At 39.0% G+C, this 72,089-nt stretch overlaps 2 long non-coding RNA genes across 4 annotated transcripts in view; both read left to right on the top strand.

Moving 5' to 3' along the window:
* Positions 1–758, top strand: part of LOC138884365 (uncharacterized) — a 10,242-nt gene extending 9,484 nt beyond the window's left edge. For all 3 annotated transcript variants that reach the window (XR_011404545.1, XR_011404544.1, XR_011404546.1), the window contains one exon: positions 474–758. This is a non-coding gene — a long non-coding RNA (uncharacterized lncRNA). The remainder of the gene's footprint in view (positions 1–473) is intronic.
* A 35,455-nt stretch (positions 759–36,213) lies between these two features.
* On the top strand, positions 36,214–57,075 carry LOC138884373 (uncharacterized). The gene is made up of 2 exons (XR_011404563.1): positions 36,214–36,764; positions 56,820–57,075. It is a non-coding gene; the product is annotated as an uncharacterized lncRNA (long non-coding RNA).
* The last annotated feature ends 15,014 nt before the right edge of the window (positions 57,076–72,089 follow it).

The raw sequence follows: 72,089 nt of genomic DNA on the forward strand, positions 1-72,089 counted from the left end.
TACGCCACGAGGTGGCTTGTTGATATGAGGCCGAAAGTCTATTGATTATGCCACGAGATGGCTTGATATTGCACTTGGGCAGTAAGGAGCCCCTCCGGAGTCTGTAGACACCCAGTGAGCGCGGGTACCCATTGTGATATGAGATATAGCCCGAGGTGCTGGTGTTGTTCCATGATATTGCCCGAGGGGCGAATTTTGTAGACATTGTGCCCGAGGGGCGGATTTTATGTGTTTATGTGTTCTAGCTGCTTTTTATTTAATTGTTTAACTATTAAAAATGTGTTTTAAAGAAGCTTCTTCTGAACTAATGTGTCTTTATTTGTTTCACTGTTTCATTGCTTTTACTGGTTTTATACTGCTTCTTTATAGCATGTTGATGTGCTTTTACGTGATTTCTTTACGCTCAGTCATCATTAATTATTATTACTCACTGAGTTGGAGTACTCTCTTTACTCCCTGCACTCTGTGTGCAGATTCATGCACTTCGGGTCCTGCTTACGAGGGTTGAGAGCTTCCAGCAGATTTCGGAGATTCACTAGGTAGTTGCTCCGCGTTCGCAACCCAGTGCTTCTCCCTTTATCTTATTTACTCTATTTTAGTTCTGTAATAGACTATGTAGACTTTTCATGTCTTTAATCGGGTAGTAGATGCTCATGACTGGTGACACCCCGATGTCAGGCTATATCTATTCCGCAACTTTTAGTATTCACCTTTACTTTGGGGTTATTATTATTATGTTAAGGACTTACTTTGTATTATTTTAACTGCTTAAAATGAATTGGGTGTGTGTTTACTGGCCTTATCTTCACGAGAGACGCCATCACGATCGGGTTTGGGTTTAGTGTTGTGACATGAATCTTGTTATGAAGGCATTGCCATAGAAAGAACTTAATCTTATATGGGCATGTTAGACCCTAAATCCATTTAAAATCAATTTGCATGTCCATATTTGATTCCATGATAGTGTAGAAAGTTTTGCTTGTACAGAAGCCTTTTGTAGTTAGAGACCATATTAGGATGTCACAATTTGGTCTTTTGAGACGGATTTTAACCTTGGAGATGTTATCCTTGATTTCATTGGGAAAATTGAAGGATATATTGCAAAACTTCCAATTTTACCATCAAAGATGTCATTTAATTTTTGTGAGTAATCCGTTTTAATAAGGGGCCTTCTATTGTTTTCCTAAGGCTTCCCAAATTCGGAATCCAATAGGTTTCCCAAATGTTCATGTTTGATTGGTGGTGGGGTAACCAAATAATACCTTTGGAACATAAATCCCACCCCTTTTGAATGTTTTCCAGATGAAAGAACTTTTGCTTGTGGCATAATTATTAGCATAATTACTAATGATTAGGTTTGCCCATGGAGTAGTACTGTTAGTAAGGATTCTCCAGACTATGCTAGCAAGATTGCATAGATTCTTATCTTTTGCATTGTGGAGTCCAAGGCCTCCCTTGCTTTTAGGTTGACAAATGGTAGACCATTTGATGAGGTGAATTCTTTTCCTCTTGTTGGTAGTTCCCCATATGAAGTCCTTTTTGTACTTTGTCAATTTTGTTAAGAATTTTTGTAGGAATTAAGGTGTATTGCATATTATGGTTTGGGATTGAGTTTAGACAAGAGAGGGAAAGGGTTGTCCGGCCAGTTATATTGATACAATTTATTTTCCAAGCCGTTAGTTTGGCTCTCATTTTGTCAATTATGAATTGATAATCCTTTGGCCTAGGGTATTTGTTTAATATAGGAAAACCTAGATATGTGCCAAAGGAGTCACTTTTTTAATACCCAAACTATTGGTAACCTCTTTCATCAGAGTTTGGAGACAATTGCTAGAAAAGACAATTTTGGATTTAGAAGTGTTGATACATTGCCCTGATAGATTACAAAAAAGATCTAATCCTTTCTGGATTGCATGGCATGATTTTATATTGACTTTAGCCATAAGGGTGAGATCGTCCACAAAGAAAAAATGAGAAAATTTGGGACTTTTTTCCCTATGGGTATTGGATCCCAATTTCTAATATCAACTTGATGGTTTAGGTATCTTGACAGCATTTCTAGACAAAGTATGAAGATATAAGGGGATATAGGATCCCCTTGCCTGGTTTCCCGACTTGGTTCAAAAAAACGTACTAATGGAACTATTAACTAGAACAACTATGGAACTAGTTGAGATGCAATTTAAAAGGAGCTTTTTAAATTTTTGAGGAAAATTAAAATATGTTAATGTGTGATGGACATATGACCATTTTAACTGGTCAAAAGCTTTTTCTAAGTCAATTTTAAGGAGCATGTGGCTTTGCTTTCCTTTTAATTTATGTAATTTGGAAACTAGTTCCTGAATGATAATAGCATTATCAGAGGCCCTTCTATTTTTCATAAAACTAGCTTGAAAAGGGCTAATAAGCTGTTCAAGGAAAGGTTTGAGTCGATTTGCTAGGATTTTAGTGATTAATTTGTAAATGGTATTGCAAAGGCCAATAGGTGTAAAAATTTTCATGTTATTGGCATTGTGGATTTTTGGAATTAGGCAAAGATAGGTTCTGTTAAGGTCTTTGGGGATCTCCTGATTTCTAAAAATGTTATGACACAAGTTTGTAACTGAGGGTCCTATAATTTTTCAGTATTTTTGAAAACAAAAAGGGTGGAGGCCATCCGGACCCGACACTTTGAAAGGCTTAAAGGAGAAAACAGCCCTTTTAATTTCAATATCAATCAAAGGATTATTAAGAGAACTAAGGTTTAAAGAATTATCAGAGTTGTTTTTTAGAAGACTAACCCAACTTGCCTTGGGTTGAGAGGTGGTGAAAGTATTAGTAAATAGTTAAGGACATGAGAAATAACTAGATGAGGATCATTGATCCAATTTTCTTCCTCATCTTTAAAGAAGTTAATTTTATTTCTTCTTTTTCTATTGGAGGCGGGGATGTGGAAGAACTTTGTGTTGACATCTCCTTCATTAAGCCACATAACCCTAGATCTAAGCTTCCAATAATCTTTTTCGATTTTGAGTAAGTCATTGTATTCTCCTTTTAGATTAGTTTCTAGGGTTTGGAGGAAGATACTATATGGATAATTCTTTGAATTTTGAATTCCTTGAAGGCGGGCTAGAAGCTTTCCTTTTTTTCCCCCGATTATATCACCAAAGGTTTTTTGGTTCCAAACCTTAACTTTTTCTATGAAATTATGGCTAACCCTAATGTAATCTGTAGTAGCCCAATTGTTTTGAGCTAAGGGTTTGAATTCTGGATGTTTGCACCAGAAAGTTTCAAGTCTAAATGGTTGCTTGTGGAAGAAATTATTTTTAGGGATCAATTCTACTGGGATAGGGTTATGATCTGAATGGGTCTTAGGAAGATGGATAATCGAACTTTTTGGAAAGAGATTAATCAACTCCTCATTTTCTAACACTTTATCAAACCTTTCCATAATGAGACATTTATTTTTATGTCTATAGTTGGACCAAGTATATTTACAACCTTTAAAATATAGGTCAATTAAGTTGCAATTGTTAGATTTTTGACCAAAGATAATTATCCCTATTGTCATTTATAGACTTGCCACCAAAATTTTCATTTGTGCCTAAAACATCATTAAAATCTTCCCCCAGCAACCACAGTCCATTATAATTTTTACTAATACTTTTAAGATTATCCCACATTATATTTCTACTAAGCATATTAGTACTTGCATAAATAGCACTAAAAATCTAATATTTACATATATGAGTTACCTCAATCGTTGTATAAATTCTTGGTCCCTTCGAACAAAGTTTTGAAAAGTCACAATTTCATGGTTATACAGCACCACTATACCTCCTGTTTGGCCTTCTGCGGAACCTCTATCAGCTCTGTGAACCCAAAATCATTGAGCAACTCCATGTGGTTTCCCATTCTAGTCTCCAACAGTGCCACCATACAAGGCCTATGGGTATCTACCATTTCCCTGAAGTTTCTCCTGAAATTATCATTGTTCCATCCCCTTATGTTCCAAATAATGATGTTTGTAGGTTGATTCATTGAGATATTAAGATTCGAGTTTGTCGGATCCCCATTCTCCCTCACTACCCCTAGGACTGGGTTCCTTCTCAAGGATGGAACTAGAATCATGGCTCTGTTGCCCACTGTTGGATCTTGAGGTGGTCTTATGTTCATCGAGCATTTGTATAATGCTAGTGGGCAACTGAGCACGTGCCTCTTCTCTTGCCTCCGCGTGAAGAGAAACACTTTTACTCCGTCGAGACATGAGATTTCTAGGACTCTTTCTAAGAGTAGATTGAGGGGTTCCTCCTCCTCCCCCATTTCTGCTTCTACTGGTTCTGGTTCCTGCACTTGGTAGTGGGGTAGAGATGGAGGTTGTTGGTGAGGTGGTGGAATTGGTGGCTCCTAGGATGGCTGAGGTTGTTCCCATGGCAGGAATATGGGATTGATATGGGTTAATATCTCTGGCATGAAGAAAGGCTTGTCCACGAGAGCATTCTGTAGGTAGATTAGGTTAAAGTGTGGTGGTAAGTTCCATTGGTTTCTCATTGCATGCACCATCTGGGGGTTCACTGAGGGTGCTAGGGGTTGAAGGATATTGTTGAGCCAAGCCTGGTTGAGGTAGTTGTTCATGGCCAACCTCATACCTTCCATTACCAGTTGGGCTAGGTACTGAGTATCGTGAAGAATGATGATTGAGTCCTGACTATTTATTTGGACACTGAACGAGCATGCATGGCCCATCAGGCACATCTCCATCCATGACATAGGTTGGTAGTCCTGTGCTTGTGGTGGTTGAACATAAATTATTTATGGGTTCTCTGGTTGAGGGGGTATAGGTGGAAGGTTTTCCATGGAATGGATTTTGTGTTGGCGTAGAATTTGAAGGAGTCTGTGTCTCCTCCTTAAAGATGATGGTTTTCTGGGCATAATGGATAGAGGTTTGTGTACTTAAAGAGTCTAAGTTAGGCGTGGGAGAGGGGCTATTGGAGGTATGGGAGGGATAGGTTGATAGAGTAATGATTGGGGCTGCCTTTTGCATGGCGTTTGAGTCCCCAATGTTAGGTTTTATAGGCTGATGTTTCATGGATGTAGTATCCATTGCGTGCTCAAGGTTTGGGGATATTTGTCCATTATTATCTTTTTCATTTTCCAGTTGGATAGCATGCTTAGGGGTGGAGAGATTACCAAATCTTAAGGAAAGATTTTGGTTGAGATTTTGGGTAATTGAAGGTTTATTACCATTTTGCCAGTTAGTAAGGCTATTTTTGTCCTTTTCATTACGTTTATTAGGAGGGGTAGTTTTGTCAGTTAGATGATTATTTTGCATGGAAATATTTTTAATTTGATTAGTAGTATTATTAGGGGAAGACACGTTTATTTCCAACATGTCAATATCCTTGTAAGATGAGAACATTTGTTCAATTGCATGGCAACTATTGGCATTTTCATTTAGAATTTTTTTCTCCCTTGGTGGTTTCTTCCAAAACCATTGGCTCTTCACTCAGAAGGGAATTATTTTTTGTTGTCAAGTTGGCTTGTTCTTCAACCATGATGGCCGTAGTTTTTGAATTGTTCTTATCTAATGAAGAAGTAGCATTCTTATGATCCTTATATTTATATTGCAATATTTGTGTATCTAAGTACTTACCAGTGTTGGCATTGAACAATTTGATTGAGATACCTGTGCCATTGGAGTTTTGATCGGATTTGTATTGTTGTGTTTTTTATTACCTCTTGCACCTTGTTGCCTTCCTTTAGTAAAAGACACTGTTTTCCATTCTTCTTGATTTTCCTCTGCTTTTGTTGTTGTTGATTGCTCCATGTTTGGTTCCACATTGTCTTTGGTATTATGTGAAATATAAGTACATTGTTTTGCTTTGTGTCCCAGTCATCCACAATTTTTACAAAGAAAATTTTCTCCTTCATAATGGATTACTTGTTTGTGATGGCCAACATAGAGAAAGGGTTGGACGGGGATTTCCAACGGAAGCTCCACACATAGTCTTGCATAGCAACCCCTCAAGCTGGTTGATGTACAAACGTCTATTTTCAGTAGATGGCCAATTGCATTTCTAATTTTTTCTAGAATTTTTCCATCGTAAAATTTTGTAGGCAATTGAGGGAGTCTAACCCATACTGCCGAATTAGTCGCTTTCTCTTTGGTAGCTACAAAATTTGGTTTCCATCTTGTAATGGAGAGAAAGTGTCCATTGATGAACCAAGACCCTTATTGTATAGCTTTATCCGTATTCTTCTTTCTCCTGAATTTAATTGTGTTGTAGTCTTCTCCGAGATCAATCAATTGAAAATCTTCTGTTGGCCTCCATATTTCTTTAATTTGTTTCTTTACGTAGTGGTGTAAAATGCGTTTCCCCACTAGTTTCACAATGATAGATTTTTCCATGGCTTATAAATTCGTTGTTTCTCTTCTTCTGTGAGTGAGATGAATTTAATATCTCGTGTGTGTTTTAATGTTGAGTGATCAACCATATATTCTTCTGAGTCAAATTTTGGAAATTTCATGTCGGGTTGGTTGTCACAAAGTGTGAAGAGCATTGGAATAGAGATGGTTAACATTTCTTTGAAGGTTGCTTTGATCATAGGGTTGTTATGTTTGGGAATATCTTGATCAATGTTAGGTGAAACATGTATATAAATATATAACTACATTTATGTGTGTATAAATATATATAAGTATATGGATGTTTGATGAATCAATGGTATATATTAACAGGGATTGAGCTAGTGCATTAGGTACGGGTTCTGTTGAATCCCTTTGCTTAAAACTTATATATTTGTATTAGGAAATTATTAAAAATGTATAGTAGTAAATTGAAAACTCAGTAACTAAAACTAATGAGCTAGCTATGAGTTTAGTGGCAAATACAAAAACCATAAACTTTAATTCTCGGCTCCTATAATTGATAAGTGAGCAAACTATTGAAATTCAAACTGATTAGTTCGATGTTATCTAAAAACTTAAGCTGTTAAAGATAATGTACTTTTATTTACTTAATTGTAACTTCAACATGTACCTACATATGGGCTTGAATATTTTTCACGAGTAAAGTAGGAGAATTTTTTTTTGATAATGTATGATAGTGACTTTTGGACTCAAGAGCTTAGACATTATATTTAAATATTGATAATCTTATCTAAAAGATTAAACTATTAAAGAAAGTGCGCATACTTTTATTTACGGCACACTTTTTGATGGACAATGGCGCATTAGGAACATCACTGTAACGAATGCTCCCAGTTGAAGACTTGAAGTATAATAATGATGAAATTTTGAAGCAATATAACTTAAAATTCCCCTGATCATAATTCATAAATGCTGAAGTACCTTTTAGAACAGTCAAATTCGTGTTTTAATAATTTCTTACACTATCAGTAAATTTTAATACGTGATAGCAAGATTAATTATTATTTTTTCATATTACTAATTAATGCGTATTAAGAGATTTACTTATAATTACTTAATAAATAATTTGATATGGTAAATATTTTTTTTACAGTATCAATACATAAAATTTTACTAATTTCAATACCATGCTATATTTATATCTTTTACTGTTTTATATATGTTGTCCGATTATGTACTAATTTTGTACTACGTAGTACTTATAGATGCTCCACGTGTACTCTGTTTTGAGATGTATTGTCACGGCCCAAAATTTAACTAGTCATGATGACATTTAACCCAATTCGCTAGGTAAAGTAATTAAGTAAAAAAAATATCTAAATCTGATACATTCTCCAAGAACTGGTAGTACAAATCATGAGCTTCTAAGAATAGAGTTTACAAGGCTAGTATGAAGTAAATACATCATCTGTTTGAAAAGTACATAAACAGAGTTTTATGAATCTAAGGCAACCATGAACAAGAGGCAGCTACAACCAAAACGTAGGTACATCTTCAAATCCAGCTCACACCGAACACAACAACGTCAGCATCTAACATCTGCACGCAAGGTACAGAAGCATAGTATGAGTACAACCGACCCCATGTACTTAATAAGTAACAAACCTAACCTTAGGTTGAAAGTAGTGACGAGCTGGAGCAAAGGTCGGGTCCAACACCAATAGCCAACAATAATCCATAACAACATAAAGTAGGTGATAGAAAAAGTAACTCAGAGCTAAAATGCTCGGCTTAATCATAGTTTCTAAAAAAATAGTTATGCCTTTCAAGTATATCAGGGAAAACCCAAGGCATTTGCCGAAGTTGCCATAAATATGAGTAAGTTTGAAAACAGAAATTTTCCAAAAATCCTCTCAACAATAGATAAGATATTTCATTTTCTTTCCAGATAGCTAGTGTAAAATGCATCACTATGCCCATATGCCAATACGTGTGAGAAGTCAATACATGATGAGGAAAACACATTTCTATGCCTGCATGTCATGTGTGCATGTCAATGCAATGTATCTCAGAGATGAACTCATCTAATCACACTCTCAGAGTACTCAATCTCATTGTCTCACGCTTTTTACTCATCATATCCTATCACTCAGTACTGTATATGGCCAATCCGGCCCAGAGAAGATCCATCCCAGAATATATACATCAATTGACCAACAGTCACCCAGTACTAAGTAGGGCCAAATCCAGCCCGTGGGGAAGATCCATCCCTAGGTATATAAATGCTTCGGAAAAGATCCATGTCCAGGGAAGATCCATCCCTTAATATAATCAACCGCACTCACTGAGGTGTGTGCAGACTCCGGAGGGGCTCTTTCAGCCCAAGTGCTATATCAAGCCAAACATCGCATAAATCAATATAACCTATTGCGGCGTGCAGCCCGATCCCATAATATAATCAATATAATATATTGCGGCGTGCATCCAGATCCCATAATATCACTCACAATCAGGCTCTCGGCCTCAGTCGGTCATCAATCTCACTAGTCTCTCTCTCACAGGCTCACAATGTCATGGAACTATCCCGAAAATAATTATATGATGTATCAATAAATAACAACAGAGAATGAGATATGATATTCATATGAATGCATATGCCTGAGTATGTAATGCAATGAAAGCAGATAACTCAACAGTAGAAATGACCTCAGTGGGTTCCAACAGGATAAGCATTTAGCCTAGACATGGTTTCTAACACGGATCACAGCTCAATAGCTCAAGTACGTAGAAATTGCATGGTTACAGGTAAGATCAAGTAACTCCACAGTAGCACAGAAATAACGAGGTTACAATTTACACGATGCACGCTCACACGCCCATCACCTAGAATGTGTGTTACCTCAATACCAATCACATAATACGTAATTCGGTATTTCATACTCTCAACACCTAGTTTAGAAGTGTTGCTTGCCTCGAACAAGCCAATTCCAATACCGAGCAAGCCAAGCAATACTCCAAAATGCCATATCACGCGTATCGACCTCCGAATAACTCAAAACTAGCCAAAAACATCTCAAAGACACCAAATAAAGCCCAAGGAAACAATCCCAAATAATAAAGATCGAATCTTTAATCAAAACCCAAAAGCGGTCAAAAGTCACACTCGCGCCCGCACCTCCAAACGCGAACAAAAACTCACAAAATTGGATAACTCACTCAATTACGAGTCCAACCATACTAGTTTCATTCAAATCCGACTCCGAGTCGGTGTTCGCAACTCAAAAATTCATTTTATGAAACTTTAGGCAAAACCCCCCAATTTCTCTTTAAAATTCATCAACCAAATTCCAAAAATGAAGATAGATTCATGGAATAAGATCAAAACCAAGTGTAGAATACTTACCCCAATCTTTGTGATGAAATTTCTTCAAAAATGGCATCAATCCGAGTCCCACATCTCAAGATATGAAGAAAGAACCAAAACCCTCTATTTTTATATAGCTTCTGCACAGCGATTTTTGTTTTTGCGAACAAAGAACCACTTCTGCGGCGTCACTTTTGCGTCAAAATTCCCGCTCCTGTGGAAAACACTGGAGGTCTGCCCTTCGGCACCTGCTGTCACACCTCCTTTTTCCGTACCCGCGAGGGTACAAGGGAGTTTTTTCCAATTAAAGGACAATCGAAACGGGATTTATTTATTTATTTCAGAGTCGCCACTTGGGAGATTTAGGGTGTCCCAAGTCACCAATTTTAATCCCGAATCGAGGAAAAGAATGACTCCATATTACAGTTTGCGTACCAGAAATCCGGATAAGGAATTCTGTTAACCCGGGAGAAGGTGTTAGGCATTCCCGAGTTCCGTGGTTCTAGCACGGTCGCTCAACTGTTATATTCGGCTTGATTATCTGATTTTATACAAATATGAACTTATGTGCAAATTTTATCTTTTAACCGCTTTATTATTATTGTTTTTAAAAGAAATGTGAACATCGCTTAAAACACGTCTTTGGACTGCGTCACATGAAATGCACCCACAATCCGGAACACGTTTTATTTGATGTTTTGGGATTTGGATACGGGTCGCATGAAATGCACACCCAGGCTTAAGAAAGTAAAATATTAAACACGCGCCTAAAGAGACTATCGCGTTATTATTTTGGGAAGACCGTGAAATTCGCTAAACGGTCCTTCCGAATTCTAATTAAACCATACATTTTGTGAGGGCCCCGCAATCTATACGTTTTATTTGGCGAGGCTCGTCTCATTTTTATTTTAAAGGATAAACCTACAATGACTATATTTTCTATTAAGTTCGTCTCTAAAATAAAAGAAAATCTCTTAATTATTTACATGTTGAAAAACGTAACTTATTAGTTATTAGTTTACGGCTAATGCGAATGGAAAATTGTGATCGAGTTTGTGCAAAGAAAAACTGCTTTCATTTTATATTCTGTTATTCAATAATACTAGAACATGAGATTGACCATAATATCAAAACAGATTAATTATTCTCCGATTAATTTAAACTAATATTATTAGATGAAGAAAGTATACATATGCAACCTCATTATTCATTCAATCATTCAACTACATCTTTATACGAAGAAAGAAAAATTATATTCAACCACAAATCTAAACAGGAGGAATTCAACAGGAACAAAGCCTGATTAATATTTCATTTTTGCTTCAAGCCGAGATTGTACAAATGTGTACCTGGAAACAGCAGTACAAGAACAAAAGAAGGAGAAGTCAGCAGCAGTAATAACAACAGCAACAGCAGGTTCAGCAACACCGCAAACCAGTAACAACCAGTAGAATAACCCAATAACAGATTGAAAACTCAGCAATACCAAAGTGCAATTGTAGTCAAAGCAGAAGAGAGACGGATACAAGATGCAGTAGTTTACTGATTTTCAATAACACTCGAGAAAAGACAAACGGAATTTATTCAAGTAGAAGTTCAAGTTGTCTTTCTCTTTTACTCTCTAACACCCTTGAAATTTTCCAGAATGTATTACTCTCAAAAATATTCTCCCAATAATCTCTAAGTCTTCCTCTTCAATCCCCCCAATCATGTCAAGAATGACTCTATATATAGCAAGACAAGTCTTCAATTCCCAACCCCAAATTATTCCCCCAATGGCATGCTTTGTCCCACTTATTAATGTTTTCTTTATTTTAAACCTTGTCCCCCATGCCTACATTAAATAAATACCACATTTCCAACCCATTATAATTTGTCTCCCATGCCTACATTAAATAAGTACAATATTCCCAACCCATTATAATTTGTATTGTCCCCCATTATGTTAAACAATTATATCAAAAACCCCACCCCATTATATTTTGTCCCCCATGCTTAACATAAAGAATTAAAATAATGTTCAATTACCAAACTACCCCTCTGACCTTATTGCAATTACCATTTTACCCCTGAATGTACTGCAATTTACCAAACTACACTCATCAGCTCTAAACAATTAATTAATCATAACTTAACCAAAAATATAGCCAAGATGACCAATTTCTCAACAATCTTCAACAACAAATCACATGAACACGATGAACAACGCAACTCAAAATTAATGGAAGTAAATTAACCATATCGGGAACCAATCCTGGTTAACTTAGACAAAAAATGAATGAACAAAGATACCACAATACAAACAACAAAACACATGATTCAAACTAAATCAAACACATCAAAAACAAACATAAACTCACATTAAATCACTGGATTAAACATGAACTTCAAACAAAGATGAACATGAACTAAATCTATTTTTTAAACAACAAACATGACGGATTAAATGATTCAAACAACATTAATAATTTCTGAAAAATACATAACAACATGAAACAAATTGAAGAAATAATTAATTAAATTTTAATTTGAATCTAACAAACATTAAACTAACAAATATTTATCTAAACAATAATACAAACATGAAAAACAACTAATTAATCTTTCATTTGAAATCTGAAAAATTAATTTAACAAAGACATGAACAAACTAAAAAAATTAATTCAAACGATAGACATGAACAAAACAAACATTTGCCGATTTTAGATTCGAAAATATCAAAACAAAAATACGGACAAAATAAAAACTCAAAATCTACTAACCGGATCGAAACGACGAACAAACGACTAAACCAACAACGAACTTGACGAGCCTCGACCAAAGCTCGAACCAACGATGACGAACACGATTAAGAAGTAACTGAAGCCACGCCGAAGCACTATCGGCAGTTGACGCGGCAGAAGTGAAGGAACAAAGGCAGCTGGGGGTTCGTTTGGTTACGTGAAGGAGCTGAAAGCAGCCACCATGGACGACGATGGCAGAAGCAGTAGGGGAGGTCGACATGTTGCTAAGGTCGTCGATGAAGAAAACTGAAACAGTAGCAGCGACCATTGCAGCCAAATCAGTGGCATTCTTCATGGACGACGCACGACGCAGATGAAGAAGCGGACGACGCAGCTGGAGCGAGGACACAGAAGCAGCTGGAATGGAGTAGCAACGACGGACTGGTTGTTGACGACGAAGACGCAGCAGCGGCGCCCATGGATGTCGAGCTCGAGCTTGCAAGTGGTTGTGTCGTTTGGTGGTTTGAATGAAGAACGAAGGAGGAGGAGCAGAAATTGGTCGGAAGGGAGGCTGGTGAAGGTCAGCCATGGACGTTGGGGTGTAGCCATGGACGTTGGGGTGTTTGGAAAGTTTTGAGAAGAAGGAGCCAAGGGGAGGGGGCGGATTCTTAGTTTTTAGGGTTTTTTGTTTTTTTTTTATTTTTTGTTTTTGTTTTGTGTTTTGAAAAATGAAGAAGGGTGTTGGGTATTTGGGTTAATGGGGCGGACCGGGTCGATCCGGTCTGAAGTGGACTGGGTCATGGGGAAGATTGGGCAATTATTTGGGCCTGAGGTTGAAATTTGAAGAAGTGGCCCAATCCGATTTTTCTTTGTATTTTTGTTATTTTTTCTTCTTTTATTTTCTAAAACTAAATTATAAAAATACTTAAATTATTATTAAGAACTAAATTAAGTTATAAAAGCGCAAATTAACTCCCAATAACAATTAACGCGCAATTAAGTAATAATTAAGCATAAAATTGTATATTTGGACATTAAATGCTAAAAATGCAAAAGATGCCTATTTTTGTAATTTTTAATTTTTGTAAAACAAACTTAATTACTAACAATTGTAAAATTAAATCCTACATGCAAAATGCGACATATTTTTGTATTGTTTTTATTAATTTAACAAATAAACATGCACAGACAAATACAAATAATTATCCAAAAAAAAATGTCACAAAAATACTCAAAATTGCACACCAAGGAAAATCATTTTATTTTGAATTTTTTGGAAGTAATTCTCATATGGGGTAAAAATCACGTGCTTACAGCTGCCCCTCTTTGCCCGAAGACACGAAGGGTTTTCGCGCAAAGAAAAAGCGAGCGATTTTTGCCCATCCGAGTACTCCGTGTGAAGCATTTTTTGAAAAAAAGATTTAACCGAACCTTTGCTTCAAAGGTTTCCTACATATCCCTGGCTAAAGGGGAATCAGGTTAATGTAGTTCGGGAAGTTTTGGTAGCTGGGACTACCGTGGGATTGCAATGTTACTGCTGTTGCATGCTGTTATCACTACTTACCGATCTCCTTGTTACACCGTGCTTAAAATAAAACAAGAAGCTAGGCTAGACTAAAATTTGTTCTTGGTGCCTTGCTTTCTTGTCGGCTTGTGTTTCCTCCGGTGCTTTTCTTCCGTGAATTTGGGAATGATACTGGCCCTTTGCTTTTCTGAATACCAGTTTTCATCATTTTGCTCGGTCCGCTAGGGACATGGCTTTCTTCATCAAGCTTTTCGGCAGTTCCTCTGGTGGGTACGGCTCTCTTCATCAGACTTGTTATGCTAGGCATGATTTAATGTTTACCAGCTGCTTCTTTCAAGACGCGCCCTTTCTTCCTTTTGACTCAGGCGCTTGAATTTGTGCTGGGACCTCTTGTTGCCACCTTCTGTTTCCCGGTGCTAGGGATTTCTATTGTTTCCTACTGGGGATTCCTGTTGTAACCCTTTGTTTTATTGTCTTCTGACTTGATCTTGAAATGTATGCCTCTGTTATATGGGCGGGCTCCAAACTTTAATACTTGAAATATAAAGACTGAAATGTATGCCTCTGTTCTATGGGCGGGCTCCCAACTTCAACACTTGAAAGTAAAGACTGAAATGTATGCCTCTGTTATTATGGGCGGGCTCCCAACTTCAACACTTGAAATGTATAGACTAAAATGTATTCCTCTCGTTATACAGGTGGGCGCCTGGTTTCAACAACAACTTTGAAAATAAAATGCCATTCCTTTCTTTAGGTTGGCGAGACTTAAGCAACTTTTTAAAAATAAAGTCCTATTCGAGGGCGGATGAACCTAAAATATCCTATTCGAGGGCGGATGAACCTAAAATATCCTATTCGAGGGCGGATGAACCCAAAATATCCTATTCGAGGGCGGATGAACCCAAAATATCCTATTCGAGGGCGGATGAACCCAAAATATCCTATTCGAGGGCGGATGAACCCAAAATATCCTATTCGAGGGCGGATGAACCCAAAATATCCTATTCGAGGGCGGATGAACCCAAAAATATCCTATTCGAGGGCGGATGAACCCAAAATATCCTATTCGAGGGCGGATGAACCCAAAATATCCTATTCGAGGGCGGATGAACCCAAAATATCCTATTCGAGGGCGGATGAACCCAAAATATCCTATTCGAGGGCGGATGAACCCAAAATATCCTATTCGAGGGCGGATGGACCCAAAAATATCCTATTCGAGGGCGGATGGAACCAAAATATCCTATTGGAGGGCGGATGGACCCAAAATATCCTATTCGAGGGCGGATGGACCCAAAATATCCTATTCGAGGGCGGATGGACCCAAAATATCCTATTCGAGGGCGGATGAACCCAAAATATCCTATTCGAGGGCGGATGAACCCAAAATATCCTATTCGAGGGCGGATGAACCCAAAATATCCTATTCGAGGGCGGATGAACCCAAAATATCCTATTCGAGGGCGGATGAACCCAAAAATATCCTATTCGAGGGCGGATGAACCCAAAATATCCTATTCGAGGGCGGATGAACCCAAAATATCCTATTCGAGGGCGGATGAACCCAAAAATATCCTATTCGAGGGCGGATGAACCCAAAATATCCTATTCGAGGGCGGATGAACCCAAAATATCCTATTCGAGGGCGGATGAACCCAAAAATATCCTATTCGAGGGCGGATGAACCCAAAATATCCTATTCGAGGGCGGATGAACCCAAAATATCCTATTCGAGGGCGGATGAACCCAAAATATCCTATTCGAGGGCGGATGAACCCAAAATATCCTATTCGAGGGCGGATGAACCCAAAAATATCCTATTCGAGGGCGGATGAACCCAAAATATCCTATTCGAGGGCGGATGAACCCAAAATATCCTATTCGAGGGCGGATGAACCCAAAATATCCTATTCGAGGGCGGATGGACCCAAAATATCCTATTCGAGGGCGGATGAACCCAAAATATCCTATTCGAGGGCGGATGAACCCAAAATATCCTATTCGAGGGCGGATGAACCCAAAATATCCTATTCGAGGGCGGATGAACCCAAAATATCCTATTCGAGGGCGGATGAACCCAAAAATATCCTATTCGAGGGCGGATGAACCCAAAATATCCTATTCGAGGGCGGATGAACCCAAAATATCCTATTCGAGGGCGGATGAACCCAAAAATATCCTATTCGAGGGCGGATGAACCCAAAATATCCTATTCGAGGGCGGATGAACCCAAAATATCCTATTCGAGGGCGGATGAACCCAAAAATATCCTATTCGAGGGCGGATGAACCCAAAATATCCTATTCGAGGGCGGATGAACCCAAAATATCCTATTCGAGGGCGGATGAACCCAAAATATCCTATTCGAGGGCGGATGAACCCAAAATATCCTATTCAAGGGCGGATGAACCCAAAATATCCTATTCGAGGGCGGATGAACCCAAAATATCCTATTCGAGGGCGGATGAACCCAAAATATCCTATTCGAGGGCGGATAAACCCAAAATATCCTATTCGAGGGCTGATGAACCCAAAATATCCTATTCGAGGGCGGATGGACCCAAAATATCCTATTCGAGGGCGGATGGACCCAAAATATCCTATTCGAGGGCGGATGGACCCAAAATATCCTATTCGAGGGGGATGAACCCAAAATATCCTATTCGAGGGCAGATGAACCCAAGATATCCTATTCGAGGGCGGATGAACCCAAAATATCCTATTCGAGGGCGGATGAACCCAAAATATCCTATTCGAGGGCGGATGGACCCAAAATATCCTATTCGAGGGCGGATGAACCCAAAATATCCTATTCGAGGGCGGATGAACCCAAAATATCCTATTCGAGGGCGGATGAACCCAAAATATCCTATTCGAGGGCGGATGAACCCAAAATATCCTATTCGAGGGCGGATGAACCCAAAATATCCTATTCGAGGGCGGATGAACCCAAAATATCCTATTCGAGGGCGGATGGACCCAAAATATCCTATTCGAGGGCGGATGGACCCAAAATATCCTATTCGAGGGCGGATGGACCCAAAATATCCTATTCGAGGGCGGATGGACCCAAAATATCCTATTCGAGGGCGGATGAACCCAAAATATCCTATTCGAGGGCGGATGAACCCATATTCAAAAACTTGGAATTGTCTTACCTCCGACTGTTTTTCTTAGAATCGTGTTGTCTTGCTATCTCTTAAAACTTGAATTGATTTCCTCGTTCCTTCGAGAAAATTTTCGACAAATGGCAGAAAATTTTCTGCCCCAGTGTTGGTGCTTTTCCTTGTGGCATGTTTTTTCGCCATTAACAAGATTTCCTTTTCCTGCTTCAAATCAAAGAAAATTTGTTAGTTTTAACACATGGTGAGTGGTCGTGCCACTCCTGCTGGGGATGGTTTTTCCCTTTCCCTCTTCCCCGCTCTGTGCTTCATTACGCTATCAAAACTTGCTGGGGATGAATTTTCCTTTTCTTCCTTCCCCACTCTGTGTTTGCGACCAACTTCTTTTCACTTTATCGCCTTATCTTTGGCCTATTGTATTCGCCTTTTGCTTTGCATCATTTTGGCAACTGGTAGTAAACTCTTTCAACATTTGGTCTTGCGACCAACTTCTTTTCGCTTTATCGCCTTATCTTTGGCCTGTCCTATTCGCATTTTGTTTTGCATCATTTTGGCAGCTGGTAGTAAGCTCTGAAAATCCTTTTCAAAAACAAACTGTTGGGGAGGGAAAGTCTTTAAACCAAAAAATGAAAAAGTGATGATTTCAAAAAATAGAAAAACAAAAGAAATCTTCCTGAACAAATGCTGGGGAAAAGGAAAGAAAAGAACTTATCTGAATGATATAACCGATCCCAACGATCATGTCGCGCATTCCGGATTAATCAACCCAGTCTATTTGTATCAATCAACCTTTCGGACGGCCTCATGTTGCTGGGGATAAACAAGCACTCAACTCTTTGCCAAATGCGAATTCTTTCCGCCAATCTTGTCTTCTCACCTCATAGTGCCCTTCGAGGGGTTTTCGCTAATAAGACTTTCTCATTTTATTTTTCTCATCTTTCGTCGCCTTATGGTGCCTGTGAAGGTTTTCACTGATAAGACTCTCTCATTTTATTTCTCTCATCTTTCGTCGCCTTATGGTGCCTGTGAAGGTTTTCACCGATAAGACTCTCTCATTTTATTTCCCAGTTGGGGATTGGAGTGCTGCCGATATGACTCTCTCTGCTGGGGATTCTTTCGGCTATCAATTCATTTCCAGCTTATGATCTTCTTCTTTGCTGGGGATCAAAGTGTTATTCCCGACTTCCATTTGCATTGATTTAGCACTTTTCGGATACTGATCGGGAGGTCTTTTTTGGACATCAATATGGGTTTTCGTGTATGGTTAAAAGAAAGGGGTAACAAGAGGTTCAAAATGATTTTGATGGGTAAAACATTACAACTCTCGGAATCAACTTCTGCCCCAGTTTTTCTTGCTTGGGGGTTTTTGTTTTTTGTTACACTATGACCGAGCCATGAGGCACCTACGTATCCTTCTTTGAGGAATCAGGTCAAACGTAGTTCCCAATTCCTTTGTTTTTTTGTGTGACTTTTCTTTTGTTCTTATTATCATTACTTTTTTTCTTCTTCTCTTTTTCTTTCATTTTCATTACTGATTCCAAAAGAGGGGTATGAAAGAATAAATAAGGCTCAAAAGGGGAAGCAAAGGTTAAAGTGTTTGGATAGAAGAAAGAATTGCCTCCGTCATTTCATTCTCTGATAAATGCTAAGTACAAACAAACAACAATTAAATCATACATAATATCTCTTAACTGCGTCAGAATTGATAGCCATGTCGACGCATTTCCCTTCGATATTTGTTGATCACAAAGCGTCATTGGGCTTGCTCTGTTTAGATTGCGATAATCAACACACACCCGGATTTTCCATATTTTTTTTCTTTTTTTCTCTCTCTCTTTTTTCTTTTTTCTTTTTTTTTTCTTTTTTTTTTTACACTGGCACCACATTAGCCAACCAATCAGGATATCGAGCGGCCCGATTAACCTTAGCATTCAGCTGTTTGGTTACTTCTTCCTTAATCTTCACACTCACGTCGGTTTTGAACTTCCTCAATTTTGCTTGACGGGGGGAAATGCCGGGTCAGTGGGCAATTTTTGAACCACTAGATTGGTGCTTCAACCCGGCATGTCATCGTATGACCATGCAAAATGTTTTGAATTCAGTAAGTGCTTTGATTAGTTCTTCCCTGATGTTTGATTCCATATGGGCGCTTATCTTAGCTTCCCTGATGTCATCCGCATCCCCTAGATTGACGGCTTCCGTGTCATTTGAGTTGGGCTCTTTTTTTCTTCAAATTGGCTCAACTCTCTGTTAATTTCTTCGAAGGCTTCATCCTTATCGTATTCCGACTTATCATCACAATCTTGTACTATAAGTTCGAAATCAGATTGATTTTTTTAGACTAGGTTGAAGATCCGTCGTGCATGCCATGTCATTAGAACCAGTATAAAGAGAACTGTTCAGAAGAGAAAAATAAGAAGAAAAATTAAAACAAAATAAGGAATAAGGAAAAAAAACTTTCACTTTATTAAAATATGGGATGACAAGGTTTCACACTTTGGCGAGCACAAGAAAAAAAATCTGGATTACAACCCTGGAATAATCCAGTCAACAAGAAAGAAAATCAGAGCCCACTACCAAGACTCCCTTCGTATAAGAAGAGGAGTAGTCATTCAATTGTTGATTTTTGCTTTCAGCCCCACAAACTGCACATCTGCCTCATTGGACCCTTTTCCAACACCATAACTGGCTTGTCATCCACCTTTTCCAACTATACCACAGCTTTTCCACTGGTTAACTTTTCTTTTGAACCGACACGGATCATCATCATTGTTTGTGAGGGTTTCTTTAGCTCCCCTCCTTCGTGCACTAGCTCAATCATGTGGGTTTCGTGGTATGCCGACAACGGGTTCTGATTGATGTTGGGTGCCTCTGGTGTCTGAACCTCAATCTTGTTGGTGTCAAAAAGATTCTGTATTGCATGTTTTAACTTCCAACACTTCTCGGTATCATGTCCGGGAGCCCCCGAACAATACTCACAGCTTACCGAGTGGTCCATATTTTTTGGAAGGGGATTTGGCAATCTGGGCTCAACAGGACTCAACAAACCTAACTGTCTTAATTTGTGGAACACAACAGTATAGGTTTCCCCCAACTCAGTGAATTTTCTTTGTATTCTTTCATTTCTGAAAGCTGATTTCCCCGGAAACCTGCCCCTGGAGGGTTCTTGTAGGCTCTTGGCGGTGGATAGGTGTTTTGCGGTGGTGTATGTGTGTTCTGGGGAGCCGGCGCGCGCCATTGCGGGCGAACCGGAGGCCGAGTGTATGTTTGGGCTTGGTGCATGGAGAAGTGTGGTTCTTGAGGTGGATAGTAGTGTTGAGGTGGGCTGTATGGGTAGTTTGGTCTGTGGGGTCTAGGTTGGTTGTAGTATGGTTTACCAGACCTGGACCAACTGCTTGCCTAAATCGTGGCAATTTCTTCTTTCTTCCTCCTTCCCAGGGCACCTCCCGTGTTGCTCTGAATAGCCTGGGTCGTTGCCTTGAGCGCTGAGTAATTCAGGATTTTGTCAGACCTCAGACCCTCCTCTATCATGACCCCTATCTTTACTACTTCATTGAAGGATTTCCCAACCGTCGTCACCAAGTGACCAAAGTAAGTTGGATCCAGTGTCTGCAAGAAGTAGTCCACCATTTCTCCCTCTCTCATGGGAGGATCAACTCTGGCTGCTTGCTCTCTCCAGCGGAACCCGAACTCGCGAAAACTTTCCCCGGGCTTCTTCCCGGTCCTCAGCAATGTGAGACGGTCAGGGACTATCTCGAGATTGTATTGAAAGTGACCTGCGAAAGCCTGCGCCAGATCATCCCAAGTGTACCATCTGCTGGAATCCTGCCTGGTATACCATTCTAGTGCCGATCCGCTCAGACTTTGGCCGAAATAAGCTATCAGCAGCTCATCTTTGCCGCCTGCCCCTCTCATTTTGCTACAGAAACCCCGCAAATGTGCCATGGGGTCACTGTGCCCTTCATATAAATCAAACTTAGGCATCTTGAACCCAGTCGGGAGTTGGACGTCCGGGAAAGGGCATAGATTCTTGTAGGCCATGCTGACCTGGTTGCCCAATCCGTGCAGGTTTCTGAAGGACTGCTCCAAGCTTTTGAACTTCCTCATTACCTCATCTTGTTCTGGGACTTTAACCGATTTTTCAATCTCTGCCGGTACCTCCAAGTGTGGATTGTAAGTATGGGGTTCTGGTGCATAGAATGTGGGCTTAGGGGGATAGTATTGCGTATCGTGAGCCTGAAACAACGGCTAGCTGGAGGATCTTTGCAGCGTGGCTGGCGGAGGTTCCCCGAAGACCGGGACGATTGGCGGAGGAGGGTTTTGTTTTGGTGGTGGAGCTTGGGGATTATAGGAAGTATCCCCTTGGTAGTATTGGGCAACGGGGAAGCTTGTTAAAGGGTCGGGTAAAGGGTATTCCGGTGTGTGTCCCGGTGGGGAAGTAGGAGTGACGAGTGGTTCGGGCCCCTTTTGCGCCTTAGCCATGGCTAGCTGCATTTCATGCATTTCCAATCTCATTTTTTCTATATTGGTCATCGCCTCCTTCAGCATCTGATGTGCCGTCCTTTCCGACTCAACACTATTTTCTGAGCCAGTCATGCTTTCTGGTATAATCCCTTTTGATCTTGTTTGATAATGGTATGGTGCCAGTATGCTTTAACAACTAACTGTTTGGATTTGGACAAAAAACAAACTTGTTAGCGTTAAAGTTTTAACAGATATTGCAATTGCATGTTGGGGAACGCAATATTCTTAGGCAGTTAACCATTTCTAACATGTTTTTTTTCTACCGCGTGCATCCTCCCGGCTGGTTTTTATTCGTGCCTATTCAAGTGTTTCGGAAACCCTCCATTCCACCCTTTTTATTTATTCTTTGTGCCTTTTTTTATTTATTCACTTTCTTTTTCTTTTTCTTTTTCTTTTTTTTGTGTTGTGGTCGAATCTTATGGAGATTGCCTACGTATCATGACCCCGCATGAATCAGACCGAGCGTAGTCGGTGACCAATAAAAGATAAACAATACTAAACATTTTTTTTTCAATTTTCATATTAAAATAAACTGGGTTTCAAAGGTTTGAAGATGACCTACAAACTCGAAAATCAAACAACCCACATATTCTAATCAAAAAATTTACAAACTCAAAACAAAATGCCAGCTCCCTTTCTCCGTTTGACAAATGCATCCAAATGACTATTTTTGCAAATATGGCCATTTCCAAATTTCACATAAATTTTGAGGCCGGGGGGATTATTTTATGACACTTTACAAATTTGTCCGTTCTTTTACGAAAATAGCCTTTGGACAACTGAAAGACACTCTAAGGCTATTTCGGCAAGAACGGTTTAAGACGCGGCCGAAGCTGGCTCGGCTTATTTTGACAAAAAATCCAAACGGTATTCACCTGACCGTTGACTCTTTTTTCTTTTCAAATTACAATAAAAACTCTGTGTTGCAAACACGGCCTTTCAGCGCCTCGGGGACGAAGATTTATAGGGTTGTGTGGGTCAACTAGACCAAAAATCCTAAACATGACCCAAAAGGGTGGTTGTTTATGCAAAGTCAGCCTTCCGGTGCCCCTTTCGGGAACATTCGGCTATTTATGACAAAACAGCGTCACCTGACTTATTTATGACTCTTTTATATCATTTTTCAAAAATGGAAAACTCAATGTTGCAAACACGACCTTTCATCGCCTCGGGGACGAAGATTTTTAAGGCTTTGTGGGTCAACTGGACCAAATCTTAAAAAATGACCCAAAGGTGGCTGTTTATGCAAAGTCAGCCTTCCGGCGTCCCTTTCGGGAACATTCGGCTATGTTTTGACAAAACAGCGTCACCCGACTTCTTTATGACACAATTAAAATTTGACATGTTTTTTTATTTATTTATTTGTTTTTGGCTATTTTAGCAAAAGGTGGGGTTGGACCCCATGAGGGTTGTCTACGTATCTCACATCCGGTGAGAATCAAACCCGCGTAGTTCGGGCAATCAAGAATAAGTAGATGAACTAACTTCTTCCTTTTTTTTTATTATTATTATTATTTTTTTGAATTTGTGAAAGAACTACTTTAAAAGAAGAAATGAAGTATTTTTTTTGGATTTTTGATTGATTTTCTTTTTAAAAGAAAGACTTCTAAGATATTTTTTTGAATTTTCATTTATTTATTTTTCTTATTCTAAAGAAAAAGAAAATATTTTTCGGAATTTTACCTTTAATAAAAGAAATGCTTCTAAAAATGTTTTTTGAATTTTGAATTTTTTCAATTTTGAAAGAAGAGTCAAAACATTTTCGGATTTTTATATATATATTTTTTTTATATATTTTTTTTTTAATAATAAAAAAAACTTTCTAAAGAAGTCGATAATGGAAAATATTTTTGGATTTTTTGTTTAAAAATTGGGGGTCTAAAAAAACTTTTCTAGACTTTTGGCAAGACAAATATTTTTTGCAACTAATAAAGATATATATATATATATATATATTTTGGAAATAAAGAAAAGCTTTTTGGACTTGTGTATATATATATATATATATATATATATATATATATATATATATATATATTTGTGACAAATAATGAAAGACTCTTTTTATTTTATTTTTATTTTCATGGCAAGACAAACTATATATTTTTTCTATTTTTTTTTTTTGAAAAACAAAACAGAGCAACGACTTTTTTTCGCCTTTAATAAAACAAACTAATAAGACATTTTTTCTCATTTTCTTAAAATTTCGGCGGAGTTTTGACAGTATTTGGGCATTTGTTTTCTTTTCAAAAATAAACAATCAATTCCCTAACCGCTATTTCTTTTTTTTTTTCAATTTCAAAATATTATTCCTGATATTCACAAGTCAGTCAACACACAAGTCCGAATCAAATTGATGCGCAAGTAGTAACAAGTAAGATGCATCAGGATGGTCATTTTCATTTTTGGTGCACCTGTCCTAGACAGACCCAACCCCTGTGTTGAGCCTCCAAAGTCAGATGCACGTGATGCAAACAAACGTTCCTACTAGGGATCCGGCATGTGGCTTTGTTATACTAGGTTCAGAACCTGGGTGTTTGTTCTAGACCTGGCTTACCCGAGCGGACAGCTCGAGCCGAGGGGGGGCAGCGTACCGGGAATACAGAAGCTTCACCGGCTTAGCAACTTGTCCGAACCTCGTTCTAAATTGGGATTTGACACTATACAGAAAAGAAGTCGTACGAAGTACACCCTTCTTCATGATTCAGAAAACTCAGAAAGAAGATAGGTTTCGGCACAGTTTATATACAGTTCACGTAATATCAAAGCGGTAAAAGCAGCATTTAGCACATTAGGATCAAACATGTAAAAATCAGATAAAGCCAAATATAAAAATTTATCTAAGCTCGAATTTCTAACCCTGAACCAGTGGTTTTGGGCAAGATTCCCCAGCAGAGTCGTCAGAGCTGTCACACCTCCTTTTTCCGTACCCGCGAGGGTACAAGGGAGTTTTTTCCAATTAAAGGACAATCGAAACGGGATTTGTTTATTTATTTCAGAGTCGCCACTTGGGAGATTTAGGGTGTCCCAAGTCACCAATTTTAATCCCGAATCGAGGAAAAGAATGACTCCATATTACAGTCTGCGTACCAGAAATCCGGATAAGGAATTCTGTTAACCCGGGAGAAGGTGTTAGGCATTCCCGAGTTCCGTGGTTCTAGCACGGTCGCTCAACTGTTATATTCGGCTTGATTATCTGATTTTATACAAATATGAACTTATGTGCAAATTTTATCTTTTAACCGCTTTATTATTATTGTTTTTAAAAGAAATGTGAACATCGCTTAAAACACGTCTTTGGACTGCGTCACATGAAATGCACCCACAATCCGGAACACGTTTTATTTGATGTTTTGGGATTTGGATACGGGTCGCATGAAATGCACACCCAGGCTTAAGAAAGTAAAATATTAAACACGCGCCTAAAGAGACTATCGCGTTATTATTTTGGGAAGACCGTGAAATTCGCTAAACGGTCCTTCCGAATTCTAATTAAACCATACATTTTGTGAGGGCCCCGCAATCTATACGTTTTATTTGGCGAGGCTCGTCTCATTTTTATTTTAAAGGATAAACCTACAATGACTATATTTTCTATTAAGTTCGTCTCTAAAATAAAAGAAAATCTCTTAATTATTTACATGTTGAAAAACGTAACTTATTAGTTATTAGTTTACGGCTAATGCGAATGGAAAATTGTGATCGAGTTTGTGCAAAGAAAAACTGCTTTCATTTTATATTCTGTTATTCAATAATACTAGAACATGAGATTTACCATAATATCAAAACAGATTAATTATTCTCCGATTAATTTAAACTAACATTATTAGATGAAGAAAGTATACATATGCAACCTCATTATTCATTCAATCATTCAACTACATCTTTATACGAAGAAAGAAAAATTATATTCAACCACAAATCTAAACAGGAGGAATTCAAAAGGAACAAAGCCTGATTAATATTTCATTTTTGCTTCAAGCCGAGATTGTACAAATGTGTACCTGGAAACAGCAGTACAAGAACAAAAGAAGTAGGAGTCAGCAGCAATAATACTACAGCAACAGCAGGTTCAGCAACACCGCAAACCAGTAACAACCAGTAGAATAACCCAGTAACAGATTGAAAACTCAGCAATACCAAAGTGCAATTGTAGTCAAAGCAGAAGAGAGACGGATACAAGATGCAGTAGTTTACTGATTTTCAATAACACTCGAGAAAAGACAAACGGAATTTATTCAAGTAGAAGTTCAAGTTGTCTTTCTCTTTTACTCTCTAACACCCTTGAAATTTTCCAGAATGTATTACTCTAAAAAATATTCTCCCAATAATCTCTAAGTCTTCCTCTCCAATCCCCCCAATCATGTCAAGAATGACTCTATATATAGCAAGACAAGTCTTCAATTCCCAACCCCAAATTATTCCCTCAATGACATGCTTTGTCCCACTTATTAATGTTTTCTTTATTTTAAACCTTGTCCCCCATGCCTACATTAAATAAATACCAAATTCCCTACCCATTATAATTTGTCTCCCATGCCTACATTAAATAAGTACAATATTCCCAACCCATTATAATTTGACTTGTCCCCCATTATGTTAAACAATTATATCAAAAACCCCACCCCATTATATTTTGTCCCCCCATGCTTAACATAAAGAATCAAAATAATGTTCAATTACCAAACTACCCCTCCGACATTATTGCAATTACCATTTTAACCCTGAATGTACTACAATTTACCAAACTACCCTCATCAGCTCTAAACAATCAATTAATCATAACTTAACCAAAATATAGCCAAGATGACCAATTTCTCAACAATCTTCAACAACAAATCACATGAACACGATGAACAACACAACTCAAAATTAATGGAAGTAAATTAACCATATCGGGAACCAATCCTGGTTAACTTAGACAAAAAATAAATGAACAAAGATACCACAATACAAACAACAAAACACATGATTCAAACTAAATCAAACACATCAAAAACAAACATAAACTCACATTAAATCACTGGATTAAACATGAACTTCAAACAAAGATGAACATGAACTAAATCTATTTTTTAAACAACAAACATGACGGATTAAATGATTCAAACAACATTAATAATTTCTGAAAAATACATAACAACATGAAACAAATTGAAGAAATAATTAATTAAATTTCAATTTGAATCTAACAAACATTAAACTAACAAATATTTATCTAAACAATAATACAAACATGAAAAACAACTAATTAATCTTTCATTTGAAATCTGAAAAATTAATTTAACAAAGCACATGAACAAACTAAAAAAATTAATTCAAACGATAGACATGAACAAAACAAACATTTGCCGATTTTAGATTCGAAAATATCAAAACAAAAATACAGACAAAATAAAAACTCAAAATCTACTAACCGGATCGAAACGACAAACAAACGATCAAACCAACAATGAACTTGACGAGCCTCGACCAAAGCTCGAACCAACGTTGACGAACACGATTAAGAAGTAACTGAAGCCACGCTGAAGCACTATCGGCAGTTGACGCGGCAGAAGTAAAGGAACAAAGGCAGCTGGGGGTTCGTTTGGTTACGTGAAGGAGCTGAAAGCAGCCACCATGGACGACGATGGCAGAAGCAGTAGGGGAGGTCGACATGTTGCTAAGGTCGTCGATGAAGAAAACTGAAATAGTAGCAGCGACCATTGCAGCCAAATCAGTGGCATTCTTCATGGACGACGCACGACGCAGATGAAGAAGCGGACGACGCAGCTGGAGCGAGGACACAGAAGCAGCTGGAATGGAGTAGCAACGATGAACTGGTTGTTGACGACGAAGACGCAGCAGCGGCGCCCATGGATGTCGAGCTCGAGCTTGCAAGTGGTTGTGTCGTTTGGTGGTTTGAATGAAGAACGAAGGAGGAGGAGCAGAAATTGGTCGGAAGGGAGGCTGGTGAAGGTCAGCCATGGACGTTGGAGTGTAGCCATGGACGTTGGGGTGTTTGGAAAGTTTTGAGAAGAAGGAGCCAAGAGGAGGGGGCGGATTCTTAGTTTTTAGGGTTTTTTGGTTTTTTTTATTTTTTGTTTTTGTTTTGTGTTTTGAAAAATGACGAAGGGTGTTGGGTATTTGGGTTAATGGGGCGGATCGGGTCGACCCGGTCTGAAGTGGACTGGGTCATGGGGAAGATTGGGCAATTATTTGGGCCTGAGGTTGAAATTTGAAGAAGTGGCCCAATCCGATTTTTCTTTGTATTTTTGTTATTTTTTCTTCTTTTATTTTATAAAACTAAATTATAAAAATACTTAAATTATTATTAAGAACTAAATTAAGTTATAAAAGTGCAAATTAACTCCCAATAATAATTAACGCGCAATTAAGTAATAATTAAGCATAAAATTATATATTTGGACATTAAATGCTAAAAATGCAAAAGATGCCTATTTTTGTAATTTTTAATTTTTGTAAAACAAACTTAATTACTAACAATTGTAGAATTAAATCCTACATGCAAAATGCGACATATTTTTGTATTTTTTTATTAATTTAACAAATAAACATGCACAGACAAATACAAATAATTATCCAAAAATGTCACAAAATTACTCAAAATTGCACACCAAGGAAAATCATTTTATTTTGAATTTTTTGGGAGTAATTCTCATATAGGGTAAAAATCACGTGCTTACACCTGCGCAATAGGCACCGCTTCTACGCAAGCGCAGATGCGAGACAAAATGTGCTTCTGCGCACAAACCCGCTTCTACGATCACAACTTCCACTTCTGCGCACACGCACGCACACCTCTTCTTCCGCATCTGTGATGATCCCTAGCCAAGCATTCCTTCACTTCTGCGATGACACTACCGCTTTTGCGGCTTCGCACCTGCGCCCATGGCTTCAGAGGTGCGGTTACACCAGAACCTCTACCTAAACCAGCCTTAGCCAAACTTTCCAAAATACTCTGAACCTCGTCCGAAACTCACCTGAGCCCCTCGGGATCCCGTTCGAATATACCAAATGGTCTAATAACATAACACGGACCTAATCGAGGCCTCAAATCACAGATAACAGCATCGAATCAACGAATCATACCTCGAATCGAACTTAATGAACTTTGAACTTTCAACTTCCATAACTTGTGCCGAAACATAGCAAACTAACCCGAAATGAATCCAAATTCTACACAGAAGTCACAAATGATATAACAAAGCTATTCCCACTCCCGGAACTACAATTCGAACCTGATATCCACACGTCAACTCTTGGTCAAACTCTTGAACTTTTCAAACCTTCAAATTTTCAATTTTCGCTAATTTCTTCCAAAACCTTCTAGAAATATCCATATGAAAATCCGAGCATATGCCCAAGTCCAAAATCACCATACGGACCTAATGGAACCATCAAAACTCCGTTCCGGGGTCAAATTCACCAAAAGTCAAACTTGGTCAACTCTTTCAACTCAAAGCTTCAACATTGAAATTCATTCTTCCAAATCATTTCCGAATAACCTGAAAACCAAAATCGATGATTCGCATAAGTCATAATACATCATATAGAGCTACTCATGCCCGTAAACTACCGAGCGAAGTGCAAATGCTAAAAACGACCGGTCGGGTCGTTGCATCCTCCCCCACTTAAACATACGTTCGTCCTCGAATGTGCCAATAGTTGTTCCCAAAGCCATCAAACTGCCATATAACCTTACCATGCACATACCTGAGGGTGATCCCATGCCACCCTATCCCATATAGGTTTGATAACACAACATAACTGAATTTTTTAATTCAACCTAGCCCATAAGCCTTAGAATCCATTCTATAAGATCAGAATCTCGCATCCACACTTTATATAAGTCTAAACAAGCTGTACCAAGCCGTAACCATAAGCCAAGATGCAATATCATGATATACCACATAACTTGAATACTCGTAGCAATGATTTCTAATCACAGTAGCTGCTCAAAACAACCCAATCCGCCAATAAGCCTCATATCAAACAAAAACTTATTCTAAAACCTTCGTACGCATGCCGATGATGCAATAAACATGCAGAAACTCATAACCATTCATCAAATCAAAAAGTCATGGAGCTCCTTCTCCCTCAACAATAACTATAGCAAATTTCTAAGCCGATCAACGACATTACCCTCTCAAATATACCGAAATCAGACCCGATAGCACCCATTCTAGGTTCGACAACCTCATCTTATCAAATACCAGCTACTCTACTGACATGCCACACCAATACTACCCAGAGCCACAACCGTTCCATCCGTGCACCAATATGCAATAATTCAAATGTACTCAGTCATGAAAAATGACTCAAATGAGAGAACTGCCCCGCAACATTAATAAGTACTGCCACAATGAAATGCTAAAAATCTATCACACATCATAAAACCATCACAATATTCTAACACAAAGATTCATACCTTAATATAACCCCGCTGCTATGCGTGACCCCATCCAAATGTTGGTCCATGTTATATACCTCGAGCCACCTTACTCAAAATCAATAACCACGTGCAATTCTGCATGAAGATCCCAAAGTGCATTACCATAACCACGGAGAAGCAAATGACACAATGCTACATAAGTCCGAAAGAACATAACCACTGCACAATAAATCATGCAACACCCAAATACCCATCTCGCTCAATTTTTGCTATAGGTCCCAAATAGAACCACACCATGTGTGTATATAACCAACGAATCACAACCCCTCATAGCTATAGAAGAGTAACTCATGGAACATATCTGAACATAACAAACTCAACTCTGACTGAATGGCACACCCCTCTACAATAGCAGTATAGAGTCAACTAATCTGACCCGGTATAGAATATACATCCTCATTGGGCCTACCAATGGATCCCAAATCAACTCTGGTCACCCACAAATAGATAAATAACCCTCTGAAAATCCACAATGACTGAATCATAACACATACTATCATCCTCCGGTTAGCTTTGGCCTTATTTTCACAGTTCACAACTACGAAACAATCTGCTCCTGAGAACTCCTAGTCTCTAAATCCATAGAACACACGAACCACCATATCTGGTCCTAACTCCACCGCCTGAATGTCTAACACATCTCTCATACATGATCATCCTACGAGGAATACTCCTCTAATTCTTCCGTGCCACATAGCAATATCTGAAAATCAACAGTCGATCAACCAGGAGAGTGTCGCAATACCAATGAAGTAATATCATTCATCTAGTCATCTGAAATCGTCCATGTTGCCTAAGAATTTATGACATCCCCTTCAAAACCAAACCGTGACCTTGCACACGCAAACCTTAATCGCACACAACACACCGCATCTATCATGCCATCATATGAAAAATACAAGAACCTCATAATCATTTTGAGTCACAAGTAGAATACATATCCGATCAGCCAGAAACCTTCCATTTGATCCCATCCAGTACAAAATCATAATACTCAACATGCTTCTCATGGCGATAGGAAATATCCATCTCCAACTATGGTAGAAATCATCGAGAATACTTTGGAATCCATTTGCACATAATCAAGCCATCATAACTGAATCTCTCTAACTCAACCAAGCCACGTAGGTCGCCAAACCCAAGAGTATTGCCACAAAGCATATGCAGAAACCCCCTACATCATAAGCACCCAAAGAACCGATCATAACCATTACCTTGCTAATCCAACCAATTACCAAGTTGTCCTATTTCTCTGAGTTCCTTCCGACTTACCCTCAAGTTGACACTTCTCCTTGCCAGAACACCATGATCCTTAACCAAAGCTCACTCCATGAGATCCTAGAATAAAACCACACCGCCATAAGGCCCATAAGCCGCTGAATTCCTTCTTAAGTACCCCAAAAGTATTGCAACCAAGATATCCACTCTAAAGAGACCTTCTGTGAATCTAAAGTTTTTTTCTTCACCTTCCTGATATTGAAATGTAGAATCCATAAGAATAATAGAAATACTGCGAGTCTCGACACCATCCAATGTAAATCTCAGTTCTAGCCATATACAAACCGTAAAGTTCTCAATCGCTACATGTTGATACCTAATTTTTCCCACACATATTTTTAATACATATATATACTTTCAAAATAGTATATATGCAGTTATAAGCATGCATATGCATTTTTATAATTTTTTCTATAGTCTTAAAGGCTCCAAATATATTTATTTCTCCTCTTTTTATTATTAATATCTAATAATTATCTTTCATATTAATTTTGTGATTATTTAGCCATCTAAATTCATTATTTATACCAACATAGTGTTTAAATATTTTTAGTGTATTTTTTATAATTACATTTATATTTTTCAAGTTAAATTGCACATCTTTGCAATAATAATCCATACTAATGTATAATTATATTATTTATGCATAAAATGATCTTTCATATTTTTAAAATATTAAATAACTATTTTAAATAATTTTAGTGTACAAAGACATTTTGGTACTCATTTATTTTTATAAACTATTTAGTTGTTAAATTGGCTATTTAAAATCTGACCCCATTTTCTATTCAATTCTGATCCTAAATTGGACCCAATACTCAGCCCAATTTAACCCAAAACATACGCAGCCCAAACCTTCATACCCGACCCAAGATCCCCATCAAATTGTGGCCGTTGATCCTTTAGATCAACGGTCCACATCAATACTTGCCTTTTTAATCAAACAACCCCCTAAACCCTAATCATTTCCTCTATACAGCTGCCCTTGGATCCTCTCCTCTCTAGTTCTCTCTGAAACCAACCCCTAACCCTAATCGCCATCACCCAAAATTGGCCCTAATCCTTTGAATCCCCGTCCGATCTATGGCGTACTATGGTTGTATGAAGCCTCTACTTGTCTCCTATCCCTTTGGTTGTTCTATTATTGGTTTTTGTGGAAGAACCTCGAAGAGATCTGGTCCAGATCTCGTTCAAAGCTCTTCCATGGTTCATCCATGGCTTGCAAGTAATTTCTATTGAAGTTCCATGGTTCAAATCTCTGGTTCAAAACTAGGTTCTCTTTACCCCTCCCCTTTCTCCTCAAAACCCTAATCTTTGAACATGAATACGTCCCGATCTTTGTAGATTTGGAAGGATTCTAAGTTTGGCGATGACTTTTCTTTAAAGATCTCTTATTTCTTTACTGTTAACCGATTTTAGCACCATATTTTGGGTTCTTTGCTATCTATTGTTTGGATCTCTGCATAATTGAAATGTTTTCAAGTTTCTGCGATTTTTTTTTAAGTTTCTCTTATTCCTCTACTACTGACCAATTTTAAACACTACAATATTTCAGGTTTTTGACTTCTATGACTTCTGTTTGTTCGAATCTCTGTATTTTGACACACCTTTCAGTTTCTTCTTTAAGTGTTTTCAAACTAGGTTTTCTCGAAATTTTCTTTCTCCAAAACGTTTGATAATTTTGAGTGTTTAACCTTCTGCTTCTTATGTGTTCTAACTGATTTCGTAAGGTTTGCTTTAACCCTAACTCGTTTATACTAAAAGCACTAATGTTTTCGATATTTGTTTGGTTTCTGAATTACTTGTGTACTGACTTTGTCCTATTCTTTGGTTTCAATGTTTCTTTAGCCTAATTCGATATCTTTTGATTTTTTATCATATTGTGCCTCTATTAATGTTCTTGGTTCGACTTTCCTACTGATTCTATGCGTCTATGTTCATTTTTGCCTATTCATGGTAAACCTATACTTTTCTCTTTAAATCAGTAATTGATTTGGATTCTTGATTTATCAATTTGTTTTGTTAAGACCTATGTGCTAATTCCTGATTATTTCTTTTATTTACAATCTTGATTAGCTTTCTTACCTTATTCAATTAACCATGATATTCACTAATTCTTCACTAATCATTTCCTTAATTAAATTTCTATCTATTTACCCCTAATTGCTCATTTGATTTTCTTTCCTTAAATATATTCTGCCCTTACCGTTGGTTAATTACCCTTAATTAAGGGAAAATTACACCAATTGGTGTATAATTGATTCTGTGGCTTCCTTAATTACAAAAGGGTTGATTCCTTTTACCTTAGTTTCCTTGCTCTTAACAGCCATATATACTCTCCTGTACTCCTCACTTCTGACATGAACACTAGTTCATCTACACTCTCACACTCTCAAAAAGCTCTCTATCCACTTATGTTACTTGTAATTCTCACTAATCCATCCGGATATAAGCCAAGGCTGGCTATTTGTACCATCTCTGCTCTATACTCTACATTCTCTCCTTAATTGGTATGTTCTGATTCAATTCCCATTCCAAAACTGTGTGTTTTCTCTATTGTTGCAGTTCATTAGTTGTGATTTCCAGTTCTATTTGCTACTCTGCTGTCATATACTCAATGTGTAACCAGCATGCTCAGATCACACTACCTAATTACTATATCAGTCAACATGTTTAAGTTTGTTCTATTAAAAACTATAGTAGTATATTGTTTAGCATGCCCAATCCTACTTTAGATAATTGCATGGATCCTATTTGTTCACTAGTATGTCCAAACTGCATTGTTTGTTTATTGTCTCACCCAGCATGTCTAAATTCGGCTTGTTCTGTATGTGATTAGTATTTCTAAACCTTGAATGCTTCATGAAGTGTTTGTTTAGTTTTTTCATCTAAGCCTTACCTGCTCTACTTCACTAATGAGATCCTGTTTGTGTCTAAGACCTGTGTGTTCTCAACATATCTTTGTAACTAACTTGTCAATTCCACAACTTCTTGAGGAATCTGTGTATTTGTTCACTATTACTAAGGTGCATTCTAGGTGTTCCCTATCCCTTTCTCCTTGTGTGAAGTCTGTTTGCCAAAATATTTTTCTGAAACTGTGTGTTTTGTGACTTGCTCTCTGATCCCAAAAATGTTCTTCATGTTTTCTCAAACTGTTTTCCCCCTAACTATGTACTGTTTTCGAAAATCTTTTCATTCCTAAGGCCCTCTTGCTACTGCTTACCAAACTCTTTCAAATCATTATGCACTCTCACATTACTCTTAGATTACTAAGTCCTGCCCCTCTGATATGTGTACTGCTTTGAGACCCTTGAGATCTCTCTGAACTCTGGTATATCAGGGCTGACACTTCCACATTGCACATAATCAGTTCTTATTTGAAAAAGGTCTAGGTGTGAGCACTGTCCGGGATCCTTGAGGTCCTTAGGGAACTCTGACACACCTAGACATGAATTGGGCTATGGAACTTTGGGCATTTGAGACTAGTAAAGGCTTGGTACACCAGGATTGTTTTGGGCCTGCTTCAGGCTCCCTATAGTTTAACTTCTATTCTATTTCTGTAATTTATATTCAATTCTTTGTATGTAATAATTAATTGTAAATAAATATTAGGGTGATTAGTGAAAAAAGGTGGGTTGTCATGTACTGTGGGTAATGTTTTGGGTAGATAACATGCATATAGGGTCCATTTCGATTCAAATGTATGTATTAGATAATATGCCTATAGGATCTGCTTTGGTTTAAATAAAATTTGCTTGCTTTACTTCCACACAATTAGAAGCCATGCCTATAGGATTTAAATCAGCTTTAATAATAGAGATTATGCCTATAGGGTCTAAATCAGCTTTAATAGAAATCATGCCTCTATGGGTTTCGCTTTGGTCAAATAAATTCTGTTTGCTTCACCTTATGTCTAACTAGAAATCATGCCTATAAGATCTAAAACTAGCTTAGTTTGACTTTAACTCATGTTTGTAAGTTCTGAATCAGTTTAATTAAATAACCTACTCTTTCGTGTTAATCAATATCACTAGAAAGCATACCTGTAAGATTCAAATTCCCGTATAAAATTGTTTATTGTTTTACTGCATTCCTAATCAGTAATAGATACCATGCTCATATGACGCCACTATTATGCGCCTAGGCAAGCCTGTAGGGCGATTAAAATTCTGCCAATTGTAAAACTATGGTCTGTTATCTCTGACTGCTCATATTCAACAGGTATAAAATCAGTAGGCAAGCTGAATAGGTCTTTGACACTTTGGTTCCAATTCAATGCTGTATAATCTCTGCTCACCTAGATATCATGTTCTAAGGTTTTCTCTTAAATACCTGAAACTGTTGTTTGAGACGTGCACTTACTTGTGTGATCATGTTATTTTTGCCCTATACAAACTACTCTTATGAAATCCAAGAAAAATAGATTTTTTCAATTATTTGCCATTTTATAGGATTTTTGTGGGATTGTATCAATTGTTTGCATTTTTGTGCACGTTTAATTTTCATTAAAAATCATGAAAAATGCCAAAGAATACCATGCATTGCATTTAGGTTTTGTTTTTACCTTTTTAGGATTACTTGGTTAATTATTTGTTTTATTAAAAATAAAATTACAAAAATGACCCATTTTTACATTTTTACCTTTTAAATTTTAAGATTAGTGATCTTTCTCTTTTTAATGTTGGATTAAGTAATTTTTATAACTTTTGTACTTAGATAATTAGTTTAATTTTACAAATTAGGTGATTTAGGATTTTAATTAAAAAATAAAAAAAGAAAAACAAAGGAAAAAGAAATAAAAGAAGTAATTGAAAAAAAAGGTTTTAATATGAATATGGGTTAATTCTTTGTATCAAATTGACCCAATTCTTCCCAAAATTTCCCGGATACAAGCCAAAATACACTTGAATCCATCAGCCCCAAACCCACTACCCTTTAATTAAAAAACCTAAATATATAAAAAGGATCTACACCCTAGACTCTAGAGATCGAGCGCCGTTTACAACAAAAAATGACCCCTTCCGTGTCGTTCTCTTCTAGAAGAGAGAACACCCTAAACACTAAGCAGCAAGAACCAAAATATTAGAACCCCCCCCCCCCCCCAGGTTGCTTCACGGCGCTCCATTTTTCCTCTAAAAAGAGACGAAAGCTGATCCTTTCCTTGGACTCTATCAACGGCACACTCCTCTCCATTGCTCGACAAGAATGATCAGATCTCTACACCCAAGCTCACACACGCGAAAATACACAAACATATTAAGAAGCTCGAATCCAAAAAATGGTTTCAAACAAAAGTCAAAAGGAAGCTGGAATTTGGTATCGATTTTCCTAAACACTGCTGCTGTTGCTGTGTTGTTCTTTTGCTTTCATCTCTTTCCAACTTCAGAGACTTATTCTCTTTTTGGTGTATTTTGGCTAAATCAGGTATGTGGTACATCCATGTCCCTCCCTTTTGAGATTTCATGAAATTCCATGTTTTTGTTTGTTCCGATTCGGTTGAGCCGCTTGAACTCCGTGGTCTCGCTTTGAGTGTTATTATGATTTATTGTTGTCTTAAATTTGTAAGTTTCTGCTCTCTGAGGTTCAGCTGCATTTGTGTAAATAAAATTTATCATTGATTTAATGATATTCATTATTGTTCGTCCTAGTTGTAAATTATGTTCATGTGCTTTATAGGACAATGTGGGTACCGATTTTTTTTGCTGTTTTTTTAGGCAATGGCAGTAGGGTTTTGTCACGGGTTGAGATGTGATTGAAATATGATAAGCTTGTCCTATGATTTGTACTAATGTGTAGAGAAATCTATTAAAAAGGACAAGGTAGTTCTTTCATATTTATTTTTTATCCTTAATTTTAAATGGTCTGTATTTCATAGGGGAATGTAAATTTATAGTATGTTTTAATTGCTAAGATTGCAACTGACATTTTAATCTAAAATTTGGATTGAAATGAACTGATAATTTCACCCTTCGATTTGGTGGAATTGGGTTCTGGAAACCCACTTTTCACAAGTCATTTGTTAAGTGCTGAAAATTTTTCCCAAGTTTATATCTCGATAATGTTTGGTTTCACAATAATCTCAAACTTAGAAATAAAATAATTCATAAACATCGTTAGTTTGCTTTAGGCACGCAATTAATTTATTACAATTACGGGTACGATTTCCATAACGTGGTTGTGATAGCCAATTAAATTAAAGTAGGAGCATCCTTAGTTTCCCTTTTAAAAAAAACAATACAAATCTTTATAATTTGAGGTGCGCCATACACAAATAAAATCCTATAATCTATGGCCCTCACATAAATACAAAATTAGTATAGAAATTGCCTTGAACCTTTGTAGTTGCTTTAGGCGCGATCTTTAAATAATTCAATCACAACTACGGGTATGGTTCCCATGACGTAGTTGTGATTTTTAAATTCGGGTGTACATTTCATGTGACCCAATTTCAATTTTTCAACAATGTTAAATAGAATGTGTAGCGAGCCGCGGGTGCATTTCATGTAGCGTGGTTTAAGACGTGTTTTAAATAACATTGAATCTTCCTAAAAGTGATTTAAATTAATTAAAAGCGGTTATAAAGCTTAAAATGCACCATATGTTTAAAACATGTAATAAATCAGATAATAGGCCAATATTAATAGTTTAAGCGACCGTGCTAGAACCACGGAATTCGAGAACGCCTAACACCTTCTTCCGGATTAACAAAATTCCTTATCTAGAATTTCTGATTTCGTAGTATAAAATCAAATTTCCTCGATTTGGGATTTAAAATAAACCGATGACTTGGGACACCATAAATTATTCCAAGTGGTGACTCTGAATTTAAATAAAATAATCCCATTTCGATTTATGTCACTTTAATTGAAAAAACTCCCCCATATACCCCCTCGGGGAGTAAAAAAGGAGGTGTGACAACTTGTTCTGTTTGTGGAGGTAAAAATGTGAGCCTTTAATTGTCCTTTTTAATGCAGTCCTAACTGTTTTGATTGACGCCTAGATTTTTCTATTTTAAGCACCTCAAGATGGTCTAGAACTACCATTAGAGGTCCTAACTACCTTCAGGTCCACAAGGAAGGGACGGGTAGTGCACGCATATGATATCTTTAAAGGTTGCTAGAACGCTTTAGGCTATGACCAATGGGAGAGAATTGGGTAGTAAGGATATGATGACTACGTGCTAATATCACGTGTAGCCCCTCATTGAGGAGTGATTACTAGGCATTGTATGGGTATGATCCTGTAGGCTAACCAACCTAGGACCCCTCTTTTCCAACTCCCGTTGTTTAAATAAATTTGCTTTTCTTTACGTATGTGCAAATTGTTCAAACCTCTTCCCTTGCTTTCATTACTTGAATCATATATGTCCAAACATGTCTTTATTTGCGAGTATTTGTTAAAACTGTTTGTTTATTAAAAATGACTAATTCACATAGTTTAAGTTCGGCCGGGACCCACCATTGTGGACTGCGAGGGGTTCCTAACACCTTCCCCTCAAGGTTATTTCAAGCCATTACCCTAATCTTTGGTAATTGTGAGCATGTAATTTTTGCCCTATAGGAATTACTCCTATAAAAATCAAGAAAATAAAAAATTTCCATTATTTGCAGTTTTATAGGATTTTATAAGAATTTTGCTAATGGTTTACATTTTTCTGTGCATGTTTATCTTATTAAAATCATGTAAAATACAAAAATACCATGCATTACATTTAGGTGTCATTTTCATATTTTTAGGATTAATTGGTTAATTATTTATTTTATTAAAAATGAAAATCACCAAAATGACTTACTTTTGCATTTTTAGCATTTTGATTTTAAATTAGTAATTTTCTCTTTTAATTTAGGAGTAATTAATTCTTGTAAATATTATGGTAGATAATTAGTTTAATTTTACAACTTAGATTAATTTAGTTTTTATTTAATTAAAAAAAAAGAAAACAAAGAACAAAAGAAAGGGAATGGAATTTGGTTTTAAAACCCAATTTGGGCCAAGACCCAAACATTCGAACCCAATTTTCCTCACCCATTCGCCCAAACCAACTCCTTATCCGGATCCAGCCCAGCCCCATTCTCGAGTCAAAACGACCCCGTTTCCCTAAAATCAATCCCAGCCGTCAATCTAATCTGATCTAATGGCTGGGAACTGGGTATCCAGGTCGTATAAGAATGTTTGAACCCACCCCCTAAACCATTTGAACCCTCCCCCCACTCTTTCATCTCTCTCAAATCTAAACCCTAGAAGATCTGCCGCCCTAAATCCCATCGTCTCCAGCCGACGGCACGACCTCAAACCGCCTCCAATTTCACACCTCATAACCACCAAACCTCCTCAAACTCGAAACCATTGATGTTTCTCCCAAATAGTTGTTGGGATTCGTTGAATCTCAAATCCAGATGTGCCCTAATTTCGGGGTTCAGAATGTTTTTGAAGCTTCCGATTGTCATGGCTCGAAGCTAGCCCTGGTAGACCATCCTTGACTAGAGTGGTCATCATAGTCGGCTTCAAGTCTTGCCAAAGCATCCTAAGTTTGGTCATATAGGCCCTATTCTCTGAGTTTTGGTGAGTTTGTTCATCTTCTTCTTTATCTTTATTTTTGGGTCTTTATCTCCTTCTGTTTCTTTTTTTTTCTTCCTTGCTTTTCTGTTTTAAGCCGTGTTCTGCTTGCATGTAGGTTTAAATCATATTAGGTTATAGTATTTATCTTAATAATACAGTTGACATTTTTGTCAGAACATTTTGATTTCGTGTTTGTTTTTTTTGCTCAATTCTTCTTTTGTTTTTGATTTTTTTGAAGTCTGATGTCAGGAGTTTAAAACTCCATTGGCATGTCCTTCTTGTGGTTTGTTGGTTTTGGACTGGTAATTGGGCCTTGTAGTATATAAGCCCAAAGAAAAGAGGGTTTCAATTCTGGCTGTATGGCCCATTTGCTGGATTTGATAAGGTAAATAACAGACATTTGAGGGGTAGTTTAGGGAAATTGGATAGGGGAATCTTGCCTAACTAACTGAGAAGTTTCCAAGAAGGTGGGATTGGGGTGGTTTAACAAACAAGCTGTAATTTCAGGGTCTGAAATGAAAAAGAAAATTGGAGAAGGGGTAATGTTAAAATCAGTTATGTTGCCCTAGTGTCTTCTATAAGGCCAGCTTCCTTCATTGTCAAGGCAGAGATTACAATATTAAGAACTAGAAAACGACTGAAAATAGACCCTTACTGATAGAGTTTGGAAAATTAGAAAGAAAAAACAGAAAAAATTGCAATCACTGTTCCATTACAGCTGGTCTTCATATTTTTGGAGTTTTAAAAGTTCGAATGCACTACTCTTCTTCTGGGCTCAAAAGATGGTTGTATCTGGTTGATAATTACTGTTACTGCTGTTTAAGAGCTGCTGTTATTACTATCTACAATGAGAATTTTGATGACATATTGTTTTGTTGAACTCAATTTTAGATTATTTGTTTCTGTAGTCATCTAGTTTCTTTAGGTGTTTATGTGTTCATTTATGTTATTGTTGTTGAATCTCATTTGTAAGTTGGCCAAGTACCCTAGTCTAGCATGTTTGGTTTGACAATTGGTGGAAGCCTTGTTGGACATTTTAAATTTTGCTTAACTCTGCTGAAGTTAGTGCTGAATTCTATGTTCAGAGACTGTGATATTTGGGACTTTTGTTTGATTTGTTGAATCATATGTATGGAGTTGAATGGGAATCCCTAGTTCGATTTCAATATTATCTAGAGTCGAAGTAGTGCATGATTGGTTCGTAATTGGCATATAATTGATGGATGCATATGTAAGCTTGATGATTTTTGTTTAAAAAAAAACATGTTCTTGTGTTCTCATTAAAAGCAGGTTGTACAATCTAAATAATTAGGTATTTAATGCTCCAAAAGGAGACTGTTGTGTTCCAATAGGTTTTAAAATTGAAAAGTTTCTTAAGGATTGATGGGCCTAACGTAGACCCAAGGAAGTCAATCTATGGCCGTATGGTTTTGCTCTATTGTGGGCTCGATTTGGGGCCCAATAGCCTTCCGTATTTTCTTGTTTTCTTAAGTGTTACTTGATTCAACAAGAGAAAGATTTTGACAGAAAATTCGACTCAAATGTTCAATTCAATTTTTGATTTCATTAAACATGTTGTTACTTTGTATAATATAGCTTGAGCGTTTTTGTGGAATTTTGGGGGCTGAGCTCAATGTTGGCCCAGTCCAAAAATGAATAGGTCGTTTGGGATGCCCTTTTACCTACTCAGTCTCGTGAGTTAAGCTTCAGCCCAGGTTCCCAATACTTGCCTTTAGTTTCCTTGTTAACTATGAAACAATTTATCCCGTGCGAATATTAATATCCTTTAGGCTTAATTAAGTGCCTAATTGATTGAGGTGTGCCATTTAGCTAAATCATTTATGGCCCTCACAAACGTTATAATTTAGATGCTAAAATAAATCTCGTAGTTTGCTTTAGGCGCGCCCATTATATAATTATCATGTTATAAATTCGGGGATACATTTCATGTGGCCCGGTTTTAATTTCCAACGAGGTTAAATAAAACTGTCATGAACCACAGATGCATTTCATGTAGTGTGGCTTGCGATATATTTTAAATAACCTTGAATTAATTCTTTACATAGTTAAAAGCGGTTTTAAAGTGTTAAAAATGCACATAGGTTTTAAAATATTTTAAAATCAGATAATTAGGCCAATAATAATAGCTGAGCAACCGTGCTATAACCACGGAACCTAAGGATGCCTAACACCTTCTCCCGGGTTAACAGAATTTCTTACCCGGATTTCTATGTTCGCGGATCATGAATAAGAGTCAATTTTCCTCGATTCGGGATTTAAAATCGGTGACTTGTGATACCATAAATTATCCCAAGTGGTGACTCTGAATTTTAAATAAATAATCCCGTTTCGATTGTCCCTTATATTGGAAAAAATTCCCTTATACCCTTTCGGGTGTAGGGAAAAGGAGGTGTGACAGCTCTGGCGGCTCTGCTGGGGACAATAACCCAGAATCTCTGGTTTAGGGTTCAAGAATTCGAGCTTAGAATTATTGTTATAGTTGGCTTTATTTATTATCTGGTTTTATTTAAATGTTTGACTCTAATGTGCTAAATGTTGTTTTTTTACCGCTTTGAAATTGTTGATCTGTATCTAAATTGTTACGAATCCCTCATCTCTCTGAGTCTTCTAAATCATTTGAGAAGGGTGCACTTCGTGTAGCTTCTCTTCTGTTACAGTCATGTCCAATTTTTGAACGAGGTTCGGATAAGTTGCAAAGCCGGTGAAACTTCTGTATTCCCGGTACGCTGCCCCCCTCGAGCTGTCCGCTCGGGTAAGCCAGGTCTAGAACAAATAAACCTAGGTTTTCAAACCTAGTATAACATAGCCTCATGCCGGATCCCTAGTAGGAACGCTTGTTTGCATCACGTGCATTTGACTTTGGGGACTCAACACAGGGGTTGAGTGCGTCTAGGACAGGTGTACCCGAAATCAAAAGATCATCCTAATGCATTTTATTTGCTACTTGCACCTTTTGACTCAGATTGCATGTTGACCGACTTCTAGAATAGGGGAGGAAAAATTGAGAAAAAACCAAATTGAGGTGAGAGAGAGAGGAAATTACCCGCATGCAAAAAACTTGGTGTCCAAAATACCCCGAATTTCTCTTGAAATTTTCAGGAAAAAAATGGGGAAAAAGCTATTTCAAATGTTTGTTTTTTCTGTTGCGTCAAAATTGACCGAACTACGCAAGTTTGATTCTCACCTGATGTGGGATACGTAGGCAACCCTCATCGGGTCCAACTCTATTTTTGCAAAAATAACCCAAAAATATGAAATGTCGCTATTTTATCATAAATAAGCTAGGTAATGTTGTTCTTGTCGTAATAGCCAAAATGCCCCATAAGGGCGCCGAAAGGCTGCTTTTGCAAGAATAGCCACCTAAGGTCCTTTTTCAAATTTTGGTTGATTAGCAAACACAACCCTAAAATTTTCTTTCTTGAAGTGCTGAAGGGCTGTATTCGTAAATGTATTTTGTTTTAAATTGCAGTTTTCGAAAATTGGTATTTTTCTCTTGAGTCTAAATAAATCACAGTCTTTTAATCAATCACTTTAAATAAATGTGCAGGATGAGAATGATTGAAAATGAACATTTCACAGTCCTCGAGGAAATCCCATTAGAACTACATATGTGGTGGAATGATTTGGGGGAAGTCAGCCAAGATAATGTGATAAAAGCTTTGGGTAGTCTTGTTGGGTTTCTAAAGATTAAGGCGAGGAAGGATATAATTGAGGCTTTGATACCCTTCTGGGTCCCAGCACATAATGTGTTCCATTTTGCTGATTTTGAGTTAACCCCTACGCTTGAGAAAGTAGCGGGCTATGCTGGTTTTGGGAATCTCAGAAATCAATACCCGGTGGCACCTAAAACAGTGACTCCTCAGAAGTTTTTGGATCTTCTAAGCATCAGTCGGGAAGTTCAAGATAGAAATTTGGCTAAGGGATTTTGGACATTCTACTTCTTGTACCGACATTACGGGAATCCCCGTGGTTTTGAGATGCTAGATACCAGTCTTACTCATTCGGGGAACCAATGGCAGGGACTGGCTTTTTAGTGGCATTCCTAGGTGTTTTGATTTGTCCAAGAAAGGATGGAAACATAGAATTGGGGCTCGTGGGAATAGCTAACTTCATGACTAAAAAGGCAAATGACACCATTGTACCGATGATCTTGGCGGAGATTTACCGAGTTCTAACTGTTTGCCGAGAAGGAGGAAAGTTTTTTGAAGGATGCAATATGCTTCTACAACTATGGATGGAGGAACACCTTTGCCACCGTCCGAGGTACATGAACTGTGGCATGACCAGTCTTAAAGCATTGAAAAACATGAACAGCGGGTGAAGGGCGGTGAGTTTTTGGATGGTGCGGAAGCATGGTTTGCACATTTGAGATCCCTGACCGCAGACAAAATTGCGTGGACATTCGGGTGGCTCCTGGTCAATGAAGTCATTTACATGTCGGTCGAAGTATGTTTTCTTCTATTGATGGGTCTCCGGAGCATTCAGCCTTATGCCCCACACATAGTTCTACGCCAGCTAGGCAGGTACCAGACTATCCCACATGATGAGGATTTGAGCCGACAGGTCATCGAACTGGAACCAAAAGCTGCTTTCCCGGAAGAAAGGGTGCGTCGAATTTGACATCAATGCAGGTTCTTAGAGCCAAAGACTCAGGTACGCGATCTGTCCAGAGGCGAGTTAGAGCCTAGTTATACAACTTGGTACGGTAAAAGGTCTCAAGTCCATAAAGAGCCCGAACAGCCCGCCAAGAGGCCCAATGTCCAACAATTCACTGATGGAGCGCAAGAACAATGAGATTGGTTGGCAAAAGAGGCAAGCTACAGGGCCACAATAAGCAAATTGGAGGGACAAATCCGGGATCTTAAATTTGACAAAAGTGTACAGGCCGCTGCTGATGAAGGGGAGAAGAAGAAATTGACTCAAGAAAACAAGGCCCTTCGAGCACAGATCCAAAAAATGAAAATAGCTGCTGGGAATCAGGAAAGGAGCCGAAAGGATGAAAAACTCATAAGTGGTCTTAGGAGGAAAATAGCTGAGTGTGAGGATGATTTGGAAAAATCCGAGGGTAATCTGGCGAGAGCCCGGGCACAGTTAGCGAAGAACGCAGAGGGACGAGCAGAGTTTGTCCGGCAACTAAAAAGGAAATATGAGGGAGAAGCTACCAATTTGAAGAAAAAACTAACTACCCTTGAGAACGAGATGACCAAACAAACAAAGAGCTTCAAAGCGGAAAGAGAACACTGCTACGCCCTGATGTCACAATTAGAAAAAGACCTGCAACAGCTTCAAGAGCAAAATCATACAGCTGAACAAGTTTTGGGGGCCATGTCTCAGCAGATTGGATGGTTGCTACAAGAGAAGGGTATTATCAGAGAAAGGGTTAGAAGCATTGCGGACTACATTGTGATGAAGTGCAACGAGTGTGAAGACATGACCAGATCTATGTTCTTCGCTTCCGTTATGATTTTTGTCCGACAGATCATGGATGAACTATTCCGCCTTCAAGAAGATATGGCGCATAGGCCCGCGGCGAGACCGACTGATGTCCCGCGGGCCCCTGGAGCAGTTGAGGCACTTATGTATTCATGATTTTCATTCCAGTCTGTATTTTCATTTTTCTTTCAGAGTCTATTAGTCCATTTTTGAGTCTGCATTTTTATTTTTCTGTTGGACTCTGTTAGTCCCCTTTTCGAGTCTGTCAGCTTTTATGATTAAGTTTTGTAGGAGAAGTCTTTGTAATAAAGATGTTTATTTTATGAAAAATTTGAAAACCCAAAAAATGTATCTTTCTTGTATTTTACACTTATTCCCAGAACTACGCTTGGTCTGATTCATGCGGCGTCATGATACGTAGGTAATCCCATAAGATTCGATTATAACCGTGAAATGAAAAAAAGAGGAGAGAAAACAATAAAATTGTGGGAAAGAAATAATGGCAAAACAAGAGGGTGAAAATGAGAGAGTAAAAGAATAAAGACAAGAATCAAGCAAAGAAAAGCAGTAATGAAAAAAAAGAGAGAGTGAAATTGCAAAATGGAAACTAGTGAAAGTCGGGATGATGCAAGCAGCCATTCAAATGTATAATAGAAATGATTAACTGCTTAGGTGCATTGCATTCCCCAACGTGCGATTACCTATCTGTTAAGCTTTAATCACTAACGAGTTTGCTTGTTGTCATCAAGTACAAGCAGGTGGTTAGTTTGTTTGGAATTCTGGCAACTCACCCGTACAACACCAGGTCTAAAGATAAGTTGATCATGACTGGCCAAGAACTGGATGCAAGTGTTATCGATCCGTCAAGGGATGAGGAAGAGTCTGATGTTAATCTGAAAGAGGAGTTACTTAAGTTGAAACACCAGATGGTGGAGATGTACTAGGTGTGGATGAAAGGGCATCCACCACCATCATACCCCGCCAACCCAGCTTTCGTCCCGCCGCTGGCTCAATCCCAAGAACCTCCCACTGTTGATTCATCTCCAGGCTTCCCCATTTACCACCACTGCCAAGGCACCACTTCCCAAACCCCACAAGCACCGCCACCCAAACTAGTCCCATACCCTCCTCCACCAGCCACCCCTGTTTTCGTGGCACCCCCACCCGCTACACTCCATCGATCCTCCAGTCAGCCTTTATTCCAGACCCAGGATAACCGGTACTATCCCCCAGAGCTTACTTTCAAGGCCCCAGAGCATTACTCTTACACTCCTCGTTTTGACCTCCCAATTGAGACTGAGAAACCACCTAAAAACCCAGAGCAAGAGGAAATGTTCAGGAAGGTAAGAAGCCTGGAACAATCGTTTAGAAACATGTAGGGATTGGGAGGCCAGGTGAGCGTAGCCTACAAAGATTTGTGTCTATTTCTCGATGTTCAGTTGCCTGTGGGATTCAAGATGCATAGATTTTATCTATATGATGGACACGCAGACCTGATAGCCCATTTGAGGGGATTCTGCAGTAAAATGAGAGGAGTTGGTGGGAAAGATGAGCTACTGATGGCATACTTTAGCCAGAGTCGGAGTGGCTCGGCATTGGAGTGGTACACTCGTCAGGATCACAACAGATGGTATACCTGGAATGATTTGGCCCAAGCATTCACTCGTCATTTCCAGTACAACATCGAGATTGTTCCAGATCGTTTGTCTTTGACTAAGATTGAGAAGAAGCCTAGTGAAAGTTTTAGAGAATATGGTTTTCGCTAGAGAGAACAAGCGACAAAAGTTAGCCCCCCGATGAAGGAGAGCGAAATGGTGGAGTACTTTCTGCAGGCTCTGGAGCCTACCTATTTTGGCCATCTGATATAGGCCATAGGTAAGTCTTTCAACGAGGTAGTGAAGATGGGTGGCATGGTGGAAGAAGGGCTTAAATCAAGCAAAATTATGAGTTACTCGGCTATCAACGCAACTACCCAAGCTATTCAGAACAGTACTGGGGGAGTGATTGGAAAAAAGAAGAAAGAAGACATGGCAACAGTTGATTCAGGATCATGGTTTGGACCCAAGGGACCGTCACACCATTATACCCAGCCTCGACCCCCTCACCGAACCTATACCCAAACCCTATATAACCCACCCCAACACTACTTCCCATCACCAGACCCTCATATTTTTGTCCACCATGCCCAGACATATACTCAACCCCCTGCCTACTCACAATGGCGTGCTCCAGCCCCACAAAACACATATCCAGCTCCACAAAATGCTTACCCACCCCCACGAGCCTACCGAAACCCTGCTGGCCCAGGTTTCCGACCCAATCTAGTGTTCCAAAATGAGAGGTTGCAGCGAAAGAAAACTTTCACCCTGTTGGGGGAGTCTTATACCAATTTATTCCATAGATTGAGGCAGTTGGATATGCTGAGGCCAATTGAGTCGATATTGCCAAACCCTCCTCCAAAAAATCTTGATTACTCCGTGAGCTGTGAATATTGTTCTGATTCTCCGGGACATGATACAGTGAAGTGCTGGCACTTGAAAAATGCCATCCAGGAGCTCATCGACACCAATCGGATTGAGGTCCAAACTCTAGAGGCACCCAACATCAACCAGAACCCATTGCCAACCCATGAGGGAACAAGCATGATCGAGATAGTACACACGGGAGGGGAGACCAAGAAGCCTTCACAGTCCGTCATGATGATTCGGTTCAGTATGGTCAAGCCAGTTAAAAAACCAACGGTTGAAGGATCAGTGAACAAGTTGAGCATGACAAACGATGAGCCATTTGTGGTAGTTAAGAAAAGATCTCTAAGTGATGTTGTATCAAAGCAAGAAAAGTCAAAAGTGGTCGTACCAGGAGTGGCAAACAAGCCTATCATAATTGTAGAGGGTGCCTATACGGACCCTGTCATCATCAAGCCTGTAATCCAGTTGTCGGTAGTCAACACCAAGGCTATCCCATGGAACTATGAACGGGTGATAGTGACCTATAAGGGAAAAGAAGTGAAAGAAGAAGTCAATAAGGCCCAAGGATTAACTCGTTCGGGGAGATGCTTTACCTCGGAAGAGTTAAGGAAAGCTAAAACATCCAGAGATAACCCAGTTCTAGTAAAAAAAGTAGTCATTGAAGAAGAGGCGGAGGAGTTTTTTTGAAAAATGAAGGTACAAGATTATTCCATCATGGAGCAGCTGAGAAAGATGTTTGCTCAGATTTCCTTGCTATCATTGTTGATCTATTTAGACGAGCTCGTTGGGCCTGATGAAAATTCTGAACGAAGCTCATGTCCCCGACAAAATTTCAATGAACCATCTGGAGAAAATCACCTACAAAATATTTGAGGTACCTTCTCTGATGACGAGTTGCCTGTGGAAGGTACTGAACATAACAAAGCTCTCTATCTTACGGTGAAATGTGAATATTCTGTGGTCACCAGGGTGTTAGTCGACAATGGTTCCAGTGCAAACATTTGCCCTCTCCCTACTCTGAACAAGTTGAAAGTTAATGATGAGAGGATTCACAAGAACATCATCTGCGTTCAAGGTTTTGATGGTGGAGGGAAAGATTCAAGTGGGTGATATAATGCTTGAGTTGACAATAGGACCGGTGGAATTCACTATGGAGTTCCAGGTACTGGACGTAGCCATCTCCTACAACTTGCTGTTAGGTCGACCTTTGATTCATGCCGCCAAAGCAGTCCCGTACACTTTGCATCAGACGGTCAAGTTCGATGGGATAGGCAGGAGATCGTCGTGCATGGTGAGGAGAATTTTTGTGCTCACAGTGATGCCTCCGTCCCGTTCATTGAGGCTGAAGTTGACAAAGGGCCTTGGGTCTATCAAGTTTTTGAAACGGTGCCGGTCGAGAAGGTTCCAAAAGGGAAATGTGTCCCAACTCCAAAGATAACTTCTGCATCAGTCATGGTGTCCTCTGAAATGCTGAAAAATGGCTTTATGCCAGGTAAAGGTCTGAGTGCATTCCTATAGGGTATCATACAACCAGTATCCCTCCCTGGAAATTTGGGTACGTTCGGTCTTGGATTCAAACCTACAACGACAGATGTGAAAATGGCTAAAAGGTTGAAACAGAAGTTGTGGGTACTTCCAAAGCCTATTCCCCGTCTCTCCAGGTCTTTTGTCAAGCCCGGTGCCAGGAAACGCCCAGTGACGACAGTTCCAAATTCTGTGGTTGACATTGATGAAGAGTTAATTGAAAGGTTCAAGAAGTTGTTTAATGATGTGAACATGGTAGAAGTTGGAGAAGGTTCTAGCAAAGCGGACGTGCAGTTCTTCGGGCCAAATGTAAAGCTTAACAATTAGAAGGCTACTCCTCTCCCTACCCGAAATGAGTCTTGGTAGTTTGTTTTGTTTTCCTTTCTATCTGGGTCATTCCAGGGTTGTGACCCAGACTTTTATTTTTCGCTTGTTGATGTACAAACCCTGTTATCCTTTATTTTAATAAAATGCAATTTCCCTTTCCATCACTCCTAATAGTTTTATTTTTTGTTTTTCTTTTCTTCTTTGTATAGTTCTTTTTATGCTGGTTTCAATGACTTGACATGCATGAGGAATCTTCGGCCCAGTCTTAAAGTCAATCTAATTCTGAAATAATAATCCAAGAAATAGAGTGTGATGATGAGTCAGAATATGATGAGGATGAGGCCTTTGAGGAGATTAGTAAGGAACTAAGTCATTTTGAAGAAAAACCCAAGCCTAATCTGAATGATACAGAAGAAATCAATCTAGGGGACCCAGATAATGTCAGAGAAACTAAGATAAGTGTCCATCTTGAGCTGCAAATCAGGGAAGAAATAATTAAAGTATTGTTTGAATATAAGGATATTTTTGCGTGGTCGTATGATGATATGCCCGGCTTGAGTACCAATTTGGTGGTCCATAAATTGCTAATTGATCAAGCATTCCCTCCCGTCAAGCAGAAGTTGAGAAAGTTCAAAACTGACATGAGTGTGAAGATTAAAGAAGTTACAAAGCAGCTTGATGCAAAGGTCATTCGAGTCACGCGGTATACCACGTGGTTAGCCAATGTTGTGCCTGTGCCAAAGAAATATGGTAAGACCAGAGTGTGTGTTGATTACCGTGATCTCAACACGGCAAGTCCAAAGGACAACTTTCCACTGCCAAATATCCATATTTTGATTGATAATTGTGCCTAGCATGAGATTGGGTCTTTTATGGATTGTTATGTGGGGGTATCATTAGATTTTAATGGATGAGGAAGATGCGGAAAAGACGGCATTCATCATGCCATGGGGAACATACTGCTACCGGGTCATGCCTTTTGGTTTGAAAAACGCTAGGGCAACTTACATGAGGGCGATGCCAACCATATTCCATGACATGATACACAAGGAGATTGAGGTTTACGTGGACGATGTGATCATAAAGTCCAAGAAGCAGTCTGACCACGTCAAAGATTTGAGAAAGTTTTTCCAAAGGCTCCACAGGTATAATCTTAAGCTCAATCCTACAAAGTGCGCATTCGGTGTTCCATCGGGGAAGTTGTTGGGGTTCATAGTCAACCGGTGGGGCATTGAATTGGATCCGTCAAAGATCAAAGCTATCCAAGACTTACCACCGCCAAATCACAAGACCGAGGTGATGAGTCTGTTAGGGAGGCAGAATTACATCAGCAGGTTTCTTGCTCAGCTCACGACAACTTGTGAGCCCATCTTTAAGCTGCTAAAGAAGGATGCTGCAGTCAAATGGACTGATGAGTGCTAAGAAGCATTTGATAAGATCAAAGAGTATTTGTCAAACCCACCTGTGTTGGTCCCGCCAGAGCCCGAGAGACCTTTGATTCTTTATTTGACAGTCCTGGATAATTCATTTGGTTGTGATTTGGGTCAACATGATATCACTAGTAGGAAAGAGCAAACCATTTACTATCTCAGCAAGAAATTCATATCTTATGAGGTTAAGTATACTCCCCTTGAGAGGATATGTTGCGCCCTGACTTGGGTAGCACAAAAGTTAAAGCATTATTTGTCGTCCTACACCACTTACCTCATTTCTCGCTTGGATCCTCTGAAGTATATCTTTCAGAAGCCTATGCCCACAAGGAGGCTTGCGAAGTGGTAGATTTTTCTCACAGAGTTCAACATTATCTATGTGACTCGGACTGCGATGAAATCCCAAGCATTGGCCGATCATTTGGTCGAGAATCCGGTCGATGAAGAATATGAACCATTGAGAACTTACTTTCCCGATGAAGAGGTAATGCACATTGACGAGGTGGAGCAGGTTGAAAAACCAGGTTGGAAACTTTTCTTTGATGGGGCTGCCAACATGAAAGGTGTCGGGATAAGGGCTATGCTTATTTCTGAAACAGGGCATCACTGCCCTGTTACGGCCCAGCTGCGTTTCTATTATACTAATAACATGGCTGAGTACGAGGCATGCATTCTGGGACTAAGGCTAGCTGTAGATATGGGAATTCAGGAAGTCTTGGCCTTGGGGTACTCAGACCTTCTGGTGCACCAGGTTCAATGAGAATGGAAAATACGAGATTTAAAGCTTATACCATATCGACAATGTCTGCATGATCTTTGTCAACGGTTCAGATCAGTGGAATTCAAGCATATTACAAGGATCCACAATAAGGTTGCTAATGCTTTGGCTACTCTAACATCGATGTTACATCATCCAGATAAGCCTTATGTTGACCCTTTGCATATTCAGGTCCGCGATCAGCATGCTTACTGTAACATGTTGGAAGAAGAACTCGATGGTGAACCATGGTTCCATGACATCAGGGAGTATATAAGGATGAGGGTATATCCGGTACAAGCCACAGGTGATCAAAAGAGAACAATTCAGCGTTTGGCCAATGGATTTTTCTTGAGCAGGGGAGTCTTGTACCAAAGAACTCCAGATCTTGGGATGTTGAGGTGCATCGATGCAAAGCAAGCCACGACTATCATGACCGAAGTATATTCCGGAGTTTGCAGGCCGCATATGAGTAGGTATGTTTTGGCAAAAAAATTCTTCGAGCAGGTTATTATTGGCTCACCATAGAGCGAGACTGCATCAGTTTTGTGCGCAAGTGTCATCAATGCCAAGTACACGGATATTTGATTCATTCTATGCCATCTAAATTGCACATAATGTTCGCACCATGGCCCTTTGTCGCTTGGGGTATGGATGTCATCGGACCAATTGAGCCAGCAACATCCAATGGACACAGGTTCATTCTGGTGGCCATTGATTATTTCACTAAGTGGGTTGAAGCTAAAACTTTCAAATCTGTGACCAAGAAGGCAGTGGTCGATTTTGTGTATGCAAATATCATTTGTCGGTTCGGAATCCCAAAGGTGATCATCACAAATAACAGTGCTAATCTTAATAGTCATCTGATGAAAGAGGTATGTCAATAGTTCAAGACTACACATTGCAATTCCACCCCATACCGCCCCAAGGCGAATGGAGCAGTCGAAGCAGCCAACAAAAACATAAAGAAGATACTTCAGAAAATGGTGCAAGGTTCCAAGCAATGGCATGAAAAGTTGCCCTATGCATTGTTGGGTTATCGCACTACTGTTTGCACTTCAGTAGGTGCAACTCCTTATTTGTTGGTATATGACACAAAAGCAGTGATACCCGCGGAAGTTGAAATTCCATCCCTTCGGATTGTTGTTGAAGCCAAAATTGATGATGATGAGTGGGTCAAAACCTGTCGGGAGCAATTGAGTTTGATTGATGAGAAAAGATTGGCAGCAGTGTGTCATGGCCAGTTGTATCAAAAGAGAATGGCAAGAGCATATAACAAGAAGGTGTGTCCACGGAAATTTGAAGTGGGCCAGCAAGTATTGAAACACATCCTTCCACATCAGGCTGAGGCGAAAGGCAAGTTCGCCCCAAGTTGGCAGAGGCCGTTCATCGTAATGAGAGTGTTGTCCAATGGTGTTTTGTATTTAACAGATATAGAAGGCAAATGTGTAGACATGGCTATCAATTCTGATGCAATCAAAAGATATTATGTATGATTTCTTTGGTTTAAATTGTGTTTGTTTATACTTGGCATATTTTAAAGATTGGAATGACAAAGTCATTTTGTTCTGCTATCTAAACACTTTATCCTTTGTTACCCCTTTGAGCCTTATTTATTTCCTTTCATACCCCTCTTTTGGAATCAGTAGCGAAATTCAGAAACACGAACGCAAAAGGTAAGTAAAGAAGTAAAGATGGAAAGAGAAGAGAAAAGAAAAAGAAAAGAAAAAAAAGAAGAGAGAGAAAAAAAGAAAGAAAAGAAAAAGAAAATAAAGAAAAAAAAGAGAGAGAAAAGAAAGAAAAAGGAAGAGAAGAGAAATGGAAAAAGAGAGAAAGAAAAGGAAACGAGAAAAGTAACAACAACGCAATTCCTATGTCATGAACTACGTTCGACCTGATTCCTTTTAAGGATATATAGGCAGCCTCGCGGTTCGGTCCCATCATAATAAAAATCCAAAAGTCGCCAAGCAAAGAAACTGGGGCAAAAGTTGTGGTTATGTAAAAGATCTGATTCCAAAAGTTGTAGTTTTGAAGCCATTCAGTTGTTTCGAGCATTCGTGATACCCTTTCTTTCTAACCCTATCCAAAGGCCCACATTGCAGTCCAAAGGAAGACCTTTTGACTAGTCTTCGAGAGACTCCAAGTCGAGCAAGTAGAGGTGATTCATAGCAGGGGCAACACTCCAGCTCAAGCGGGTAAAATAAAAAATGAGAGAGTCTTATTGGTGAAAACCCTCAGGGGCACCGTAAGGCGACGGAAAGCTGAGAGAAATTATAAATGAGAGAGTCTTATCGGTGAAAACCTTCACAAGCACCGTAAGGCGACAGTTAGTTGAGAGATGAACAAATGAGAGAGGTTTGTTAGTGAAAACCCTTCAGGGCACCGCAGGCCGAACAAGGTCAGTGATTTGGCAAAGAAATTTGGGTTATGGAGAGCCTAGGACATAAAGTATGATAACTAAAAGTTGATTGGTTGGATAGGCTGGGCTGATTAATCCGAAATGCATGTCATGATCATTGGTACCAGTTGCTCCACTCAGATAAGTCTTTTTCCCTTTTCTCCCTCAAACAGTCATCCAGTTTTGGATTTTCTTCTTTATTCTTAACTCTCGAAGGCATTGCATTTCATTTCTTTTGGGTTTATTTCTCTGAGGTTTTTTCAATGTCAGCCTTGTGCAAGCAAGTAAGAAAGAATTTCAAAGCTTACTACCAACTTCCGGATTGTACAAAGTAAAGTGCGGCCAAAATATACCAGATTTAGCATAATGTAAAGTGGGAAATAAGGTGTCAGTGAAAGTTCCATTGGTCGAATGGTTTAGTAATCTTGTGGGAGATATAGAGGTTCAAGTAGAAGGGTCAGAAATGTAAAACAACGGTTTGGGTATAGAACACTCGGTTCATTTAGAGTCCTGTGGTTGAAATTCGGTCCGAAAGGCAAACAATTCTTGGCTAGTTCACGGCAGCCAGTCAAAGCAAAGCACGGCAACAGAAAGGCCATTTTCAACAAGAATACCACAAACTAACCACCACATTTTTCAAACTGATAAAGTTCTCTTTGATTGAAAAAGGGGCAGGAAATCTTGTTTACTCCAGAGGAACCCTCCATAAGGAAAGCATTTACCGAACAGGTTCGACCGTAAACTCCCAGGACCTGCCTGGATAATAAGATTTAATTTGAAGTTCTTAGGACCCTTCTAGACAATGTGACTTAGTTAAAATTCAAAACATCCATGAGTAGCAAGATCTAGCATAGGCTCTGCCTTGAGAAAATATAAGTTGGCTTTGAAGTTTTCACTCTTAGGATGAGATTCAATTTGAAATTAGTAATTTTCTCTTTTAATTTAGGAGCAGTTAATTCTTGTAAATACTATGATATATAATTAGTTTAATTTTACAACTTAGATTAATTTTGGAGATTAATTTAGGTTTTATTTAATTAAAAAAAAGAAAAAGAAAACAAAGAACAAAAGAAAGGGAATGGAATTTGGTCTTAAAACCCAATTTGGGCCAAGACCCAAACATTCAAACCCAATTTTCCTCACCCACTCGCCCAGCCCATATCTATACACGGATCCAGCCCAGCCCCATTCTCAAGTCAAAACGACCCTGTTTCCCTAAAATATATCCCAACCGTCGATCTAATCCGATCCAACGGCTGGGAACTGGGTATCCAGGTCGTATAAGAATGTCTGAACCCACCCCCTAAACCATTCAAACTCCTCCCACTCTTTCATCTCTCTCAAATCTAAACCTTAGAAGACCCGCTACCCTAAATCCCCATCGTCTCTAATCGGCGGCGCGACCCTAAACCGCCTCTAATTTCATACCTTATAACCACCAAACCTCCTCAAACTCGAAACCATTAATGTTTCTCCCCAAATAGCTGTTGGAATTCGTTGAATCTCAAATCCAGATGTGCCCTAATTTCGGGGTTCAGAATATTTTTAAAGCTTCCGCTTGTCATGGCTCGAAGCTAGCCCTGGTAGACCATCCTTGTCTAGAGTGGTCATTATGGTCGGCTTCAAGCCTTGCCAAAGCATCCTAAGTTTGGTCATATAGGCCCTATTCTCCGAGTTTTGGTGAGTTTGTTCATCTCATTCTTTATCTTTATTTTTGGGTCTTCATCTCCTTCTGTTTCTTTCTTTTTCTTCCTTGCTTTTATGTTTCAAGCCGTGTTCTGCTTGCATGTAGGTTTAAATCATATTAGGTTATAGTATTTAGCTTAATAATACAATTGACATTTTTGTCAGAACATTTTGATTTCGAGCTTGTTTTTTTTTGCTCAATTCTTCTTTTGTTTTTGATTTTTTGGAAGTCTGATGCCAGGAGTTCAAAACTCCATTGGCTTGTCCATTTTGTGGTTTGTTGGTTTTGGACTGGTAACTAAGACTTGCAGTACAGAAGCCCAAAGAAAAGAGGGTTTCAATTCTGGCTGTGGCCCATTTGCTGGATTTGATAAGGTAAATAATAGATATTTGAAGGGTAGTTTAGGAAAATTAGATAGGAGAATCTTGCCTAACTAACTGAGAAGTTTCCAGGAAGGTGGGATTGGGGTGGTTTAACAAACAAGCTGTAATTTTAGGGTTTGAAATGAAAAAGAAAATTGGGGAAGGGGTAATGTTAAAATTAGTTCTGCTGCCCTAAGGTCTTCTATATAAGGCCTGCCTCCTTTATTGTCAAGGCAGAGATTACAATATTAAGAACTAGAAAACGACTGAAGAATAGACCCTCACTGATAGAGTTTGGAAAATTAGAAAGAAAAAACAGAAAAAAATTGCAATCACTGTTCCATTACAGTTGGTCTTCATATTTTTAGGGTTTTAAAAGTTCGAATGCACTACTCTTCTTTTGGGCTCAAAAGATGGTTGTAGCTGGTTGATAATTGTTGTTATTGTTGTTTAAGAGCTGCTGTTATTGCTATTTCCTTGCTGAAGTTCTGTGGTTGTTTCTTATTGTTTCAGGTATGCCTTGGACCTCGAGTGACATGTTGAAATTTGTAATGAGAATTTTGATGACACACTGTTTTGTTGAATTCTATTTTAGATTATTCGTTTCTGTAGTCATCTAGTTTCTTTATGTGTTCATTTACGTTATTGTTGTTGAATCTCATTTGTAAGTTGGCCAAGTACCCTAGTCTAGCATGTTTGGTTTGTGAATTGGTGAAAGCCTTGTTGGACATTTTTAATTTTGCTTAAGTCTGCTGAAGTCAGTGCTGAATTCTATGTTTAAAGACTGTGATATTTTGAACTTTTGTTTGAATTATTGAATCATATGTATGGAGCTGAATGGAAATCCCTAGTTGGATTTCAATATTATCTAGAGTTGAAGTAGTACATGATTGGTTCGTAATTGTCATATAATTGATGAATGCATATGTAAGCTTGATAATTTTTGTTTAAAAAAAAGAAGAAATATGTTCTTGTGTTCTCATTAAAAGCAGGTTGTACAATCTAAATAATTAGGTATTTAATGCTCCAAAAGGAGACTGCTGTTTTCCAATAGGTATTAAAATTGAAAAGTTTCTTAAGGATTGATGGGCCTAACGTAGGCCCAAGGAAGTCAATCCATGGCCGTATGGTTTTGCTCTATTGTGGGCTCGATTTGGGGCCCAATAGCCTTCCGTATTTTCTTGTTTTCTTAAGTGTTGCTTGATTCAACAAGAGAAGGATTTTGACAAAAAATTCGACTCAAATGTTCAATTCAATTTTTGATTTCATTAAACATGTTGTTACTCTGCATAATATAGCTCGAGCGTTTTTGTGGAATTTTGGGGGCTGGGCTCAATGTTGGCCCAGTCCAAAAATGAATAGGTCGTTTGGGCTGCCCTTTTACCTACTCAGTCTCGTGAGTTAAGCTTCAGCCCAGGTTCCCAATGCTTGCCTTTAATTTCCTTGTTAACTATGAAACAATTTATCCCGTGCGAATATTAATGTCCTTTAGGCTTAATTAAGTGCCTAATAGATTGAGATGTGCCATTTAGCTAAATCATTTATGGCCCTCACAAACAAACATTATAATTTAGATGCTAAAATAAATCTCGTAGTTTGCTTTAGGCGTGCCCATTATATAATTATCATGTTATAAATCCAGGGGTACATTTTATATGGACCGGTTCTAATTTCCAAGGAGGTTAAATAGAACGTGTCGTGAACCACGGGTGCATTTCATGTAGCATGGCTTACGATATGTTTTAAATAACCTTGAATTAATTCTTTACATAGTTAAAAGCGATTTTAAAGTGTTAAAATGCACATAGGTTTTAAAATATTTTAAAATCAGATAATTAGGCAATAATAATAGTTGAGAGATCGTGCTAGAACCACGGAACCCGGGAATGCCTAACACCTTCTCCCGGGTTAACAAAATTCCCTACCCGGATTTCTGTGTTCGCGGATCATGAATAAGAGTCAACTTTCCTCGATTCGAGATTTAAAATCGGTGACTTGGGACACCATAAATTATCTCAAGTGGCGACTCTGAATTTTAAATAAATAATCCCGTTTCGATTGTCACTTAAATTGGAAAAAACTCCCTTATACCCTTTCGGGGGTAGTGAAAAGGAGGTGTGACAGTAATGCAAACTAGTTATAAGAGTTAATCACTCTAGGTGCCCTAACGCACCATAATTCGTTAGGTGGTGATTCTCCAAAAAACACACAATTCCCAAAAGGAAACGAGTTATTTCCGCCATAAATGCCGAAACCCGAACTTTCCCGCGAAGGGAAAAAAGGGGGTGCGACACTACATATAAACCTTGAATCCATTAGAACCATTCTTGAGTGTCTTTTGCTCTGCTCAAATCTCAATTAAACCAACCAAACAGACCGAACGACCTATGCCCCATTAGGACACCAACACCCAAGGAAGTAACCCCACCTTAATGCAACCGAACACATTCCTACTCCCTGCACAGTACATCTTTCACGAATACCCACTCAATAATTCCATGATTTCCATATAACCGTAGAGTGTAATATTACCCGTATCCAAAATTTCCTTTACTCGAATCATCCTCGATCTCAACCTCTGCATGTCATAACTGATTCACAAGCATACATCAAATCGAAACCAATACAACACATAACCGTGCAATCAAATCATCAACAGCAGACTCCTCCACTTGGCTCAAAGCCATAGAACAAAACAATCGATAACTCATAATAACCAAACACTCTATTACTACCATAATACCACAGTGAGATTCAACTAAATCCTTCATAAGCTCATGTAACACACACCATCTAATATCTCAAATCATCTGCAAATCTCGCATTCACCCTTGTAACAGTCAAGCCAACTCTCATAAGTGACCCAAACTCAAATTGCAACACATATAATTCACTGGTAAAAGAAAACTCTCTACAAAACAACATAGGGATCATACAAACCTCAAGACACCCCCGCAGGAGATAACCCAACTGCTTTGCCTCAAACTGACATCTCTCTATACCCTTCCACAGTCACAACTACTACGCAATCACTTAATCTCCCTGATTCTGAACTCACCAACAAGGCATGAGAATCTAATTCATTCCACAATTAACCAACATGATAGATCCTCCAATACAATTATAACTCGAGACTATACGTTGCAATAAGATAGAACTCAAGCACCCAATAGTCCTTTTTACATCTCAATCAAACTTTTTTTGTCACATTCAAACAATCTAAACACTTCCCATAGTCACAACATACTCATTATATAGCCATCCAACCATTCATCGAGCCACAAATTCCACTAATAGGGACACTACCGGACTTATAAGTCCAAAAGCACGTGCTCACACAACCGAAATTCCCGTGCTCAAGTTACAGTCAAAACCTGGCCTCAAGTCCTCCAGACTAGCCCATCATAAGCACACATAAATTACATCTCTCACTTCATCCACTAAATCGCAAGCCATCGATGCATAGCTGATACTGAGCACTCACTTGCGCATACGAATACGTGGAAGAAATTCAAATAGTTACGTTTCAAGCTTAATCAATGCCACATGATAAAGAAAGAAAAATGGGAAGTGTTTCCTAAATATCCTGCATCCTCTCAAAGATAGTTATGAACGTCCTCAAACCGATCCGCAAGACTCTACTAGACACTTGCTCATAACTTGTAGAACTTATGAACCTAGGGCTCTGATACCAAGCTATCACGTCCCAAAATCCAACTAGTCGTGATGGCACCTAACCTAACCCGTTAGGTAAGCCAACTAACAATTAACCAATTCCATTAACAATTAGTAAAGAAATTAAGTAAAGAAATATCTAAATCTGATACATTCCCCAAGAACCGGTAGTACAAATCATGAGCTTCTAAGAATAGAGTTTACAAGGCTAGTATGAAGTAAATACATCATCTGTTTGAAAAGTATATAAACAAAATTTTATGAATCTAAGGCTACCATGAACAAGAGGCAACTACAAGCGGAACACAGGCACATCTTCAAATCCAGCTCCCATCAAACACAGCAGCGACAACATCCAACATCTGCACGCAAGGTGCAGAAGTATAGTATGAGTACAACCGATCCCATGTACTCAATAATTAACAAAACTAACCTTAGGTTGAAGGTAGTGACGAGCTGGAGCAAGGGTCAAGTCAAAGATAAATAGCCAACAACAGTCCATAACTACATAAAGCAAGTGATAAAAGAAGTAAAGTAGAGATAAAATGCTCAGCTTAATCATGGTTTCTAAAAAAATAGTTCTGCCTTTCAAGTATATAAGGGAAAACCTAAGTCATTTACCGAAGTTGCCATAAATATGAGTAAGTTTGAAAACAAAATTTTTCCCACAAATCCTTTCAACAAAGATAAGATATTTCATATTCTTTCTAGATAGCCAGTGTAAAATGCATCACTATGCCCATATGCCAATACGTGTGCGAAGTCATGAATGACGTGATACCATACAACATGAGAAAAATACATCTCTATACTTGTATGTTATGTGTGCATGTCAATGCAATGTATCTCAGAGATAAACTCATGTACTTACACTTTCAGAGATTCAATCTCATTGTCTCACACTTTCCATTTATTATGGCAAATTACTCAGTGCTGTATATTGCCAATCCGGCCCGGGAAGATCTATCCTAAAATATATACATCAACTGACCAACAGTCACCCAGTACTGAGAGGGCCTAATCCAGCCCTGGGGAAGATCCATTCCCCAGGTATATAAATGCTTCGGACAAGATCCATGTCCAGGGAAGATCCATCCCTCAATATAATCAACCACGCTCACTGGAGGTGTGTGCAAACTCCAGAGGGGATCCTTCAGCCCAAGCGCTATATCAAGCCAATCATGGCACAAATCAATATTACCTGCTACGACATGCAGTCCAATCCCATAATATAATTAATATAAAATGCTGAGGCGTGCCGTCTGATCCCATAATATCACTCATAATCAGGCCCTCAGCCTCACTCAATCATCAATCTCTCCAGACTCTCTCTCTCTCTCTCTCTCATGGGCTCACAATGTCATGGAACTAGCCCGAAAATGATGATACAATGTATCAATAAGTAACAACGGAGACTGAGATATGATATTTATATGAATGCGTATGCCTAAGTATGTAATGCAATGAAAGTAGATAACTCAACAGTAGAAATGACCTCAGTGGGTCCCAATAGGATAAGCATGTAGCCTAGGCATGGTTTCTAACATGGATCACAGCTCAATAGATCAAGTACATAGAAATTTCATGGTTACAAGTAAGATTAGGTAACTCCACAATACCACAGAAATAACGGGGTTACAATTTACATGATGCACGCTCACATGCCTGTCACATAGCATGTGCATCACCTCAATACCATCACATAACACGTAATTCGGAGTTTCATACCATCATCACCAAGTTTAGAAGTGTTACTTACCTCGAACAATCCAATTCCAACACTGAGCAAGCCAAGCGATGCTCAAAAATATCATCTCGCGTGAACGGATCAGAACTACACAAAAGCAACTCAAATACATCAAATAAAGCCCGGGAAACAATTCCAAATGATAAAGATTGAATCCTTAATAAAAACCCAAAACCGGCCAAAAGTCACACTTGGGTCCGCACCTCGGAACCTGATAAAATACACAAAATCCGACAACCCACTCAATTATGAGTCCAGCCATTCTAGTTTCATTGAACTCCGACTCTAAATCGGTGTTCAAAACTCAAAAAATCGTTTTATGAAACTTTAGGCAAAAACCCCTAATTTCTCTTTAATATTCATCAACCAATTGTCAAAAATGAAGATAGTTTCATGGAATAAGACTAAAACCAAGTGTAGAATACTTACTCCAATCCTTGTGACATAATTTGCTCCAAATATCGCATCAATTCGAGTCCCACATCTCAAAATATGAAGAAAGAACCAAAACCCTCAATGTTTATATAGCTTCTGCCCAGTGATTTTCGCTTTTGCGAAGAAATGGCCGCTTCAGCAGTGTTGCTTTTGCGACAAAATTCCCGCTCGTACGGAAAACACTAGAGGTCTTCCCTTCCGCACCTATGCAATAGGCACCGCTTCTGCGCAAGTGCAGGTGCGAGACAAAATGCGTTTCTGCGCACAAACTCGCTTCTGCGATCACAACTTCCGCTTCTACGCACACACATTTGTGCCTCTTCCTCTGCATTTGCGATGATCCCCAACCAAGCCTTCCTTCGCGTCTGCAATGACACTACCACTTTTGCGGCTCTGCACCTGCGCTCATGGCTCCGCAGGTGCTCTTACACCAGAACCTCTGCCCAAACCAACTTTAGCCAAACTTTCCAAAATACTCCAAACCTCGTCCAAAACTCACCCGAGCCCCTCGGGACCTCGTCCGAATATACCAACAAGTCCAATAGAATAACACGGACTTACTCAAGGCCTAAAATCACACATAACAACATTGAATTGACGAATCGCACCTCGAATCGAACTTAATGAACTTTGAACTTTTAACTACCATAACTTGTGCCGAAACATAGCAAACCAACCCGAAATGAACTCAAATTTTGCACACAAGTCCAAAATAACATAATGAAGCTATTCCGACTCCCGAAACTACAATCCGAACCCAATATCCACAAGTCCACTCTCGGTCAAACTTTTGAACTTTCCAAACCTTCAAATTTCAAATTTGCGCCAATTTGTGCCAAAACCTTCTACAAAAATCCAAATGCAAATCCAGGCATATGCTCAAGTCCAAAATCACCATCCAGACCTAACAGAACCATCAAAATTCTGTTCCAAGGTAAAATTCACAAAAAGTCAAACTTGGTCAACTCTTTCAACTCAAAGCTTCATCAATGAAATTCATTCATCTAAATCAATTCTGAATAACCTGAAAACTAAAATCGACGATTCACATAAGTCATAATACATCATACGGAGCTACTCATGCCTGTAAACTACCGAGCAAAGTTTAAATGCTCAAAACGACCGGTCAGGTCGTTACATGTATATTTTGGCCGAGATGGTTAGTCCATACCCTGTATTATCAGCGTATTATGGGATTTTATCCATTTATATAACTTTATATCTTATGTATTATCTTAGTATTTAAACTACTATTTATTTCACAAAATGATTATAAGTTAGAGCTCGTTAGACTCCACATGTGAGATTACAGTTGATTTTTTTCTTATTGTTATTACAGTTCGCTCAATAGGTAGTAGCTGTTGGATTTTTAATTAAAAATTAAGGTGAATAGAAAATGGAGGAAAAAATAAAATTGTAAATTTTCCTCATTTTTACAAAGGAACATTTTTCATATTGGAAGAGGAAAACTCATTTGTTAGGCATATATATAATTGCACTTCTTCTAGCTCTTAAAGAGATAAGAAGAAGTCACGCCTTGCGCCATCGTCATCGCTCGACTTTAGGACTTCAGCTTCGAACATATTTATTTGTTTAGTATTAATATTAATATTAAAATTATATTAATATTTTTAATCCAAATTAACAGTTTCTGTAACGGTAATTTAAGTTTCCCTCTGAATTTAATTTTCCATTTTATTTTGCATAAATAGTCATTTATGTTATAGATGTTTTACGCGAAAGGCCATTCAGAAGAGTTGCACCTCTTCGTTTGAACTCAACCTGTTGTCTATAAATACTAGGTCATTCCCTCAAGTGTACTTACGAAAATTCTAAAATTTCTTTTTTCTAAATTGCATTGTTTTCTTACAAAAACACAGTAAGCGCGATTATTGCCACCATTTGTGTTCATTATACACTAATATTTGAAGCACCGTTCACCAGTGTGGTTATTCATCCTATCTTAGGAGGAAATAATTCTAAAACTTGGGTACTAGGAGGTGATTAAGCTCCTTAAGAAAATATTATAAATTTAATAAGCTCGGATTAATTTCTGCTTCTTCCACATTTTTATTTTTCTTATTTATTTTTCTAGAATTTAATTTTCAAATACAGACTACTAACAGTAGCTCAAGCGGTGGCACACGGCTCCAGTCGTTACATAATGTATCATAAAAATTAGCTATAGATACGAGCAAAATAATTAAGTACTATCCCATTGTACCTGGATATGGGAAAAGATCGTTCTTTTATATTTGTATATAACCGCATGCAAAACTACCTTTTGTTGGTAGAAAGACAAAATTTATTAAAACTTAATTAGTAGCAGTATATAAGGATGATGTCCATTGGGAATATCAAAAACATCCAAGACAGTAGGGTTAGAGATAGTGTTACCAATACTACTAAGATTTCCAAATTTAACCGAACTATTTAATACATTTGTAGTTACTAATCTAGTATGGGGTGCTCCAATTTTGTCTTCCTGGACCACTTTCAAAACATCCCTAGGTGGAGATCTTTGTGTTGCAAGAGTGCTGGTGGTAGCTTGCTGTCACGACCCAAGTTCGCCCTCCGTGAACTGTCGTGATGACACCTAGTCTCTACGACTAGGTAAGCCTAACGATTTGCGAAAAAAGAAACGAAAGATCAAAACTAGCCAAAAACTACGAAATAAACATAAATAAAATGTTTAAGATGTCACTCGGCATATACAAATATTAACTCTCAAATTGAATCAACTCCCAAAACCTGGAACCTCATGAAATCACAAGCTGTGGAATAACTACAAGTGTTCTAACTTTAGAATATCTAAACAAAAATAAATACATGAGAGCTAAAGCTAGAAGTGAGAATAGAGAAGGACTCTTCGGTCTGCGGACACGGCAAATATACCTCGAAGACTCTGAAGATCGCCTCGCCTCACTAGAAGAATGTCTGAGTCGAAGAACCTGGATCTGCACACGAAAAACATGTGCAGTAAAGGGCATGAGTACACCACAACAGTACTCAGCAAGTACCAAGCCTAACCTCGGTCGAGTAGTGACGAGGAAGGTTAGGGCCCTACTGATTATAGATGAAAAACAAGGTAAAATAGTATAGAATATGACAACATAGTTAAAAATGCTAACAGTCTATAACAAATAAAATCACAGAAAGAATCTAACTCAGTACACAGAAATAGCAACAGGAGATCTCCCGGGATATCGTCCCGTAGTCCCAAACGTAAATGTCCAGAGGATCTCCCGAGATATTGTCCCGTAGTCCGAATCATAAATATGCAGGGGAAACTCCAAGATTACCAATCTGTAGTCCCAAAGTAAATATCAAGTACAGGGGATCTACCGGGTGCTGTCCCGTAGTCCCAAATATAAATGTACATGGAGATCTACCGGAATACCGATCTGTACTCCCAAAGTAAACATGCAGGGGGATCTCCCGAGATATCATCCTGTAGTCCCAAAGTAAATCACACAATAATCTTAGAAGAATTTACAGTTATATTCTAGAATTCAAGCAGGAAATTCTACTCTAACATGCTGCACAGAGTACAAGTAGGCAATTAAAGCAGGTAAGATAGTTAAATCACATAAGCATGCTTTTCCTAAACTAAGCAAGAGGCTTCAAGTATAAATATTACTCAATTACAAGAAAACATACGTATTAACTTAATGAAAAGGGGATTTCAACAATTAACACGTGTACGCACTCATCACCTCACGTACACGGTACTCACATAACACAATTCCAAATCCTAAGGGGAGTTTCCCCACGCAAGGTTAGGCAAGCCACTTACCTCGAACCAACTCAATCAACTCGAAATCACGTTCTTGCCATGAGTATCCGACTTCAAATGGCCCAAATCTATTCAAATTAATTGCATAATGTAAATATAACTTCAAGTAACTAATTTAAATAATTAATTCGAAGCTAACACGCGAAATTAAGAAAATTGCCCAAAAGGTCCCCTAGGCCCACGTCTCAGAATTGGATAAAATTTAAAAATTCAGAACCCCAATCACTCACGAACACACTAGAACAAAATTACCAAAATCCGATGTCAAAATCTCATTCAAAACTCGAATTTTCAATTGGGGAAACCTTCTCCCATTTTCCAAACTTTTACCCTCAATTTCCTTAATTAGAAGAGGAAAACAACAATAGATTATAGTTTTAGGATCAAAATCAAGATAGAAAACGTTACCTAATGTTTCTCTTTAAAAACCCTCGAGAAATCGCCCTCAACTATTCTCCAACTCATTTTTTCCTAGTTTTGAGTTCAAACCCTCGTTCTTCCCTTTTTATGACCAGCGAATCCGCTTTTGTGACCATGGGACCGCACATGCGACTTTTCATTAAAGCCCAACTTCCGCACCTGTGTTTACAAACTCGCAGATGCGGTCCTCATACCGCTTACCAACTCCACTCAAGACTTAGTCCGCACCTGCGATCCTCATACCGCTTCTGCGGTGCCGCACTTGCGGTCCTACACACGCAGGTGCGGTTACGACAGGTTCATCCAACTTCACATTTCTCCTAAGTACAATTCAACTTCCATTAAGCACCCGAAACTCACCCAAGGCCCCAGGGACCTCAACCAAACATGCTAACGAATCCTAAAATATCATAAGAAATTGTTCCAATCCTCGAATCACATCAATCAAACCTAAAACCACAAATCACTCTCCAATCCAAGCTTTATGAGCTAGAAATGTCAAGAATCGTACACTCGATGATAAAACCAACCAAACCAAGTCCGATTGACCCCAAATTTTGCCCACAAGTAACATTCAACACTACGGAGCTACTCCAACTCTCGGAATTGGATTCCGACCCCGATATCAAAATTTCACTATCGAACCGGAAAACTTTCAGATTTCAATTTTGGAATTTCAAGCCTAAATAAGCTACGGACCTCCAAAACACAATCCGAATACGCCCCTTAGCTTGAAATTACCCAACGGAGCTAACAGAACTAACAAAGTTCCATTCCAAGGCCATCTTCACACTACTCCAACTACATTCCAAATTCTAAAGCTTAAGCTCTCATTGAGTGACTAAGTGTCCTAAAACAGAAAACGAATTCTCCCAACAACTCAAAATAGCATAAAAACTTGGGAAAAACAATTAATAGGGGATCAGGATGTAAATTCTTAAAACGAACGGCCAGGACGTTACATCCCCCCCCTCTTAAAACATTCATTCGTCCTCGAACGAGCACAATGACATACCTGAAGTAGTGAAAAGGTGGGGGTAACGGCTGCGCATATCTCGCTCGGTCTCCCAAGTCGCCTCCTTGACCGACTGAACCCGCTATTGAACCTTCACTGATGCAATGTTCTTTAACCTCAGCTTCTGAATCTACTATATACGGTGAAATTAGAGGGTCCAATTCTTCGTGATTAAGGTGTTTCGGGAAGTTATCTCGAGATCTCGAGGCTGTGAGGTTGCAGTGGAGTTCTCTCCCTTGATGTCCATTTATGCCCGACCCAACGACGATGCCGGGGATGGGGAGTTCCCAAGGCGAGCAGATAGCAATGGCAGAACCCGGTGTCACGTCTAGCCGTCGCATCTCCATACCTTTATAATTAATGCATTTTGTACTATGTTGGGATTCCCCTCCTATATAAAGGGGATCCTTGCCATTTTGTAAAGGGCTGTTGTTGCTCCAACTATCCTACACAAGATGAATAACAACTCTCTCTCTCTTTTCTCTCTAACATATTCCTTCGATATTATTGCTCATATTTATTGCCTTCATACTTGTTCTTCTTTTATTGCTTGTCATTGGCCATAAAGAGCCTCCCTTAATCATATCCTAACTGTTAGCCCTTTCCTGATTATCCCCGATAACTCGAGCCCGAGCCCAGGCATCGACCTCGAGGCCTCTCATCGGCCAGTCCGAGGCCCGAATAGCCAACCCCTCGGTTCGGTTATAACTCTACTTTAGTTCATATTTTGTCTTTAAACTTCGCATACCTAGCATCAACTGCTTAACAGCTAGTATAAAAATAGATCACGTATTTTCAGAGTCCCATCAACAAATGTAATTATTATTACCATTTTTAAGGTAAACACCTGCCTATCCAATATTGCCATTAGCTCCTCAACATAGGATAGATCCCTCTCCAACTAGACTGAACTAAAATCCAACACGTGCGATGGGTCACCATGATACTTCCGGAGCATCGAAACATGAAATACCGGAAGGACTCCTGCCAAGTTGGGAGGTAAGGCAAACTTATAAGCAACCTCCCCAACACGTCGCAATATCTCAAAAGGACTAATAAACCTCGGACTCAATTTCTCCTTCTTCCCAAATCTCATAACACCCTTCATAGGTGAAACCTGAAGCAAGACCCGCTCTCCAACCATATAGGAAACATCACAAATCTTCCGGTCTACATAACTCTTCTATCTGGACTGGGCTGTGCAAAGTCTATCCTGAATCACCTAAACCTTCTGCAAGGCTTCCTAAACCAAGTCTGTGCCCAATAATCTAGCCTCACCGGCTCAAACAAACCCACCAGGGATCTACACCGCCTACCATACAAAGCCTCATACGATGCCATCTAAATGCTGGACTGATAATCGTTGTTGTAGGCAAACTCCGCCAATGGCAAGAACTGATCCCAAGAACCTCCAAACTCCATCACGTACGCACGGAGCATATCCTCAAGAATCTGAATAGTGCACTCGGACTGTTCGTCCGTCTGGGGGTGAAATGTTGTACTCAACTCCACCCGAGTACCCAACTCATGTTGTACGACCCTCCAGAACCGTGATGTGAACTGAGTACCTCTATTTGAAATGATGGAAACTAGAATACCATGCAGACGAACAATCTCCCAGATGTAAATATCCGCCAACCGCTCTGAAGAATAGGTAATACATATAGGAATAAAGTGCGAACTTGGTCAGCCGATCTACAATCACCCAAATGGCATCGAACTTCTTCAAAGTCTGTGGGAGTCCAACTACGAAGTCCATGGTGATCCGCTTCCACTTCCACTCTGGAATCTCTATCTGTTGAAGCAACCCACATGGTCTCTGGTGCTCATACTTCACCTGCTAACAATTGAAGCATCGAGCTACAAACCCAACTATATCTTTCTTCATCCGCCTCCACCAATAGTGTTGTCTCAAATCCTGGTACATCTTCGCGGCACCTAGGTGGATGGAATACTGCAAACTATGGGCCTCCTCTAGAATCAACTCCCGAAGCCCATCAATATTGGGTACACATATCCGACCCTGCATCCTCAATACCCTGTCATTACCAATAATCACATCTCTAGCATCGCCATGTAGAACCTTGTCTTTGAGGACAAGAAAATGAGGGTCATCATACTGACGCTCTCTGATACGATCAAATAAGGAAGATCGAGAAATCACGTAGGATAAAACCCGACTAGGCTCCGAAAGATCCAATCTCACAAACTGGTTGGCTAAGTCCTGAACATCCATCGCCATGGGCCTCTCCGCTGCTAGTAAATAAGCCAAACTCCCCAAACTCTTCTCCCGACAACTCAAAGCATCGGCCACCATATTAGCCTTGCCCGGGTGATACAAGATAGTGATATCATAGTCCTTCAGCAACTCTAACCACCTCCTCTGGCACAAATTAAGATCTTTCTACTTGAACAGATGCTGCAAACTCCGGTGATCAGTATAGATCTCATAAGGAACACCGTACAAATAATGACGCCAGCTCTTCAAGGCGTGAACAATAGCAGATAACTCGAGATCATGGACATGATAATTCTTCTCATGTACCTTCAAGTGTTTGGACGCGTAGGCAATCACCCTACTATCCTGCATTAATACTTCTCCAAGGCCAATCCTTGAGGCATCACAATAGACAGTATAAGACCCCGAACCTGTAGGCAATATCAAAATTGGGGCTGTAGTCAAAGCTGTCTTGAGCTTCTAGAAGCTCGCCTCACACTCTTCCTTCCACTGGAATGGAGCACCCTTCTAGGTCAGCCTGGTCATAGGTGCTACAATAGATAAAAACCCCTCAACAACTCGATGCTAATAACAAGTCAAGCCAAGAAAACTGCGGATCTCTGTAGCTGAGGATGGTCTGGGCCAACTCTGCCCTACTTCCACTTTCTTCGGATCCACCTGTATACCCTCACTCGATACCACGTGACCCAAGAATGCCATGTAATCCAACCAAAACTCACATTTCGAGAACTTTGCATATAAGTTCTTTTCCCTCAAAGTCTAAAGCACTGTCCTTAGGTGCTACTCATAATGCTCCTGACTCCGAGAGTATACCAGGATATCATCAATAAAGACAATGACGAACGAGGCAAGATATGACTGGAACACACTATGCATCAAATGCATGAAGGATGTTGGGGCATTGGTCAGCCCAAATGACATAACAAGGAACTCGTAATGACCATACCAAGTTCGGAAGGCAGTCTTCGGGATATCTGGCTCCCGAATCTTCAACTGATGGTAACCTGAACGCAAGTCGATCTTAGAAAATACTCGTGCACCCTGTAATTGGTCCATCAGATCATCAATACGAGGCGAAGGATACCAGTTCATCACTGTAACATTGTTCAACTGGCGATAATCAATGCACATACGCATAGAACCATCCTTTTTCTTCACAAACAAGATAGGATCACCCCAAGGTGATACACTGGGCAGAATAAAACCCTTATCAAGAAATTCCTGTAACTGATCCTTCAGCTCTTTCAACTCAGGAGGGTCCATATGATACAGAGGAATAGAAATGGGCTGAGTGCCCGGCAACAAATTAATGCCAAAATAAATATCTCTATCGGGCGGTATGCCTGGAAGTTCAGCTGGAAACACATCAAGGAAGTCCCGTACTACTAGGACTGAATCAACTGTAGGGGTATCAATACTAACATCTCTCACATAGTCCAGATACGTGTCACACCCCTTCTTAACCATTCGCTGAGCTTTAAGGAAGGAAATAACTCTACTGGAAGTGTGATCTAAAGTACCCATCCACTCTACTCGCGGTACACCTGGCATAACCAGCATCACGGTTTTGGTGTGACAATCAAGAATAGCATAATGGGGCGACAACTAGTCCATGCCCAAGATAACATCTAAATCTACCATGCTGAGTAATAATAAATCAGCTCTGGTCTCAAAACCGCTAAGAGCAACCAAACACGATCGATAAACGCGATACACAATAAGAGAATCCCCCACAGGAGTAGAAACATAAACAGGGGAACTCAAAGAATCCTGAGATACGCCTAAATGCAGGGCAAAATAAGAAGACACATAAGAATAAGTGGAGCCTAGATCGAATAGAACCGATGCATCTCTATGACAAACCAGGACAATACATGTGATGACAAAATCGGAGGTGAAAGCCTCAGTGCGGGCAGGAAGGGCATAATATCTGGCCTGACCTCCCCCTCTAGGGTGACCTCTACCTCCTCGACCTCTACCTCTATCTGACTAAACAGGTGGGGTAGCAACTGGTGCTATAATCATATCCTGGGAACTCTGCGGGGAACGCTACGGCTGAGACGTCTGTGGAGGTATACCCCTCATAAGTCTGGGGCAATCCCTCACTATATGGCGTGTGTCACCATACTCAAAACAATCTCTAGGAGAACGTGGTGGCTGGGACTAGCTTGGGCTAGGTCTGCTGGACTGACCATTGAAAGCACCCAGTGCAGGAGGCGCACTAGACTCTAGAGGTGCACAATAAGGCTCCTGAGTTCTAGGAGGAGCTGGAATACCACTGGCTGCTGGAAGAGCTGAATGAATGGGGCAATTCATATAACCCCTACCATGACGAACTGTAGTTGGAGCACGAGCACCAGGATAATGGACCGACTCACGAGACCTCTTGGCCTCCCTCTCCTCTCTATCCCGAGCATGCATACCCTCTACGCTCCTAGCAATACTCACCACCTGCT

The sequence above is a fragment of the Nicotiana sylvestris genome, chromosome 12, assembly GCF_000393655.2.
Source record: "Nicotiana sylvestris chromosome 12, ASM39365v2, whole genome shotgun sequence".
Taxonomy (NCBI): Eukaryota; Viridiplantae; Streptophyta; class Magnoliopsida; order Solanales; family Solanaceae; genus Nicotiana; species Nicotiana sylvestris.